Here is a 72,089-nt window from a genome sequence, read left to right as displayed (position 1 = left end):
TACTATGAAGTGTCTTAGTCTATGTGAACATAGCATTACTATGAAGTGTCTTAGCCCATGTGAACATAGCATTACTCTAAAGTCTTTTAGCCAATGTGAACATAGCATTACTCTAAAGTCTCTTAACCAATGTGAACATAGCATTACTCTAAAGTCTTTTAGCCAATGTGAACATAGCATTACCGCATGCACTACCTGAAGAAGTGACATTATATTTTCAACACAGCAATACTGCAGACTTTTTTATGATACATTATGTACACATACCATTGCCATGAACTCCTTGTATGTGATGTGGGCATCACCATCTCCATCTGCCCTCATCAGCAGCTCCTGAACTCTTTCATCAGGAATATTTTCTGTGATGCCCTCATCTATCAGCTCATCCCGAAGGTTTTTCAGGGGAAGCCCTTCACGACCATGCTGAAAAAATGGAGCAACAGATGTAAGGAATTGAAGGAAAACAAACAAACAAACATAAAAAAGAAACAAAGCCAGGAAAGTACCAAAAATGTATTATATATGCTTACAATCTTTATATAAAAGATACCCTTCCTAAACAAAGCTGGTTTTCATAGTACAACATGGCTAGTCATGTATTGTGTATAATATATTAAAATGATTTTATGATCATAATTGACTTAACACACTGTGACAGGACAACATTCAGGCACAGAAGAATATTGATATTTTGAATAAATGATTCTGTATTCACATCTTACTCTGATATAACGGTGATACTCTTATTACATGATATTGAGTATAGATTTAACAGTTTTTAATGTAACAGCTCACTGTTGTGTACTGTAATATATGTGTCAGTGATATTTGTTGAGTTGTGTGGAAATTATAGCACAGAAAATTCAAAATGAAATTTTCGACCACACTGATCAGCTACCTGAGGTATTGTTTTTCTAAATAATATTTCATAGCTATCAGTTTTAAACTAAAACCTCAGCCAAACAGTATATTAGCATATTGTCTGTACTGTCCTAAGTCAGTTAGACAGCATGAGATGTAAAATATAGTCAGAATTTTTTTTTTTTTATTAATTAGCATTTACAGAACCAATTCTAATTAACCAGATTATCAATGACTGTTATTCCTCATAGAGATACATGATATTATAAATACACACTTTATCAGAGTTGTTAACAAATAGCTTACTAGGAATAGCCTTTTAATGAAATACAAACATTTAACATCATGCCCCCTTAAAATTGTTCAATTATTTTCAGAGTTTACAATATCAATGATGACAGGTGGCTAAAAAGGATGTCAGTAATAAACTCATTATCTCATGAAATAACCAGACCTCCCTCAACCTTTTTTATGTTTACTTATGTACACTCCCCCATTGCCCAGGGAAACCCCTCTTTGTATGGTTAAATTTTGGTTTTGGGCCCATTCCCACCTTTTCCCCTTCCAATCGGGGCCCCCCCCCCCCCCCCCCCCCCCCCCCCTTTTTTTTTTTTTTTTTTTTTTTTTTTTTTTTTTTTTTTTTTTTTTTTTTTTTTTTAACAGCCCCTGGGGGGTTCTTAAATATTTTCGTGTTTAATTTTAGTTTTAAAAAATTTTCAAAAAAAATTTAAAAGAAATTTTGAAAAAATGAAAACAAGAGGAATTGAAAAAACCCAAAGAAACTTTTAAAAAACAAAACCTTACCCAAAAAAATTAATATTGCTGTAATTTTTTTAAAAAAGCCCCGTTAAAAAGCTGGATTAAAAATTTTAGTCGAATTTTTTTTTTTAAAATTTGATTTACAAAACCAAATTAATTAAACCCAAATTACAGGGCCCTTTTTTCCCAAAAAAATTATTGATTTTTTAAAAAATTTACACACTTTATCGATTTTAACAAAATCTTATGAAAAAGTTTAAATTTTAAAAATTTTTAAAATTCACCCCCCTTTTTAAAATTTTCCCAAATTTTTTTAAGGTTTACAAAAAAATTAAAAATGTTTTGGCCCAATGGCCCCAAAAAGGATTTTTTTCTAAAAAATTCTTACCCTTTTTAAAAACCCAAAACCCCCCAAAAAACCCCCCTTTTATTAAATTTTTAACCGCCCCCCTAACATTCCCTAAAATGTAAAAAAGCCCCCCAATTTTTTTTTTATTTTTTTAACCATTTCCCCCAAAAACCCCCCTTTAAACCAAATTAAAAAGATTTTATTCCCTAAAAATAATGTCTAAAAACCCCCCACATTTTCCCGGAGTTTTTAAACAAAACCACACCCAAATGCCTTTTAAATAAAAAAACCCTTCACACCCCCTTTTTAAAATTGGTTTTTTTTTAAACCAAACCTTACATCCCTGGATTTAAAACTGTAAACTAACCAGACCTCCCTCACACCTCCCTGATGTACTGTAAACTAACCAGACCTCCCTCACACCTCCCTGATGTACTGTAAACTAACCAGACCTCCCCCACACCTCCCTGATGTACTGTAAACTAACCAGACCTCCCTGATGTACTGTAAACTAACCAGACCTCCCTCACACCTCCCTGATGTACTGTAAACTAACCAGACCTCCCCCACACCTCCCTGATGTACTGTAAACTAACCAGACCTTCCTCACACCTCCCTGATGTACTGTAAACTAACCATACCTCCCTGATGTACTGTAAACTAACCACACCTCCCTGATGTACTGTAAACTAACCAGACCTCCCTCACACCTCCCTGATGTACTGTAAACTAACCACACCTCCCTGATGTACTGTAAATTAACCACACCTCCCCCACACCTCCCTGATGTACTGTAAACTAACCACACCTCCCTCACACCTCCCTGATGTACTGTAAACTAACCTGACCTCCCTCACACCTCCCTGATGTACTGTAAACTAACCATACCTCCCTCACACCTCCCTGATGTACTGTAAACTAACCAGATCTCCCCCACACCTCCCTGATGTACTGTAAACTAACCAGATCTCCCCCACACCTCCCTGATGTACTGTAAACTAACCACAGCTCCCCCACACCTCCCTGATGTACTGTAAACTAACCAGACCTCCCTCACACCTCCCTGATGTACTGTAAACTAACCACACCTCCCACACACCTCCCTGATGTACTGTAAACTAACCAGACCTCCCCCACACCTCCCTGATGTACTGTAAACTAACCACACCTCCTCACACCTCCCTGATGTACTGTAAACTAACCACACCTCCCCCACACATCCCTGATGTACTGTAAACTAACCAGACCTCCCCCACACCTCCCTGATGTACTGTAAACTAACCAGACCTCCCTCACACCTCCCTGATGTACTGTAAACTAACCAGACCTCCCTGATGTACTGTAAACTAACCACACCTCCCTGATGTACTGTAAACTAACCAGACCTCCCCCCACACCTCCCTGATGTACTGTAAACTAACCAGACCTCCCTGATGTACTGTAAACTAACCACACCTCCCCAACACCTCCCTGATGTACTGTTAACTAACCAGACCTCCCCCACACCTCCCTGATGTACTGTAAACTAACCACACCTCCCTCACACCTCCCTGATGTACTGTAAACTAACCACACCTCCCCCACACCTCCCTGATGTACTGTAAACTAACCACACCTCCCTCACACCTCCCTGATGTACTGTAAACTAACCAGATCTCCCCCACACCTCCTTGATGTACTGTAAACTAACCAGACCTCCCTCACACCTCCCTGATGTACTGTAAACTAACCATACCTCCCTCACACCTCCCTGATGTACTGTAAACTAACCACACCTCCCTGATGTACTGTAAACTAACCACACCTTCCTCACACCTCCCTGATGTACTGTAAACTAACCAGACCTCCCTCACACCTCCCTGATGTACTGTAAACTAACCATACCTCCCTCACACCTCCCTGATGTACTGTAAACTAACCAGATCTCCCCCACACCTCCCTGATGTACTGTTAACTAACCAGACCTCCCCCACACCTCCCTGATGTACTGTAAACTAACCAGACCTCCCCCACACCTCCCTGATGTACTGTAAACTAACCACACCTCCTCACACCTCCCTGATGTACTGTAAACTAACCACACCTCCCCAACACCTCCCTGATGTACTGTTAACTAACCAGACCTCCCCCACACCTCCCTGATGTACTGTAAACTAACCACACCTCCCTCACACCTCCCTGATGTACTGTAAACTAACCACACCTCCCCCACACCTCCCTGATGTACTGTAAACTAACCACACCTCCCTCACACCTCCCTGATGTACTGTAAACTAACCAGATCTCCCCCACACCTCCTTGATGTACTGTAAACTAACCAGACCTCCCTCACACCTCCCTGATGTACTGTAAACTAACCATACCTCCCTCACACCTCCCTGATGTACTGTAAACTAACCACACCTCCCTGATGTACTGTAAACTAACCACACCTTCCTCACACCTCCCTGATGTACTGTAAACTAACCAGACCTCCCTCACACCTCCCTGATGTACTGTAAACTAACCATACCTCCCTCACACCTCCCTGATGTACTGTAAACTAACCAGATCTCCCCCACACCTCCCTGATGTACTGTTAACTAACCAGACCTCCCTCACACCTCCCTGATCTACTGTAAACTAACCAGACCTCCCCACACATCCCTGATGTACTGTAAACTAACCAGACCTCCCCCACACCTCCCTGATGTACTGTAAACTAACCAGACCTCCCTCACACCTCCCTGATGTACTGTAAACTAACCAGACCTCCCTGATGTACTGTAAACTAACCAGACCTCCCTGATGTACTGTAAACTAACCACACCTCCCTCACACCTCCCTGATGTACTGTAAACTAACCACACCTCCCTGATGTACTGTAAACTAACCACACCTCCCTGATGTACTGTAAACTAACCACACCTCCCTCACACCTCCCTGATGTACTGTAAACTAACCACACCTCCCTCACACCTCCCTGATGTACTGTAAACTAACCACACCTCCCTCACACCTCCCTGATGTACTGTAAACTAACCACACCTCCCTGATGTACTGTAAACTAACCAGACCTCCCCCATACCTCCCTGATGTACTGTAAACTAACCAGACCTCCCCCACACCTCCCTGATGTACTGTAAACTAACCAGACCTCCCCCACACCTCCCTGATGTACTGTAAACTAACCACACCTCCCCCACACCTCCCTGATGTACTGTTAACTAACCAGACTTCCCCCACACCTCCCTGGTGTACTGTAAACTAACCAGACCTCCCTCACACCTCCCTGATGTACTGTAAACTAACCAGACCTCCTCACACCTCCCTGATGTACTGTAAACTAACCAGACCTCCCTCACACCTCCCTGATGTACTGTAAACTAACCAGACCTCCCCCACACCTCCCTGATGTACTGTAAACTAACCAGACCTCCCCCACACCTCCCTGATGTACTGTAAACTAACCAGACCTCCCTCACACCTCCCTGATGTACTGTAAACTAACCACACCTCCCTGATGTACTGTAAACTAACCAGACCTCCCTCACACCTCCCTGATGTACTGTAAACTAACCAGACCTCCCCTCACACCTCCCTGATGTACTGTAAACTAACCATACCTCCCTCACACCTCCCTGATGTACTGTAAACTAACCAGATCTCCCCCACACCTCCCTGATGTACTGTTAACTAACCAGACCTCCCCCACACATCCCTGATGTACTGTAAACTAACCAGACCTCCCCCACACCTCCCTGATGTACTGTAAACTAACCAGACCTCCCTCACACCTCCCTGATGTACTGTAAACTAACCAGACCTCCCTGATGTACTGTAAACTAACCACACCCTCCCTGATGTACTGTAAACTAAACCCACACCTCCCTCACACCTCCCTGATGTACTGTAAACTACCACACCTCCCTCACACCTCCCTGATGTACTGTAAACTAACCACACCTCCCTCACACCTCCCTGGATGTACGTAAACTAACCACACCTCCTGATGTACTGTAAACTAACCAGACCTCCCCCATACCTCCCTGATGTACTGTAAACTAACCAGACCTCCCCCACAACCTCCCTGATGTACTGTAACTAACCAGACCTCCCCACACCTCCCTGATGTACTGTAAACTAACCACACCTCCCCCACACCTCCCTGATGTACTGTTAACTAACCAGACCTCCCCCCACACCTCCCTGATGTACTGTAAACTAACCAGACCTCCCCTCACACCTCCCTGATGTACTGTAAACTAACCAGACCTCCTCACACCTCCCTGATGTACTGTAAACTAACCAGACCTCCCCCACACCTCCCTGATGTACTGTAAACTAACCACACCTCCCCAACACCTCCCTGATGTACTGTAAACTAACCAGACCTCCCTCACACCTCCCTGATGTACTGTAAACTAACCAGACCTCCCTGATGTACTGTAAACTAACCACACCTCCCTGATGTACTGTAAACTAACCAGATCTCCCTCACACCTCCCTGATGTACTGTAAACTAACCAGACCTCCCTCACACCTCCCTGATGTACTGTAACTAACCAGACCTCCCTGATGTACTGTAAACTAACCACACCTCCCTGATGTACTGTAAACTAACCAGACCTCCCTCACACCTACCTGATGTACTGTAAACTAACCAGACCTCCCTCACACCTCCCTGATGTACTGTAAACTAACCAGATCTTCCTCACACCTCCCTGATGTACTGTAAACTAACCACACCTCCCTCACACCTCCCTGATGTACTGTAAACTAACCACACCTCCCTCACACCTCCCTGATGTACTGTAAACTAACCACACCTCCCCCACACCTCCCTGATGTACTGTAAACTAACCACACCTCCCTCACACCTCCCTGATGTACTGTAAACTAACCAGATCTTCCTCACACCTCCCTGATGTACTGTAAACTAACCAGACCTCCCCCACACCTCCCTGATGTACTGTAAACTAACCAGACCTCCCTCACACCTCCCTGATGTACTGTAAACTAACCATACCTCCCCCACACCTCCCTGATGTACTGTAAACTAACCACACCTCCACCACACCTCCCTGATGTACTGTAAACTAACCACACCTCCCCCACACCTCCCTGATGTACTGTAAACTAACCAGACCTCCCTGATGTACTGTAAACTAACCAGACCTCCTCACACCTCCCTGATGTACTGTAAACTAACCACACCTCCCCCACACCTCCCTGATGTACTGTAAACTAACCACACCTCCCCCACACCTCCCTGATGTACTGTAAACTAACCAGACCTCCTCACACCTCCCTGATGTACTGTAAACTAACCAGACCTCCCTCACACCTCCCTGATGTACTGTAAACTAACCACACCTCCCCCACACCTCCCTGATGTACTGTAAACTAACCAGACCTCCCTGATGTACTGTAAACTAACCATACCTCCCTCACACCTCCCTGATGTACTGTAAACTAACCAGACCTCCCTGATGTACTGTAAACTAACCACACCTCCCTCACACCTCCCTGATGTACTGTAAACTAACCAGACCTCCCTGATGTACTGTAAACTAACCATACCTCCCTCACACCTCCCTGATGTACTGTAAACTAACCAGACCTCCCTGATGTACTGTAAACTAACCATACCTCCCTCACACCTCCCTGATGTACTGTAAACTAACCAGACCTCCCTCACACCTCCCTGATGTACTGTAAACTAACCAGACCTCCCTCACACCTCCCTGATGTACTGTAAACTAACCAGACCTCCTCACACCTCCCTGATGTACTGTAAACTAACCAGACCTCCCTCACACCTCCCTGATGTACTGTAAACTAACCATACCTCCCTCACACCTCCCTGATGTACTGTAAACTAACCATACCTCCCTCACACCTCCCTGATGTACTGTAAACTAACCAGACCTCCTCACACCTCCCTGATGTACTGTAAACTAACCAGACCTCCCCCACACCTCCCTGATGTACTGTAAACTAACCAGACCTCCCTGATGTACTGTAAACTAACCAGACCTTCCTCACACCTCCCTGATGTACTGTTAACTAACCAGACCTCCCTCACACCTCCCTGATGTACTGTAAACTAACCAGACCTCCCCCACACCTCCCTGATGTACTGTAAACTAACCAGACCTCCCTGATGTACTGTAAACTAACCAGACCTTCCTCACACCTCCCTGATGTACTGTAAACTAACCACACCTCCTCACACCTCCCTGATGTACTGTAAACTAACCAGACCTCCCTCACACCTCCCTGATGTACTGTAAACTAACCAGACCTTCCTCACAGCTCCCTGATGTACTGTAAACTAACCACACCTCCCTGATGTACTGTAAACTAACCAGACCTCCCCCACACCTCCCTGATGTACTGTAAACTAACCACACCTCCCCCACACCTCCCTGATGTACTGTAAACTAACCAGACCTCCCTCACACATCCCTGATCCACTGTATACTATATACAGTACGAGGAGGGTGATTTGGTACTCAAACGCTCACAGAGCGTTGTTCCGCGCAGCCCCCCACTCAGAATTTGCGCGGGTTTGCAGCGGGATTGCCGCGGGATTTGAGCGGGCTTCGAGCGGGCTTGAGCGGGTTCGCAGCGGGTTCGCAGCGGGCTTGAGCGGTTTTGTAGCGGGCTTGAGCGGACTTGTAGCAGCGGACCCGCTCGCCGGGGGGGCTTGTAGCGGGCCCGCTCGAGCGGACTTGTAGCGGACCCGCTCGAGCGGAATTGTAGCGGACCCGCTCGAGCGGAATTGAATAGGACCCGCTCAATCAGTAATGACGGTAGACTTTCAACAGCCTGGTGTCGATTAATTATACTTTAATGACCATGTATATGTTTTCAGTTGTATCGTCCATCGTAAGTATTTATTGGATGATGTACCTCAACTATGAGATACAAATTCATACGTGTAATGTATTGCTCATGAAATCTATGTTATAAGTTGAATAATATCTGCAATGTTGTACAATATGACAGTGTACTTGATGTCAGACCATTTTGATAAAAACTATTTGTAGGGAAATATTGTAGTTATTAAAGTTCAAATAGACTATTTTCATGCATGTGCAAGATCACTCACGAGTCATAAATCCAGTAATATTGGATATAGTCGTCATTTAGTGTTAGGAGCTGAGTCAATACATTGTAAATGTATCCTGTGACTGCTAACTGGTGACCGCCTTCTTTGGGAAAACAAAAGGTAATTATTCTGGTTAATGGTGGACAATGAACCAAGTGTCCACAGCAGCTTTAATTCATTCTTACGGAATGGGGACGGGTCAAAAGGCGGTTTTATCATCATTTCTAGAGTACTTAGGACGGTCGGATCTTGGTCAGAATTTTTGTGCACCTCGAGTGGGATATGGGGAACACGGAAATGTGCTCAATCCGGTAACCATTTTAATAGTGGACAATGAGCCACGTGTCCACGGCAGCATTATTACAATTCTGATTTAGCTGACCTTTGTATAGATGACGTTTTGTGCATGACCTCGGAGAGGCCACATAAGGGGCTCGTTATTTTGATCTCGACTTATTTTTACGTAGACATTTGAAGTATTTAGCTAGCAACATGTCCGTTTGAGAAAATTATCTTTGAATTTCTGTAGTAAGTTTCATAAACTTTTCAATTATTTGAACATTTCGTAGTTTTAAATCCACGGCCTAAAGATATTGTGTTTTTATTACTATCATTATTTATGTGTCCATCGGGGACATCTCTTGCATGGCTAATATCACGGACATACACTTACATGTATATTACCGGTAGATATCGAAATCAGTGCTAATAGTTTCCCAACTATAGTAGGTAATCATTTAATTACTTTCTTATCAGAAAAAAAAATCGTCACAAGTGCATTGCTCTACTCGAGCTGACTTGAATTATATTTTTTGTAATCGTATGATGTTGATGAGATGTATACTCGCAAGACTAATAAAGAATTGAAAAAATTGTTACCATTTTAGCAGCCTGGTACAAGATTATTTTGTGAGATATCGAACACTTTTGTAAAGGATAATCGATTGCCTTCCCGATCTCTTTTTGCCAGCAAAGAAATACATGTAGTCCGGTCTTTGATTACAAGACCGAGCATAATAGTATATACGTACAATATCTTATGTTGTATATATGCTATTAAATGGAAATTGTCAAATAAAATACAATTTAAACTATATAGACCACAGAATGATTGTGTGTGTAGTCCAATATTCTTTCTTTATTGTGAGAAAAACAATACATTTGTGTCATCTGTCATGTGTATGTGATAAAAATGTCAACAAAAACACATTTTAAACAAATTTTTATCAATTATAACGACAACATGGGAATATTTCCTGTCCTTTTTATTTCGGAAGTAAAAAAAAAAAAATAAAAAAATACGTACTGACTATGCGAAAGTCACCATTATTATCAAGACCTAACACCCAAACAATGTGAAGTATTTCCTCCTTCACCGAGCTATTGACCAGTCCATTTTATGTCCGATGAAGCCTGAGATTAGATTAACTCTAATTGTATTAGATACACAGTGTACATACATGTAATTGAAATTTTCCATTGAAACTGGTAGGTAACAAAGAGTTTCAGGAGAAGATATGAACCTTATCTTCAGAGAATGTAGGAGATGAGTATCATTATCTGTTTTCCTGTAAAAACGCAATCATTGAAAATTTGCAAAGAAATTACATATTCTAAATTATTACCGCTCAAATCCAAATAAAACTAAACTAAAAGTCTGTTTAAGGTCATAATTATAAACGGAAGTTCTAAATGGTTTGTCTTTTTTTTCTAAAAAAATCTCTTCTTTGATTACGTGTATGTAATATAATCCTATGAATATTATGTTTTTGTAACTGGATTGTTTATTCATATATATGTACGTGTGTTACAATGTTAATGTTCCTCATGTAACACATTTCCATGTGTTATAGTATCCAAATAAAACTGTGTGTATGGAGACCACGTGGTTAAAATCGCGTCATTTACAAATCATGATTGGAGTTAATCAATGTGATATAGATAAATCCTCTATACACAGTACAAATACCGGTCGTGTACAGTGTAGTTACCGTTATAGAAATGTTTTCACCTGCTGTTAACATCTGCCAATCACAGATTTTGATTACAATAGCGAGTATACCTGTATCGCAGTGACCCCATCGGACCCCTACAGGTTTTTTTTACCTGCGGGCGGAATGTTGTTACATAAGGATTTAGCCTATGCTCCATGTTTACTAGTCTACCTGTATCTCACCTCTTACATTTAGGTCTTTTAGAATAAGGCACCTGCCGTTTTCCTTTTGAGGCCGTAATAGCGGAAGTAAAACCCGTTAAATCCGTATGCGATGATAATTGTATTAATCATTCTTAAATCATATATATATTTCAGATTTAAATTAGGTACGTAATATGTATTGTTGAAAGTTATACATTTATAATATGTACATTGTACGTATTGGTTTAATGGTTGCAACATATCAAGATATACACGTGCATTTACTTTCACTATATCTTTATATATAACCCCCCCCCCCCCCCCCCCCTCCTCTCTCTCTCTCCCGCTAAACCAATTTGTAAACATGTTAAAAAATAATATTATATTAAAATATTATATTATGCCATCTTGCTGTATTTTTTTCATGTATACTTGTGTCGGGAAAGGTGGTTTTTGCCCAATCTCTTATATACATATAAGTTCCAATAAAAATATGTTTAAATAAAAAATCAGGGTAACTATTTATGTCAGGTTTCGTAAGAAAATAGAACACTCAGTATCCATATTTTTAATTTCAACACATCTTATTGACGAGATGTTAAGTTAATAGGATTGGACATCAGACATAGCCTATATAGATCGATATCGTGATACACTTATTTATTGATCTTCATATTACTTTAATAAGGACGAACTTGGATATTTTACCCAAACATGCATATACAATTTACATATATATACACATAATACTAATCATAATAACAACATTATCCGTAATAAATCATATACATGTATTTGTTTCAACAAGCACATACAAATGTACATGTACATGTATAATGTATATATGAGACATACGTTATGGGTCCGGTTGTTCAAAACAAATGTGTTTTCATTTTAGGAAAAATGTCAAGACTGGTTACCTATCAAACGGGTGATATACAGATTAATAAGTTTACAATACAGTACATTTTACCGTCTCAGCTTATGTAAATGATAAGGATGACCACAATTCATTTCAAATATTTCATTCAGAGAATTACATAAATATTATATATATATATATATATATATGAATGGATTGAACAACAAACTAAGCCTACATGTATCAGTGTATACTGCCCATCGCCAGCCGTCGAAAAACTGTCTCGGTACCCCGTACATTGCGCGTGCATTGTGCATACTACGACGTTTACCGAGCATTGAATACATTTGTAGGTAACTCAGACGGGCATGGCTACATAACGGCTGGCAATCGTACAATTCGACCACATTTCAAATCCTGCCTATATCAAAGACAATGTTTCACTGACAGAACTAATTGCCTTCTTTATTTTAATATATCATACATAACTACGATACTTTAAGTGGATATATCACGCACAAATGTATATACATGTATAAGATAAATGATTGTTCGCGCACAGCGCTAGCGAGAGCTTAACTAGAGTACATGTGAAATATCACGTGACTTATTGCGAATCTACATCACCTTATACCAAAATAGATATAAACATATATATTGCACTCATATTTTGCTCAGTTGTCATCGCTGTGAGCTTCGCAACTTGTAGATATGTACATATGTATGCAAAATAGATAAATGTTGGTGGTTTGATCTCTTAATCTTCCGTATTCTGCATAAACTGGTGGTTTTGTTTTCTATTATTCATGTAGTTAGTATAATTGACATCCAAACTTAAATATTTCATCAACTACGTCTTCCCCCATATGTTATTGACACCAGCGAATATCAAATCTGAGAACTACTTTTTATTAGAAAATGGTCACCTTTAGGTCGAAACAGGCCAAATTGCGTCATGTTCCTCTTTCATACGATCCAGCTAACATGTACATGTACTGTATGTACACCAAAAAGACAAAACAACTTAGAAATATATCAGAATACTCAATCTAATTAAAATCAGATGTACATTTGCATTTTGCACTACGCTACTCTCCGTATGAACATTTTTAGATACAAGATGTTGTTTAAAAAATAACTTTGTGTTTAACCTTTTTCTATGATTATACTTTAAGATCCATAAAATGTATTTTTGTTAAACTAAACTTCATTACTTACGCTACCAAATTACTCTTGATTTGATAATTACACAAGCAGAGAACAACTCAAGCAAGTGAATACGAAACATATTTTGTAAACGTTACATTACATTCTGCGAACGTTTCTGATGAAATAAATATGAGTTCCTTCTTATTCATCGTTATATTTAAAAAAAAAAAAGATTGCAGGATTTCTTGGGTCCATGTTACGGGAGCGGGATCGCTGGCTGAGCGGGTTTGCTGGCCCGCCGGAGCGGGATCGCTGGCTGAGCGGGTTTGCTGGCCCGCCGGAGCGGGATCGCTGGCTGAGCGGGGTTGCTGCTTGTCAGAGCGGAATCGCTGCGTGAGCGGGATCGCAGCGACATCGCTTGCGCGGGATTACGGCGGGATTGCAGCGGGGTTTTAATCCCCATCGCTCGACGGGCGCAAACGCGCTGTGAGCGTTTGAGTACCAAATCACCCTCCTCATACTGTATGTCTGGTTTATAATGAGTATAATGGGTGTAACTAGGAACCCACATAGACACAAACATCACTATAATGGTCTATAAACACTTACATAGAAACAAACATCACTATAATTGTCTATAAACACTTAACAGACAGTGTTTCCAATGTACATTATGGGAAGACATATTCAATTACATGTAACAGGTTTATTTACTGTTAAACCAAACAAACTGATCACAATGTACCAGATTTTATCATAAACTCTCAAGTAATTAATAACATATTAAAGTTTTTTTTAGATAGTTGATACAGGTATTGAAACACTAATGTCAATAGCAGGGCCTATGGTTAGCCATATGATACATACTACCATTGATAAAGTGCCTCAAGTTCTGTTAAACTGAACCATACATATAGTTAAGTTATCTATTAGCCATGTGAAATATCTATTTAGATGACCCTTAAATATGAATGGGTTTAATGCTGGATTTGATGACATTCAGAGTGATACAAAGTACATGCTAAAAAATGAATCATTGACAAATCAAAGTATTCCTTCATTAGCATATATGCCAAAAAAAAATATTAAAGTAATTTTATTTTACCTTCTTTCTTATTTTGAATGTAGTTTACACTTAAATAATACCGCACAATTAATTTACACAGTCATCAGGTCTGTATATTTGTATTTTTCAATCTAAAAATTAAAAAAAAAAAAAAAAAAAAATGAATGCATATTTAAGATACCAAATAATTTAATATTATCAGAACAAGTGTATTGTGTACAGTATTTGATATACATGTCTTACAAAAAAAATTGACATTTTGGCATTAATTAAGTTACTCTGAAATTACAGACAATTCTAAATGTGAACTTTATTGTTCACTCCTGTATTTCCTGTTAGGCACAGGGTCTTATGACATAGTCTTATGACTCAGAATGAAATATTTAACCAAAGGTCTGACCTCCCAGATCACTTACTTTAAATATTTCATTCAGTCATCACATCAGAATATGTCAAGCCCCTGTGGAATGAAGCTAGGAATGTACATTATGATGTTTATATCTCATACAGACCGATAGACAATGTGTACCATTAATTATAGGCTCCAGTATATAATCCTTTCTTTAAATCCATATATTGTTTGTATTCTATCCTTGAAAATAATGAACTTAAGTCAAAAGGAACTATTATTAACATAGACAATATATGTCCTGTTTTCAAGGAAACAATGCTTAAGTTGAATAAATGAATTTTAAAAATCCCTTAATTAGTATTATGTTTTCTACATTTCACTGTCATAATCACAATTAAGGAGATATTGAAGATTGTTTTCTACCAAGTACCAACTCAATATTATCATACCAATAATAATTACTAACAAATGTTTCCACATACAAAAGTTGAATTTCTCGTGTAATATTCTATAAAGTTATATCAACCAAAACAGACAAGGTTTTTGTGAGGAAATATTGAAGGTCATAATATTGTGTTTAGCAGAATCAGTAAAACTACATGGACCTAACTTTAAAATGGGATAAGTAAAGTAATTGTATGTGGGAACCTACAAAATGACACATACTTCCTTGACCATGTACAAATCAAATTACTGACCAGGCAAATATGTCCATCTACACTGGCAAGTCACAGTTGACCTAAGGAATGTATTTTGCAAAGATAATCAATCTCAAAACATTGAAGGCTGTCATAAACTATGTGTCAAATTCCTAGTGAAAAACTGACTAATATGTAAAACGCCATCGTGTGAATAATAATATACATGTACCTGGACAGTATAAAAAACACACGACCAGTTAATATATATATATACATGTATCTGTAAATATCAGAACAGTGTTAGCATATATACACACATCATAACATGTCTAGTATTGGTCATCCCTCAAGTCATGTCTCTCTGGATAGCTAATAAACTGGCTATCAAATACACACCAGTGACACACAAATTACTGCTGACAGACTCGACACAGACTCCATAGCTTAAGCTATAACTAGCTATAGTTGATGAGTTTATGGGTAATGCGAGAGATCCCAGAGGAATCTTGGTGTCCATCATTTAATTATCTTTATTGAGTCTATATAAAGACTGCATGATTTTTTCTTTACTTTTCTCAATTTACATCTTTAAATCATTCTGCATATAAATCTAAGAAAAATCAAAAAAATCTCTTGAGAAATATTGCAGTGGTTTTTCTATGAATTTTGGGAATTCCAACTGATCTAAATTGGGAAAACTTTCCATGCAAATCATGTAAAGAATTAGATTTACATGCTAGTTAATGCAATTGTTTTATAAGTGCTATGCTTACCCATTCTATTTAGAATGCAGTCTTAGCTGTATACGTGAGGGCACACACCACTTTTTAACCTTTCTGGTCTAATTTCTGGTGTATTTAATATTTGCCGTTACATATTTTTCTGTCTTTTTCTGAAGTTTTATTCAATGGACACAATTGGATTTTTTTAATTTCTTTTGGGGAAAAATTAGGATAAAATGCATTTGGAATGAGATTATTTTGCGCATCCAATTATATAAGCAGGGAAAACACTGACATAGGTATAATGAAATTTAGCCACATTTCATAATTTCATTCTATGATTGGTCTTACAATTAAATGGATATTACAATGGATGAAAGGGGAAGCTAACTATATGTCAAGTTTCAGAAATATTCTTCTAGAACTTCTCAAGAAATAGTGATCACGAATGAAAATCAAATGAATATCAAAATCCAAGATGGCTATCTGTCTGCCATTTTGTTTCTCTGTTTATCCCTGATCAGACTCAAAATTGAATGGGTACATCACTGTAACAGTAAGGGACCAGAATGTCAACCTACACAAATGTGTCATATCCTTCCAGGAATTTCCATAGAATACCTCTCAAGATGATGGAGGGTTAAAAATGTTTTTTTATCTAATCAACTGAGAGTTACTGTAAGTATATCATACAGGAACGCTTACCTGAGCAAACATGGGCTTGAATTTCTGTAAACAGCATCAGACATGTAAAAACAAAAAGAGCATTCATAAACACATATTTTCATCTATTATATAGGAATTTATTTACCAAAACACTTTCACCATTTTTCACAGCAACTTCACAGTGATATATATATAACAGGAAAAAATATGAAACAGCACACATGTTATACACTATGTTTTACATATTCCTTTTGTTCTTATTTTTTATCTTATAATTAAGTCGTCAATCTAGATCAAAGCCAATTTTACCTAACATAATGTCAGACAGTTGGACACATTATAGGTATAAGTCTGTTTGGCCAGGGCACCCTGGTGGAGCTGCCAGTCAGAACAGTATAGCCATTCACTTTATCACACAGATTTTCTATTCAGATAATGATGAACAATCAACACATTCAACTTTAGAATACATGCTTGTTCTAGAACACCTTGGTATTTACTTAATACTACACAACCAATTTGTTCAAAATAGTAATGTAGGCTGGATGTCAAGGACTGATGTCACTAGCGGACCTGTATATAACATCAATTACTGAACTTATCAACATTTTTTTAATGATACAACTTTAATTTGTGGTGTACTGATTTAAATTCTCAGTCAATCACAATTTGAATACCATATAAATATTTCATTTGTAATGGAAGACAAGAATATTTTTCACTCTGGCTTGTAACATGAACTTCCTAGCCCTGTAATAAGTAGTGATGTAACTCCCATTGTTTTCTATGGGTACTCCTATATGTTTGGTCAGGATCAATAAGGAGCTAATATAGTTAAAACATTCTTGGGTCATGACTCATGACATGTTTCAAGTTTTTTATTTACCAAATGCAATACAACAGATGCATTTGTCTAGCTATATTACAACAAAAAATGGCACATAATAATATCAGTATAATTTCCTTTTTTTTAAAAAGAATTTTATGATGTAAATGAAAAAGAAAAAAGACTATATATATACAAAACTTAATAGACTTTAACAAATGAAAACATTAAATTATGTACAGTTAAGTCATTTTTGCTATACTGTCTGTGGTAGGTTGTTATACTATCTGTGGTAGGTTGTAATACTATCTGTGATAGGTTGTTACACTATCTGTGGTAGGTTGTAATAACTATCTGTGGTAGGTTGTAATACTATCTGTGGTAGGATGTAATAATATCTGTGGTGGGCTGTAATACTGTCTGTGGTAGGTTGTTATACTATCTGTGGTAGGTTGTTATACTATCTGTGGTAGGTTGTTATACTATCTGTGGTAGATTGTTACACTATCTGTGGTAGGTTGTTATACTATCTGTGGTAGGTTGTAATACTATCTGTGGTAGGTTGTAATACTATCTGTGGTAGGTTGTAATACTATCTGTGGTAGGTTATTATAATATCTGTGGTAGGTTGTAATACTATCTGTGGTAGGTTGTAATACTATCTGTGGTAGGTTGTTATACTATCTGTGGTAGGTTGTAATACACTCTGTGATAGGCTGTAATACTATCTGTGGTAGGTTGTTATACTATCTGTGGTAGGTTGTAATACTATCTGTGGTAGGTTGTAATACTATCTGTGGTAGGTTATTATAATATCTGTGGTAGGTTGTAATACTATCTGTGGTAGGTTGTAATACTATCTGTGGTAGGTTGTTATACTATCTGTGGTAGGTTGTAATACACTCTGTGATAGGCTGTAATACTATCTGTGGTAGGTTGTTATACTATCTGTGGTAGGCTGTAATACTATCTGTGGTAGGCTGTAATACTATCTGTGGTAGGTTGTTATACTATCTGTGGTAGGTTGTTATACTATCTGTGGTAGGTTGTTATACTATCTGTGGTAGGTTGTAATACTATCTGTGGTAGGTTGTAATACTATCTGTGGTAGGTTGTAATACTGTCTGTGGTAGGTTGTAATACTATCTGTGGTAGGTTGTTATACTATCTGTGATAGGTTGTAATACTGTCTGTGGTAGGTTGTTATACTATCTGTGGTAGGTTGTAATACTATCTGTGGTAGGTTGTAATACACTCTGTGATAGGCTGTAATACTATCTGTGGTAGGCTGTAATACTATCTGTGGTAGGTTGTTATACTATCTGTGATAGGTTGTAATACTATCTGTGGTAGGTTGTAATACTGTCTGTGGTAGGTTGTATATGTGGTAGGTTGTAATACTATCTGTGGTAGGCTGTAATACTATCTGTGGTAGGCTGTAATACTATCTGTGGTAGGCTGTAATACTATCTGTGGTAGGTTGTAATACTATCTGTGGTAGGTTGTAATACTGTCTGTGGTAGGTTGTAATACTATCTGTGGTAGGTTGTAATACTATCTGTGGTAGGTTGTAATTACTGTCTGTGGTAGGTTGTAATACTATCTGTGATAGGCTGTAATACACTCTGTGATAGGCTGTAATATTATCTGTGGTAGGTTGTTATAATATCTGTGATAGGCTGTAATACACTCTGTGATAGGCTGTAATACTATCTGTGGTAGGTTGTAATACTATCTGTGATAGGCTGTAATACACTCTGTGATAGGCTGTAATACTATCTGTGGTAGGTTGTAATACTATCTGTGATAGGCTGTAATACACTCTGTGATAGGCTGTAATACTATCTGTGGTAGGTTGTAGTACTGTCTGTGATATATATGGCATTATCATGATATGGCATGTAGAACTCTTTCTGGTATATATCTGATGGCCAATTATCTCTATATAATACTACATGTATATGGTTATTATTTCCAGCTCCACTAGCTAATATATTGTCTTGTAGAACTCTATTTGTAACGACAGGGATTATCAACCTACACTACCAAAGTTAAAGTATTAAACTTTAATCCAAGTATTTAAAATAATCAGTGTAATACAACAACTGTACACTTATCAGTAAAACTTTTGTTATGTGGCTTGTGTTGTGAATGCCAAAATCATAAAAATATTGACAAAACAAGAAAACAAGCCCAAGTTTGGAGTAGGTGATTATCAATTACGAATATATGTTATTTTACAAACCACAAGAACATATTTTCAATGGTTTTTGAGAACAACTGTTGTGTTATATTTAGAGAAATATAGGATCTATAAAATTGATTTTGTAACATTTACAATTTTGATGTACTTTAGGTATTTTGCAAGTTCACAAATAATCAAAACATGCAAATAAGACTAGTTAATGAGTTGCTCATTTCCACTTGACTAGAGGCAGCAGGCGCGGATCCAGGAATTTGAAAAGGGAGGGGTCCAGTAATTTAGTAATTTTTTTTTGGCGAGGGGTCTGGGGGCCAAAATTTTGGAAAATGAAATGATTATAGCAAATTTTGCAATCTTTCGGGGATGAGATTTTCGATAAGCAGGGGGTGGGGGGTTTGGCATAGGTTTTTTTTTAAGGCTATAAAAAAAATTTCCTCATCCAAAAAAGGACCCCCAGGACCCCCCCATCCCCCTGGATCCGCTAGTGAGCAGCAGGGAGAGAAGTATGTCTCACTATATTGGTGCTATATGTACTACATTGTTAACAAGCCTCTTAACTGGGCACGTACATTGTACCATATAATATACCCATGTGCACATGCATGCTCTAGATGTATCAGTCAGCTTTAAATATAGAAAATAGTGATATACTACTGTAGCTGATAGCATTTGATAGATAACGAAAACGCTCTATAATATAAGGGTTATCTTCGTGACATGAATATTTATACTTCATTCATAATTACTGGAATGATATGTATTCTATAGAGTTTATCTATAAAGGATAGATACTACAGTTCTATTTTTAAAGCTGACTAAACAAACAGTCACTCTGAAAGCTCCTATGGTCTTACATTGTAATGATTTCAAATCGAAACAATTTATTATAAAAGGATTACTCTGTAAACAGTGGGGTGGGTGTAGCGGTGCCCCCTTTTATCTCGTATATTATATATAGCTAGCTATATCTGGTATATAGTACGGGTGTAGGCGGGGCTACACCACGGCGTTGTTGCAACTAGGGATTATACAACCTGATTATAGTAACGTTGTGTTACTTACGTTTTCTAACTCTCTCCTCAAGTTTTCCTCCATCTCGACCTCCTCTGGGAGGGGCTGCTCTTCGTCCATCACCCGTCGACCTCGCCTGCCCCCTCGTATCGGCATCCTGATAATAAAACCGGCGTACTCTGGAAGGTCTGCAGTGTACACGGGTTGTCAACACTAGACTGAGATCGAAGAGTTACCTGTAGATGGCCGCGGGAAAACCCTGTGAAATCAACCAGAACCAAGGTCACATATACCACGTGATCTGAATAATAATAAAACTTGTGATAGACTTTAGGTTACATGTAAATTATACTACACTAGTTATTACAACAAACCTGTGTGTTTTCAGTGACATGTGGCGTTCCCCGAGGCATTGCCTGGTGTTTATATTTACCTCAGGCCTTGGGCATCTTGTGTGTATTGATCATATCCGCGTCCCCGGGATGTTCTCTTCCGACTATTTATACATAGATCGTCTCCGTTTATGGTACAATTATATAATACTAACACTACAGCACACCTCGTACTTCTCGAACTGCAGACCCCAACAACTTGATATCTGTCTTTTTCGGGATGTATGTTGTTCTCAGTAAAATTTACTATTCAAAATATCCTATGTAATTAAATTTCTTTATGAACATATATATTTTTTGTATATATATTTGCTGCATAATTTGGCCAGGTCAAACATGATTCAATCAGAGACATATATACTCTGATTCAATGTCGATTTTTTAGGGGAGGAGGAAGTTCTGTCAGCAATACGAATGTGCTTCTGTGCACACAAAACCTCCAATTCTACATGGAACTTCGACAAAGCACATTTTTTAACTTCTCTGGGTTTTTTTTTACCCCAAACTTCTATCGTAATCGTAGTAAATCCATTATGCATAAATTCATGTATAATTTATTGCTCAAAATATATAAGTGAAGTTACAAAAACAATTACAATTGTACCTGTCTTCTTCGACGTCAATGGTTGGCTGATGTCAGCTAATGGTGCGTTTTGTATCGATGTAGACTATCACCGGTTACACAGTATAAATTTTAATTAGGACGAATACAATTTGAACGGTACTTTGTTAATTGGGGAGTTTAGTCCTTCGTGTCCACCACTCCGCCGTCGACCAAATATGTGATTATTTTGCTCCTCTTTTGTTTATTTTCGAGTATTTTGATTATTGACCTTATATTGGTGTCACTGAGTTGACTTCTGTCCTCTAATGTAGGTAAACTTAACACGAGAGGGGGCAGGTCTTCAATTGTACATGATGACGTCACAATAATCTTTCAACTAACAGTACAATTCACCAACAAAAACGGATGACTTATTTTCATATGGAATATATTTTCGATGATGGATCTTGTTAACTAAATAGTATTTACAATGTGCCTTGCGGCGAGTTTGGTTTCAAAATTAATTTAATTAACTTAATTTAATGGAGTAGTAATGGAAAACGCTAGGGGCCTCTAGGTCCATAATTATCATGTAATACGGTTGTAAAGAATTACAGTACACTAACGAAAATAGCGTAGTTTATTTGTTTAGAAATTCTCATTTACTATAAATTTACAACCAACAGTAGGATAACTATTCATTTTACAACGCGTTATATCTCTTCCTCACTTCGGTGTTACAAAGATTTGTTTATGTCGCTCGATGTAAATTGAATTATCAGTGATGGAGTGTTACCATTCTCGTATAGTGGTTATAGGGAAATAGAAGGAGACAGTTTTACGGGACGTCGTTTCACATGTACTTCTCATCATACCTAACGATCGCACACTAAAACGATTAGGTGATATACATGTACATATTCGCTTTGAAATGGTGATATCACTAATTCTTTACCAATTAATTTATGAATTGGTGATGTCACCCAATCATTTTGTTATATAACTTATTGTTATGCATAGTGATATCTAAAATATTTACCAGTTTATTATAATGATATTACATATTCAGTTTGAATTTATGCTTATTTATATTTTTGTGAGTTACTGATGTTACTAAATGATTAAGCTATATAAAATGTTGCGATACTTATCGATTTATTATGGTGATGACATACATGTATTCAGTTTGAATTACAAACGAGTATTATATAGGTAATCATTATGGGGATATCAACTAATCGTTTTTGAAACAACATACATACTTTTTCTATTTCATATCTGTCTCTGACCTCTTGTTTCACACAAAGTGTGGCTGAGTGAAATAAAATCTCATTGAAAATTGAAAATCTCGTTTAATTTGATATCTATTGTGAAACCATACCTGTTCCATTGTAATCTAAAACATCTAAAATAATAGCATGCCCACCTGTTAGATAAACACTTGTATGACTGTACCTGTCTACAGGCCCGGAGTTTTAGGCTAATCTCTGGATGGAGGATACACGTACACAGCCAAAATGATGGGACATACCATTCCCAATAGATATATTTTATTGTATATTCAGTCGGCATGTTTGAATACCAATATATATATATATACATTATTCTTATTGTATTATATTGTATTTCCAGTACTTCTTATATATATTATGTGATTGTATTTGTGATTTTTTGTGTTTTGATAAAGGGGCGGATTGCCTCGAAAATTTAACAAACCTTATTGTTTACACTGTTTGAATTACTTCTTTGCCCCATATATATATATATAGCTACATATGTACTAACGCAACCGTGTGATTATGTCTGTTCCTTTTTGTGGATGTTTGACATTTACTTTATTTTTCGACGCGATCTATCTTCTTACAACAATAAAAACACTGGTAATGTTAATCCATAACTTTTTTATTTTCATGCCCAAATTGATTTAGTATAGATACCAGTAGCCATCGAGGATTTTGCGCCTCCGCGACTTCGTGCAGTAGTACAAATGGTAGACTTTAATATGATCAACACAATTTCGTCTCTTCACTTTGTTGTTGTTATTTCACTTTTGACGACTTTCTGATTTTTTTATTGTTGGGGTTTCTTTGGGAACTGCAATAAAGCAAACAGACGAAATATCATACAATCTACCATACATTAGGCCTAAATCACTCCCAAAATAAATAGGAGACGCGTGTTTACCTCCCCCACTCATTTACATACATTTTACTCTTTTTTCGAAATTTCTGGACCCATCCACGAAATATTGCAAATTATATTGTGAAGATATCGCATCAAAAGCATGTACTTACAGCTCACAAAAGATAAATATACACTTCAGTATATCGTTATATATATATGTTTCAGATCTTGCAGCTCAAGTTCGTCAGCTATAAGGGAAGTAACCCTGTCTAATGCCAAAGAAAAATAACTCCTGTTGTCATAAAGAAATGAGTTTAAGAAAATGATAATAAACAGATCAAACCTATACTTTGTACCCATTCTGGCCAATGTCCTCTAACGGCCCGATGCTGTTCATATGGTGAGGAGAGTGAGAGGATATGACTACCTCTCAAGTGTGAAATGGAGGACTACGTCTCAATGTTGGGGAGTGTGAGAGGATGAACACCTTTCAATGGTGGGGAGTGTGACAGGGTGGACTATATATCCCAATGGTGGGGAGTGTGACAGGGTGGACTATATATCTCAATGGTGGGGAGTGTGACAGGGTGGACTATATATCCCAATGGTGGGGAGTGTGACAGGGTGGACTATATATCTCAATGGTGGGGAGTGTGACAGGGTGGACTACATCTCAATGGTGGGGAGTGTGACAGGGTGGACTACATCTCAATGGTGGGGAGTGTGACAGGGTGACTATATATCTCAATGGTGGGGAGTGTGACAGGGTGGACTACATCTCAATGGTGGGGAGTGTGACAGGGTGGACTATACATCTCAATGGTGGGGAATGTGACAGGGTGGACTATATATCCCAATGGTGGGTAGTGTGACAGGGTGGACTACATCTCAATGGTGGGGAGTGTGACAGGGTGGACTATACATCTCAATGGTGGGGAGTGTGACAGGGTGGACTACATCTCAATGGTGGGGAGTGTGACAGGGTGGACTATATATCCCAATGGTGGGGAGTGTGACAGGGTGGACTACATCTCAATGGTGGGGAGTGTGACAGGGTGGACTACATCTCAATGGTGGGGAGTGTGACAGGGTGGACTATACATCTCAATGGTGGGGAGTGTGACAGGGTGGACTATATATCCCAATGGTGGGGAGTGTGACAGGGTGGACTATATATCCCAATGGCGGGTCGAGTGACAGGGTGGACTACATCTCAATGGTGGGGAGTGTGACAGGGTGGACTACATCTCAATGGTGGGGAGTGTGACAGGGTGGACTATACATCTCAATGGTGGGGAGTGTGACAGGGTGGACTATATATCCCAATGGTGGGGAGTGTGACAGGGTGGACTATATATCCCAATGGCGGGGAGTGTGACAGGGTGGACTACATCTCAATGGTGGGGAGTGTGACAGGGTGGACTATACATCTCAATGGTGGGGAGTGTGACAGGGTGGACTATATATCCCAATGGTGGGGAGTGTGACAGGGTGGACTACATCTCAATGGTGGGGAGAGTGACAGGGTGGACTACATCTCAATGGTGGGGAGTGTGACAGGGTGGACTATACATCTCAATGGTGGGTAGTGTGACAGGGTGGACTACATCTCAATGGTGGGGAGTGTGACAGGGTGGACTACATCTCAATGGTGGGTAGTGTGACAGGGTGGACTACATCTCAATGGTGGGGAGTGTGACAGGGTGGACTACATCTGTATGTGGGAGGACTACATCTGTCTGTTTGGAAGCGTGACAGAGTGGACTACCAGTGCCTCTCAATGGTGGGTGAGTGAATGCAAGGATTAATATACATCTTAATGGTTTGATATGAGGGATGGATTCTACCTCCGAACGGTGGATAAACTGACAATACGAGAGAGATAGGAGAATGTTTCTGTTATTACACAAGAGATAAATATCATACTTCAAAGAAAATTGAAACGTAATTTTCTTATTTTCTTTATCATCTAGATGTCTAAAAACCTAATCAAAGACTTCCCCCATCAATGATGTTGATATTTTCTTCAATTGAAAAGCGAAAAAGAAATTCGTAGGTCCTAACCATTTTCAGGAAACTAATTTTCTCAATCGTGTATCTTCGGCTCTTTCCGTCAGCCCTACCGGAACCACGTGTCTTTACTGGTCATAGTGCAAAGTTCACGTCGGAAAGGTTATTTGGATGAAGAAACATGGCTAACCACACAGTTCTTCACAGCGGTTATCACCACCCAGTATTACGTTCATGGCAGACAGCTAACACGAGCATTTGTGCGGAGAATCTCATCTACCCCATATTTGTCACGTAAGATAGACTATTTTCTCTTTCCTTCGCATATAACCAAAGAAACACTCGAAACATTTTGTAGGTCAAAACGTGACCGGTGTACACACATCTGTTACGTCAGATGACAGTAGTTTGTTGACAATTTTATATTTGTCGGGAGTGGTTATGCTGTTATTGATCTTGAATTTGTTTAAGTAACATGCGCACATATATTACAGAGTTTAGAATTGTATCGACAACTTTTAAATCATGGTCTCTCCATGTTCACCAATTCACAAAATGCGTAGAATATGTACTGAGGTGTAGTGAGGACAGGATCTTTACTTTAGGTAGCAAGAGTTTTTTTTATCTGGCCCTGTCACCTTGTCTGCACAAAGCACAAGAGAAAACTCGGGCTGCTATATAGGATGGCATAAATTCATGATCAGTACAAGTCTGAAGTTTGTCGACAAATGATAAATTATACCAAAAACTAAAAGAGTCTGTATATATATCTAACATGCGTCTATTTGGCCCCTTAAACATGTACAGTAAAAATGAAGTGGAAGGGGATCAAATATAGAATGATCAGGGACACATGTCCCTGGTATGCAGGGCATCCAGTTGAACCTTGACTTTTAGTAATTTCAGAAGTCAAATCACTATTTCTGAGAAATCTGAAGGGTCAAAACATATGTCAAATAGACATGTCCCTTCAAACCCAAGAGTCATATCTCATTTTCGGGAGTCAAAAACATACTCTCAAGGGTCTACTGGATGCCCTGGTATGATTTATCATTTGTTGACATACTTGAGGCATGTAAATTGACTTAATTCCATCCTGTCCTCAAATATCCATGACAAATTGCACTAGTACTCCAATTCATCGATGGAAACAGTTACTGGATGATGTAGTCAAATCATACTAATATGAGGGGTGTCTATCCCACTCTGATCTAAGGGTGTACTTGTATAAAAATTCAGTAACATGAGTGGTGTCCATATAGGAGGATTATACTTGGTAATATACATACTGTCACAGTAAAATCACGAATAGGAGGCCTAGGGTTTGAGTGTCCACAAGGCCGTAAAGGCAGGGTGTATAGGACATTACCAAAGCAGATGAATGCATAGATTTTGTTCACTGACACTTCATGTTGAAGAAAAATTAAACATTATGTCAAGACAACACAAACAAGGATTAATTACAAATTCTCTTTTTACTTTATTAGAGGATGAAAAAGTTTGTGTTTATGTATTGGACTATGATACTCACCACTATACATGTACTTGGAGCTTGGTTATAAATAGGACAACATTTTTGTTCTTTTTCTAAATCTTCAGATATTTACATATGGATATAGAAGCCAATGGCCTGTGTCCATTATCATAAATATTATCTACCGCATATGACCTAATAAGGGCGCCCCTACCTTTTTTCCAAGAGAAAAATCTTTGACTGTCAAAATGGTGTTCAAAGAAATAATTCATGTGAAATGTTTGGCTACTTTATGTGTTCAATTTCCTTCAGCAAATTAAGTCACTGGAACACAAGTTTTCGTCACATTTAATTTATGGAAGAGTTCCTACAGATGTCAGTGCAAAGTGCACCCGAAACAAAACACACATACAATTAATAACTAACCATCTTTATTTGAAGATATAAAGTAAAAGACTTGATTCATGTTGTTAACTAACTGTTATTCAGAACAGAAAGCTAGTAAAAGACATTGTAAATAAATTATTAGGTGAAAGAAAACGATGTCTGATATGATCTGGGAAATCACCTGGTAAAGATTGCAGAATAATGAATTAATTATATATACAAATGTATATAAGATGAGGATGAATACATTCACATTGGTCCAAGATGGTATGCATGCAGTCCAGTCGCATATACAGCATGGACATATCTTACAAATAAATTGAACAAGAATGTTTTGCATTGCTAATTACACTGTATATCTGAACAAAGTACATTTTCAGTCTCAGTTGTAGTGTACAGGTGTATTTTAGTCCTGATTATACCAAAGGCCCAAAAATAACAAGTTAAAAGAATTTAGGACATACCAGGTACCGTCTTAAAGTGTTTATAGTAATTTATGAAGTGTGTGTATGATTCAGTATGACAGTTGATTACAATTTCAAAGTGGTAAAGCCATATGATACAATTTGATATAAACACAGGTACATTAGTTAGTGTCTTGAACCCCTTCCTGTATTTATTCATGTATATGTCATTCAGTAATTTTTATTGTGCGATCTTTTTACCATCAAGTGTTTCTGGTGTGGTAAAATTAAGGAACAATTATTATTCACAAGCACTACGAATATCTTGTTAACTGTTTTCCTGAGTTGTTTTCCTTCAGTTTGTTGTACGTATATACCAGCATTATAAATCAGTTTTGTACTTTATTTTTCCTATGTGTCCACGTCAATGACTGTGATGATGTCTATAGTACTGTCACAAACACATTAAGTGTCATTCTGCCCTCCGGTAAAATACCACTTAATCAGACATGAATGATTTGTCATCAAATTATCATCTTTAGTCACACATTAATGTGTATATATGTGTCTGTCATTATACATCATTGACTGGCAAACGGATCTACATAAAGATATTTGTGGTTTATTAGAGAATTGGTATACCAGAGTAAATAATTAATTATATGGCTAAAATACAAATTAACAAAAATATATTAAATCATAAGCTATATGTTCCATACAAATTATGTTAAAAGGTATCAGTAATATAACTGATCTTTTAAATTTTTTTGTTGATTTATAATAACAAATCCTGTATGAACTAGACTTGTTTGCATATATATTCTTACATGTTATCACCTTTTTTTTGAAACTGTAAACAGTTCTAAGAATAATTCAAGAAGCTTATGTATTTTATTACCTATCAGCCTGGAAGTGAAAACTTTAAGGCATGGTGATGTGAGATAGTGATAATGATGTTGTAATATACAGTATTTAATATTTACTGAGTTGTGTAGCCTTAGGCAATATTAAACCTCTTATCACATACATGTTCCCACGATTGAGTCACGTACCAGCAACAGGATTAGTCACGATCAAGTTACCTATGTCATTTTCATTTACCAGTACTATAATATATCGAGGGAAGTTTGGGTTTCTGTAATATACCACACATGAGATGTTTACAATAATAACAAACTTAGATTTGCCGGATGTTCTGTGACCAGCCAATCAGCCAGGTCCACGTACCAGGTATACAGACCCACATTTTGATGTGTGTGATGTATCAGTGTCATTTTACATGCTTTAATGACTTTTCCAATAAAAATTTATAGATGTATACATCCACTGAAGCATGCATACAACCTTACGTACATTGCATCGGATATCTAAGTGGCTAAAATAGATGCTCTGCCATGTCCTAGCTAGTAGGTGCTCTGTGATCGTGATCAATTTGATCGCACTTCCTGTAAGATTTAGAACAAAAATAGAAAGGAAAAAAATTTGTTTAAAGTCTGTTTATAGTTGGAATACATGTCCTATTTTTATTGCCTAATGTATATGAAAAATTGAACTGAATGTTGCCACAGTATTGTACGTCAGAGTCAACAGTATACATGTTTATATATAATTACCTGTAAGGTATGTTTGTCGGTAATCGCTGCTTGAGGTTATTTGTTTTGAGTCAATATTTATTTCAAACAATTAAGTCATAAAGTACATTGTACATGCCTAGTAGGTATGCCATTAAATAAATCAGATAATTAAAAAGAAAATATAATTGATGATTATCAAGATATAAGGATATTATTATGGATAAAATAATTTTCCCCTTGGGCCATCTCTTATCAACCTAAGATTTTAACCTGTGATTTCTCAATGATAATACGTATGCAGTTGTCTTGTACCACAAGCTTAAGCTATTCCACAAATGACATGCTACCTGTATAAGCTTTGATAAGGTGCATGGTCCATGTCATTTCACAAAGTATATCAGGTAACACAATTCTACACCAACTGCTTTCCAAACCAGTTTAAGGATTTGCTGAAGTATATAGCGACTGATCATATAACTAGAGCAATATGATTAACAGTTGTTCTAACTTGATACTCATTAGTGGCAAACCTTCATTGAAATTGTGAAATAATTAACTTTTAAATGTGTTAGAAAAGATTTTAACAATATTTTAAGCAGAAAAGATTATTTATATAGTCTGTTTTTAGTTATACATGTTATTTTAAATATCCACTATATTTTCAGCAGTAATTTATAAATTAATGTAATTCCAGGAACTTTTGAATTGTTTACCTGGCTAGCTATGATTATATAATAGCTGAGTGTTACAGAAGACAGAAAAGCCTCATTGAATATCAGGATGCAGCTCATTTGGTTAAAGTGTTTCAAATCCAAAACATTAATGATAGTGATGATTATTATTTTTTATTATGTTAGTTTATATGATGTCATAAATTTAGGTAAAAGATTTTGTCCTGATCATTGGCTTCATCAGAAGAATGTTTTATTCATCACAGAAAATCTAGATATTAAAGTCATACAATTTGTACCATCACAGTGTCATTGGTGTATCGTCCTAACCTCCTGATCAGATCCAAGGACTACATGAAGTTATTTTATAGGTCAAGGTCAAAGGTCAGATAACTTCAACCTCTTTTTACTTGTTTGCTTGTCTAATAAATCAAGGTCAACAACACATTTACCAGTCACTTTGGAGTCAAACTCCAACATTGTCATGCTTATTTTTTCATATATTGCCCCCCCCCCCCCCCCTTTCTTGTAATATCTCATATATAATGAAGACAAAACATGTTAAGGAGTGGCAGTATTTCAATACACAAATTTTTGACCTTGAATTGATCACAAGCATTTGGCCATATATATTTTAATGGTATTTAATGATGCTGTTAAACAGTTCATTACTACATTAGTGAACCCAAGGTGCTAGCCATGGAAAGAATAAATGATGTACAGATGCACATGTTTCACTTTGTGGTAATTGTATTAAAATTAATTTGTTGTGATTACAGAGATGAAGATGATGACGTTCAGGAGATCACCAGTATGCCAGGCCAGGCACGGTATGGAGTCAATCGTCTTCAGGAAGCATTGGAACCAATGGTCAAGAATGGATTAAAGACTGTCTTAATATTCGGCGTACCCAGCAAAATCAGAAAGGCATGTTAACAAATATTGTGTGATACATATAAATTTGTGATTGTTTAAAAAATGAAAATAGTTCCAAGAAAATGAAATATATACATGTATATATATGTAAAAATGAAAATAGTTCCAAGAAAATAAAATATATACATGTATATGTATATATATGTATTGATCAGTATCCATAGAAATTGTGATAAAGAGTTGTAAGTGGTGACTGTTTCAACACAGGTTATTGCTAAGTACAATACAGTAGAACCTTGTCATGTTGAAGTCAGTGGGGTTGAGGATACCCTTGAGGTATTCTGAGTATTTGAGGTGTACTTTATATGGGATTTTTACTGTCAGAACATAATTTTCACTGTCAGTTAAGCAAGGCCTCTCAATTATCAGAGTTTAAGATAACAAAGTTTGACTTAAACTATGTAAAAGTGTACAATGCCACGTAATCACAAATAACTCTATGTCATTCTAAGGTCCCATATTATCAATAGTCTAACATAAATTCATCTCTATGAAATATATGTTAAGAACATTTGTAGGGGTGGGGGTTGAAAAATTGATTATGTTGAATGATATACAATATTTGGAGCATTCCTATATACATTGGCAGCAAGAAATATATTTTGAAAAAATTTGAATGATGCTTGGTAATCATTACAGGACAATGTTGGTACGGCTGCTGATTCCCAAAGTACACCAGCTATAGTGGCCACTCGTCTGCTGAGGAAGTGTTTCCCAGATCTGCTCATAGCCTGTGATGTGTGTTTGTGTCCCTACACGTGCCATGGCCACTGTGGTGAGTATACTGCATTATAGATATGGCAGAAGCCATGGAGGGAACTAATTATATAGGCCAATCCTGTTGCTCAATCCTTTTTCGTAACAAATAAAACTATACCTGTACAGTATACTGAACTGCATTTCTATTGTATTTTAATATACCTGGAGAGAAAGGGTCAAAACCAAACATTATATACACTAGCAAGCCATACTAGCGTATCAGCTGGTGATGGGCTGGGTAATTGAATCTTTAGAGACAATACACAAGAAGTAGATAACTCTCACTGGATTATAATCCATTATCTATAGTACATGTATATGAATGTGATATGAAATGCTACCTTCCAAGAAAAATATTTTCAATGTCAGACCTTCGCTTGAGTACAGTTTGTCAGAGTTATCTCCCCTGTGAGCCCTGATACATTTGCTGGAGTCGGTAGCCATGTTAGTCTGTGACTCCAGAAAAACGACAGAGCAAGTGATGTAATATTAAGGGGAGATAACGCGTCTTTAGGTGATAAAAAAAGGCATCGTTTTGTAATATTCTTATTTTCATGACAAGGTAATGTTTTTATTCTTCTATAGTCTATGGTGTATCACAATCTATCACTACAAGAAAGGTTATATGATTTCATTAATCACAAAATATTTTCTAAAAATTGCAATTCAAATCAAAACGTCCCCAAAATTATTTTTTTCATTTGTAGGTAAAGTTTGTCAACTAAGATATAATTATCCTTGTTACCACTAAATATTTCAGAGAGCTGTGGTATTTTGTAGTCCTTATTTTGAAATAATCAAAAATTGCATCTCCAAAAAGATAACAAGAAAATTAGCATGGAAAGGCATAGTAATGTTTTGCAACAAAGAAAATGGTGGTGCAAGGATCACTTATGCCATTTTTCATGACAATCAGTTCATTATTTCCTGACCATGGCATATTTTCTGAAGCAAATAGATACCGGTAGTTAGGATCATTTGGACTAGGTGTAGATATATAGTCAAGTTTATAAAATTGTTACTTTTTCAGGTGTGATGAGGGAGGATGGAAGTCTGGATAATGAGGCCAGCATTAAGAGACTGGCAGAGATATCACTAGCCTACGCCAAAGCAGGTGAGTAATATTACCTAGGACAGAAAAGCATAAGGTTAACAGGGCAATTCATAATCAGGTTTATAGGACAATTTATAATGAGGTTTATAGGACAATTTATAATCAGGTTAACATGGCAATTTAATCAGGTTAATAGGACGATTTATAATCTGGTTTATAGGACAGTTTATAATCAGGTTAATAGGACAATTTATAATAAGGTTTATCGGACAATTTATAGCCAGGTTAATATGACAATTTATATTCAGGTTTTTAGGACAATTTACAACAGGTTTATAGGATAATTTATAATCAGGTTTATAGGACATTTTTTTATCAGGTTTATAGGACAATTTATAATCAGATTAACGGCAATTTTTAATCAGGTTTATAAGACAATTTATAATCGGGTTTATAGGACAATTTATAATGAGGTTCATAGGACAATTTATAATGAGGTTTATAGGACAATTTATGATTGGGTTTATAGGACAGTTTATAATGAGGTTTATAGGACAATTTATAATTGGGTTTATAGGACAATTTACAACAGGTTTAAAGGACAGTTTATAATCAGGTTTATAGGACAATTTATAATCAGATTAACGGCAATTTTTAATCAGGTTTATAAGACAATTTATAATCGGGTTTATAGGACAATTTATAATGAGGTTTATAGGACAATTTATAATTGGGTTTATAGGACAGTTTATAATGAGGTTAATAGGACAATTTATAATCAGGGTTTATAGGCCAGTTTACAATCAGGTTTATAGGACAGTTTATAATCAGGTTTATAGGACAATTGAGAACAAGTTTACTTGGTAATTCATAACCAGGTAAGTCTACATGACATTTAGAAAAAAATATTTCTTAATAAAAACAGAAATCTATTTTATTATTGATTAACTTTCAAAAGAAGATTTATTTGTTTAAAAGCAGAAGTCTATATATTGATTAACTTGCTGTTTCACAGGATGCCATATCATTGCCCCGTCAGATATGATGGATGGGAGAGTTGGGGCCATAAAGGATCTCCTTCACAAAGAAGGTCTGGGTAACCGAGTGTCAGTTCTCAGTTACAGTGCAAAGTTTGCCTCCTCATTCTACGGACCATTCAGGTAAGGCCACTACAGTCATCAAGTAAGGACACAGATCGACATATACACACAGTACTTATTATGGTTTTATTGGATCAGCTTTATTCTGATGTACATGTATTTAAACATAAGAGACACAACCTAAAGATTGCCTTTTTGCTAAAAAGGACCTACATCACATTTTTAATTAGCTCACCGGTTACAAGTAACCGTAAGCTAATGCTGTACCCCCGGCGTTGGCGTCGGTGTCCCACCCCACTTTAAAGATTTTGGGATCAGTTTTTGGAAAGCTTGTAAGTCCAAAAGTATACACCTCACACCCTTCTAATTTGGTTTATACGTTCATAAGAGGTCTAGGAGTGATGTTATGGCAAAATCATGCAGAAAAAAATTGTGATTTTTTTTGCATTTTACCATTTTATGGACTTAACCTTTTTAGCGCCAAAATCCACTTTAAAGTTTTTGGGGGTAAGTTCAAGAGTATGCACCTCATACCCTTCTAATTCGATTTATACATTCATCAGAGGTCCAGGAGTGACGTTGGCATTTTACCATCTAGTGGCACCAAAACCCACTTTAAAGATTTTGGGGGTAACTTTTGGAAAGCTTGTAAGTCCACACCTTTCTTGTTTAGTTTATACATCCATTAGAGATCTAGGAGCGATATTATGTGACATACAATTTCAAAATGACCTGCTTATACAGTGTACATACATAAGAAATGAATGTATAGTGTGATTGCTGCCACCGGGGAGCTTTCGCAATCATTGATTGCACTTGTAATTTTGGCTTTATTTTTAGTGATGTACTGTGTTTGATTTTCAAATATTATTGATTTTACTGCACGAATTTGACGGGAATATTGTGGTATGGTGTCGCTAGTTTGACGGGAATTTAATTAGTATTACTATGGTGTCGTTAGTCCATCCTGTGTAAACTTTTCTTTGTTTGGAGATCTGCTACATTTTTGACAGATTTCTTTTTGTAGGCTTTTTGATTATGGAATAAAGTTGTTTTTTCCAGAGAAGCATTTTGACCCGAATATTTTATTGTAGCGCACCTAATTTAACGGAAATTTCATACCCTACATTTTTCTACTGATTTGTTTGAAACTTGGTAGGCTTTATAATAATGATATCAAGTTCATTCAAACTCTTGAATACTCGTATTTCGCAAACTATATACAAATTAAGTACTGTCTTTTAGTGAAAGTTGAAGGTCTTAGCATGCCACCTAATCACACATAAGGTGATTCAGATCTTATTTCAAAGCAAGATATCATATATTCCATTATTAGGCATTAGACAGTCGTATATTATTCTGCCCCGTGGTACTCGTTTATAAATGTAATATGAATATATTTGGGTTTGATTGTGATGGATGTTAAATATTCTGTTGTAAAAGAGACACCAACAATGAGCTGTTGTTTTCACATTGTAGAGATGCTGCCAAATCTGCTCCATCATACGGAGACAGAAAGTGTTACCAGTTGCCACCCGGATCTGTAGGTCTAGCTGAAAGGGCTGTGGTAAGTAATGCTGTTAGAATTTGTTGGTGTAGAAATGTCTTCTTTCGCAATGCTTATTTGTAAGTTAAGTGTTTTATTAGAAATTGATTTATAGTAAAATGTTAGGTATAAAAAATGTATTCAGAAAAAGTGTATTGACAAAACATGTTCAATAAAACAAAATTTAAGACAAAACTCACATTTGTTATACACTTAATACACATGTTCAGATGTCTATGGTTGAACCAACAGTTTCTTTTGGTCCAACCACACAAACTAAACATCATGTGTGCATGTATCATAATTTGGAAGCATAGCTGTGATTGGTTGTTATTTAGGGCTATTCCTGTAAAATATATACTAAAGAAAGATACTCCAGAAATAAAGATATTCTATTTCTGTTGGGAGCAGGAAAAATGTGTCTTAACTTTGGAAGTACTTCATGGACTGATTGGATCAAATCACATATGACGATGATTCCTGTTTGACAAATCTGGTTCTCTCATTGGTTAGATATTTACTGGAATAGCCCTAACCAGGCAAATATGACGGGGAAAACCTGTCTATATACAGTAAATGTTGATGATTGACAATACAATGTATTGTTACAATAACATTTTTATTTCACTATTAAATTGTCCTCTATAAATACATTAATTTGTTTTGTTGACTTTAGGATCGTGATGTTGCCGAGGGAGCAGATATGTTGATGGTGAAGCCTGGCCTAGCCTACTTAGATGTGGTCAGGATGGTCAAGGCAAAGGTAACTTACAGACTTAGTTAAATGTTAATGTCAGAATGGTCAAGGCAAAGGTAACTTACAGACTTAGTTAGATGTTAATGTCAGGACGGTCAAGGTAACTTACAGACTTAGTTAGATGTTAATGTCTGGATGGTCAAGGCAAAGGTAACTTACAGACTTAGTTAGATATTAATGTCAGGACGGTCAAGGCAAAGGTAACATACAGACTTAGTTAAATGTTAATGTCAGAATGGTCAAGGCAAAGGTAACTTACAGACTTAGTTAGATGTTAATGTCAGAATGGTCAAGGTAACTTACAGACTTAGTTAGATGTTAATGTCAGGATGGTCAAGGTAACTTACAGACTTAGTTAGATGTTAATGTCAGGATGGTCAAGGTAACTTACAGACTTAGTTAGATGTTAATGTCAGGATGGTCAAGGTAACTTACGGACTTAGTTAGATGTTAATGTCAGGACGGTCAAGGCAAAGGTAACTTACAGACTTAGTTAGATGTTAATGTCAGGACGGTCAAGGCAAAGGTAAATTACAGACTTAGTTAGGTGTTAATGTCAGGATGGTCAAGGCAAAGGTAACTTACAGACTTAGTTAGATGTTAATGTCTGGATGGTCAAGGCAAAGGTAACTTACAGACTTAGTTAGATGTTAATGTCAGGATGGTCAAGGCAAAGGTAACTTACAGACTTAGTTAGATGTTAATGTCAGGACGGTCAAGGTAACTTACAGACTTAGTTAGATGTTAATGTCAGAATGGTCAAGGCAAAGGTAACTTACAGACTTAGTTAGATGTTAATGTCAGAATGGCCAAGGTAACTTACGGACTTAGTTAGATGTTAATGTCAGGACGGTCAAGGCAAAGGTAAATTACAGACTTAGTTAGATGTTAATGTCAGGACGGTCAAGGTAAAGGCAACATACAGACTTAGTTAGATGTTAATGTAAGGACGGTCAAGGCAAAGGTAACTTACAGACTTAGTTAGATGTTAATGTCAGGATGGTCAAGGTAAAGGCAACATACAGACTTAGTTAGATGTTAATGTCAGGACGGTCAAGGCAAAGGTAACATACAGACTTAGTTAAATGTTAATGTCAGAATGGTCAAGGCAAAGGTAACTTACAGACTTAGTTAGATGTTAATGTCAGAATGGTCAAGGTAACTTACAGACTTAGTTAGATGTTAATGTCAGGATGGTCAAGGCAAAGGTAAATTACAGACTTAGTTAGATGTTAATGTCAGGATGGTCAAGGTAAAGGTAACTTACAGACTTAGTTAGATGTTAATGTCAGGATGGTCAAGGCAAAGGTAAATTACAGACTTAGTTATAGATGTTAATGTCAGGATGGTCAAGGTAAAGGTAACATACAGACTTAGTTAGATGTTAATGTCAGAATGGTCAAGGCAAAGGTAACATACAGACTTAGTTAGATGTTAATGTCTGGATGGTCAAGGTAACTTACAGACTTAGTTAGATGTTAATGTCAGGATGGTCAAGGTAACTTACAGACTTAGTTAGATGTTAATGTCAGGACGGTCAAGGCAAAGGTAACTTACAGACTTAGTTAGATGTTAATGTCAGGACGGTCAAGGCAAAGGTAACTTACAGACTTAGTTAGATGTTAATGTCAGGATGGTCAAGGCAAAGGTAATTTACAGACTTAGTTAGATGTTAATGTCAGGATGGTCAAGGCAAAGGTAAATTACAGACTTAGTTAGATGTTAATGTCAGGATGGTCAAGGTAACTTACAGACTTAGTTAGATGTTAATGTCAGGACGGTCAAGGCAAAGGTAATTTACAGACTTAGTTAGATGTTAATGTCAGGATGGTCAAGGTAAAGGCAACATACAGACTTAGTTAGATGTTAATGTCAGGACGGTCAAGGCAAAGGTAACTTACAGACTTAGTTAGATGTTAATGTCAGGACGGTCAAGGCAAAGGTAACTTACAGACTTAGTTAGATGTTAATGTCTGGATGGTCAAGGTAACTTACAGACTTAATTAGATGTTAATGTCAGGATGGTCAAGGCAAAGGTAACTTACAGACTTAGTTAGATGTTAATGTCAGGACGGTCAAGGCAAAGGTAACTTACAGACTTAGTTAGATGTTAATGTCAGGACGGTCAAGGCAAAGGTAACTTACAGACTTAGTTAGATGTTAATGTCTGGATGGTCAAGGTAACTTACAGACTTAATTAGATATTAATGTCTGGATGGTCAAGGCAAAGGTAACTTACAGACTTAATTAGATATTAATGTCTGGATGGTCAAGGTAAATTACAGACTTAATTAGATATTAATGTCTGGATGGTCAAGGCAAAGGTAACTTACAGACTTAGTTAGATGTTAATGTCTGGATGGTCAAGGTAACTTACAGACTTAATTAGATATTAATGTCTGGATGGTCAAGGCAAAGGTAACTTACAGACTTAATTAGATATTAATGTCTGGATGGTCAAGGTAACTTACAGACTTAGTTAGATGTTAATGTCAGGATGGTCATGGTAAATTTAGGTAACATACTGGTATATAGACTTAGTTTAGATGTTATTAGGGTAGAATGGTCAAGATAAAGGTAACATATAGACTTACTAGTTCGATGTTAAAAGGTCAGCATTGTCAAGACAAAGTTTACATACTGACTTTATTAATTATTTAGATGTTATCAGGACAGAATGGTCTAGACAAAGGTAACATACAGAAAGAGTTAGGTCATGCTAGTAAAGGCAAATATACTGGCAACCTACAGACTTAGATGTTATTAAGACAGAATGGTCAAAACAAAGGTAACAGACAGATAGAGTTACTTATTAATAGGTCATGATGGTCAAGGCAAATGTACCGGGTAACCTACAGATTAAGGTAGATGCTATTAGGACATGTACCCCAGGTATACTGACAGCGATACATGGTAAAAAAAAAAAACAGAAAAAAAAACCATGCAATGTGTCATTTTATCAGATATGCAGGAAATTAATTCACAGAACAAAAACCGTCAGCCATTTTGAAATGATGTGTGTAGTTTCATAAAACTTTCCATTGCACAAATGATCACATTTTAATTCAAGAAATGAAGGCAAATTCTGATCTAGAAAAATATCTCTTTTCAGTATCCAACCCATCCTTTGGCCATATACCAGGTGTCTGGGGAATATGCTATGCTTTACCATGGTGCTAAAGCAGGAGCCTTTGACCTGAAGACGACTTTGATGGAAGTGCTGACCAGTATGAGAAGAGCTGGGGCAGACATCCTCATCTCGTACTACACTCCGCAGGTGCTGGAGTGGATCAGTAAATAGACTTAAAGTTGTGTGGTAAACAAACAAATCTGATGTCATTCAGATGTTACTGAGACATGCTGATTTAAAACCATATCGTTAATTCTGATGCGAATCTTTTGAATTTTCTGTACATCATGAATTTAAAAAGAATTCTGTTAAAAATGTTAGTACAGATTAATTTATTCATCATATTAAATCCAACAATGTTTTCCTCCCTACTGACATGTATGGAATGAAAGTCCCGTTAAGTGAATGTATGAGTCTGTTAATTATGGACGTCTATAAATAGCTGTTTGCTAGATTACGAGATAACATTATCATCTGTTAGACTAAGTATTGTTTTATCTACTTACCTATATATGGGGAAGGTAGATCATCACATGAATCTTGGCACTGTACAGCTGATGGTTGTAATGTTTTCTGTTTTATTGAAACAGGATTAAATTTAACCACCTCTACAGAAAGTATTTCACCCTGGTATTAAAATTATATTGTTATTTCATAACGTATGTACTTTTCATGGACATGTACTCTATATAGCTATGGACCAAGTACAAAATTAACTATTTTCTGTGATAAATTTCATTTTCATCCTGTTATATCAAAATATAATTGATATAAAATTTTCATGTTGCATTTTTAATATTAAACTTATATATACTTAGATGTATGGTCACAGATAATGGTGATAAGTTACACAATGATAATACTGTGTTGTAATCTGATATAAGCATAGATATAAATAAATATAGGCTGTTTACTTAATCAGAAAGTAGACACTTCATATAAACGGAGGTTTTACCTCATGCGATTCAGGAATTTATTGAAAATGTGAATGAAATAAATAATGTAACAGGTGTATAAAACCACAAAACCATTTTTTCAGTGAAGACATTTTTAATTCATGATCATTTTATTTTCTCATTTTGAGTAAAAATAGGGAAAAGTATAGACCCGAAAAATAACTGCCTTTAATTTATTATTTATAAAATTATACTTAATCTAGTTCCCTCGGTGAACAAGGGAAAAATGGGAGGTTGATAAGTATGGGTAGTGTATATTGCATTATGTTACCAACAAACTCTCTGGTGTAAAATTGCAGTGCAGGAACATGGTATAAAATATTAATGTAAGAACATATTTCTGACCAACTCATAATTTAGTATACATGACTGATGCTGATTTTTGTTTTTCCCAATCAGAATTAGAATGTGCCATATACATGTACATGACATAGGTTGAACACCTGACAATTTAATCTGTATCATCAAAACACATATCAAATGTGATTCTAATAGGAGTTGGATAGCATAGCTTTACATAGCATAAATGGAACATGATTCTTTGGCTCAGGAGGTAGAACTGAGGATTGTCACTTTGTTATGATCACAGTTATAGTGGTAGTGTATAGATGATAAACAGTTCACACCATGAGTTAAAACGCTAAGTACATTGTATTTGATGATACATTGTATAACTTCTCAGTTGATACAATTACAAGTCAGCTGGTGGTGGCTTTATTTAAAACACAAGACCATGACAAACCCTTAAAATAAGTATAGTAAGTCTAATAAAAGAGTGTTTTATTGTGATGTACATGTTATTTTTCTTATATTTGTCTTGTGCTGTGTCACATGAGTGTAAGTACTGTATGTTTGATCAGTGCACATAAAAAGTTGGGAACAAATGATTGGCTTCCGAAAAAATAACCTTCATTGTATAATGATTGAGAGTGAGCAGGGGAAAAATGACCCTGTAAATGTGCCTCATTTGGTTTGATAAATGTTTAATATCTTATATTTGAAGAATTTATTTATATTTTATTATATAATGTATTTTATTATAAATACGTAGAGAATAATATTGATATTGTACATGTATTAAGTGATGCATATTAAAAGTATGAAATATATAGATTAATCAGAATTTTTAATTCATACTGATAATAGACGATCAGTTTAGAAAGACATAAACTATAAAAGACATAATTCAACGTTTGTACTAGTGATTACTTTGATTTTGTTATTTTTTAACAGTAAGATTCTACATGTACAATGCAATACCAATAGTGATTATCTATGCCCGACGACCAGACTTATTGTGTTGGAATTGTTTGTTAAATGTCTATATTTCTCCCTCTTTTTTTTGTCTTTGTTTGGATCATTTAAGAACATATTTTTTGTTTTCAATATTAATGATTTATTGTCATGTTTGGAGAGATAGTTTTAGGTACTGTTATTTCCTTTTGGTACAAGTGTCCCCCCAGTGTGTGCTGATAGTGAGATCTAGTCTAAGTGTTGATGTATATTCCAGGTTAAACATGTAATACTACTGGTCGTTATACATGTCTACAACATCAATAACTAATCTGATGATAGGATGGAATGGTAGTAGATAATTATTATCTTGATGTCTTATTTGACATGTTATATATACCTTAGGCCATTTACGGTACACATAGTAACACATACCTATATTATTAACAACATGAAAATAGTAATATGTTTAACCTTAATATAATCTGGCCCAAAGACCAGACATTATATATTTTGATATACAGATGTCTGGTCTCAACTTCTAAGTTATTTACATTTCCAGAAATGCAATATTGAAATAGGTCAGTTACAAATCAGTATATGTCTGTCAAAGTGTCTGGCCTTTGGGCCAGAGGAAACTCTGGTTATTATGTGTTCTTTAAATTTCCAGGATGCAATATCAAAACTAGTTAGTAACATCTCAATACTAATGTATAAAAATATGAAATTAAAATATTTATTACGTTTGTTGTATGGAGATGAACACCACTAATATTTTGATAGTGTAATAATTGCAGTGTTCAAGAAGTAATAAATAAATTTGTTGATTCTTATTGTTGTCTTGTTGTGTTCATTAAAACAAAGACCTTGTTGGTCGTGGAGATATTCAGAAAAGAAGATGTGCAAATACCTAGTAGTAAAGCAAATATGACAACTATAGGTGTTTATAAGAAAGTACATAAAACCCATGTCTTTCCAATGTAAAACCAGTAATGTCTATTCTGTACCCAGACAGGGTTGTATGTATAGTTCCTCATTGACAGTAACTCTATCTGGTAGAATTAATAATTTGTCATTTCTTCCAGCAAAACTTCATCAAAATCACTTTCAAGAATTTTTTTTCGCTAAAGCTGGAAACATCAATTATTTTTCACAGGTGCATAACAAATCAGATGGAAAAAAATGGTTGCCACAAAATATTATCCATGTAAGACTTTCTTCGATAATCTTAAATGTACTCGTGGATTACCAGTATAGAGTGTTCATTTATGTTCCATGTTTTTGTTCTAATTAAGCTGTCATCTTCTAACCCAGCCATATGTACAGTAATGCTGACAAATTTAGTAAATATATTTACATCTATGCAACATACCTAAATGACCTGCACTATTTATTCATGATCAATAATAAAAATGAAAGACATTATTTCAGCCAGTTAGACTTTTATTACAAATATAAAATGTAGAGCATAACAACAATAGCGTTCTCCTGTCTCTTCCTACCTGCCTATTTTAAGGAAGATGCACACACAGGCTACGGTACAGGAGTGATTTTTTACTCGTCAAATGATGAAGCTATGTACACACACAGGTTACGGTACAGGAGTGATTTTTTACTCGTCAAATGATGAAGCTACGTTATCACCTTTTAAACAACTGGGCCGCAGGTTTATAATCATGTTTAGAATCATAGCATCACAATTAATAACAAGGCATCAAGCATGTAGTCGTGATTAGAAGGAATTATTTAGAGATCACACCATTATGGTGGTTCAGATCATAATGTAAGTCCCCGCACGCCTCCATCTGGGCCAAGCATGATTCCTATATCTAGTTGATATAACTTGCTTTGCATGCAATTGTTGTCAAATAAATAAGCTTACTTTTTAAATGTTATAAAATATCAGATTTTGATAAACAGTATTGCATAACAGTATTATATATACTGGGTACTTACATGTATCTGCAATCATGAGTAACTGGGGACTTTTTCATCCTGGTCATCAAAATCATTTAACTGTATTTTTCCTATCACGAGACACCTATGTACTTAGTAATATACCTATACTATATTGCTGCTAAACTTCCTCTACAACCTCTGGTTAAAAAGCCTATATCTTATGAATTTGCTAATACATAATGTATACAGTAAATCTAAATACAGTAACAAATCATCAAAATGGATTTATATTAATAAGCTAAATATATTATTCTTCCGTTTATAAAATAGTTTTAATAGTTTCCTGCACCTTTCTCTTTCACCTACACCATACTAGACTAAATTCCCAGCAGCTCTATCCCAACTTAACAGTTCTACAGCAAATGACAGACAAGTTTCATACAATGGAAATGTCTCAAATTTTAAGTAATTCTATGTAACTTCTAGAAAATCAATGACATTGTCAGATTGCTATGGGAACATGAATTAGAAGAAGTTTTCCTCGTCAAATGAGGAGGTTCACTTCTGAATTCTGGTAACATTATATGCCACCAAACTTCAGATGGAGCTAAATGTAAATAATAGAAATTATACACTGTAGCTTTTCTACATGTTTGAACTTATATGTAAAATAGCATATTATATATTTTCGAATTAACATGAGAGGAGTCCACTTACCCACTTAAATATAATAATAGTAAAACTTGTTTATAACAAATTCCATAGGACCAGAGGAACTTTCCTTGTATCCAAAAATCATTCTAGGGTTTTTAAAATACATAGAATTATGTTGAATACAGGATATCTATTTACTTAATGATAAGCAGAAATTTTTATCAAGCCTGTTTAAGAAAGTTTTACTGTGTTACTTAACTAACCCAGTTACATTAATTTTATACTCCCAGCTAATGAGATCCAACAGAAATCAGTGCTCTCTATTACCCGTGACCTAGTATAGTACTGGTAGGTATATATATGACGGATCAAATACATATCAAATCTTTTATCCTGCTAACTCAATTCAGCTTCTTGAAAAATGTGTGACAAGGGACAAGTTATGTATATAAAGACTCTGTGTCAAGAGCTGACAAAGTCCATCTGTAACATGTTCTAGAAAAGACAATGCCTCAACATAATACAACCAATTTTATAACGGGTGTATACAAAATACCCAAAACAACTGTTTCCTCTGTTACAATTCATGCAACTACATTGTATATCAGTCCAGACTCTTTCAATCACATGCTCTCCCAGAGATGACCTGGAATGACACTGAAGAGATGAAGTTCTCATTACCATTGTGCTATCAGAGTTTGTTTGATATAGTTGTTTGTCATTGTGCTATTAGAGTTTGTTTGATAGAGTTAATTGTTCCTCGTTGCCATTGTACTATCAGAGGTTGTTTGATAGAGTTATTCATTGTTGCCATTGTACTATCAGAGTTTGTTTGATAGAGTTGTTCCTCGTTGCTATTGTACTATCAGAGTTTATTTGATAGAGTTGTCCTATTTTGTTCGGTCACTAGTCATTGTGACTTGAGATTTGCTGCTGCTGCCTTATCTAGGAACCAGATTACCTTGCCTTCAGTGGGTTGTACACGGGCAGCAGGAAGGGGGTCCTCTTCATCCCCCTCCAATACTCTCTGTTGGTAAAAAATACTGTTAAATTGGAAGCAATTTATACTGTTTACATAATATACATTAATATACATTGTTGATATATATTTCAATGTTATGTGAAATTTTCATAGCTTTTGCCATTACGTGGGCTGTGTAATACAATCAGATTTTACAGGTATTCTAGATCTATCCAATTTAATAGAAATCAATATAACAATTACAGGCCTATTAGGTCTGTATTACTTACCTGATTTTTTTGAATTAGTGAAAATTTAAAATGTCTAAAATCAATCAAACAAACATTGTCATTGATTTTGATCTGTAACCTCTGACTTAATTGCATGCTCCAAGCTAAGGTGGGTAATATTTTTATAATCTTAAATTCCATCATTTCAACAATTACCTATGATACACCCTCCTCAAGCCACTTAAAGAATGATATTTTAATAATGGACACTTTTACTGTATTTGCAAATAACAGGCCCATTCCTTGTCACAAGGAGGATGAGTGGGTTGTAGCTTTCATTGAAACAATGTTATAAAGAATCCTTTCACCTTACTGTTTTAAAGAATCCTTTCACCTTACTATGTCACTACTGTGCCCCTCCCCACTGCTCCCGGAAGGCTGTATCTTGCTTTTATTCCACAAAAATGGCAATAGTTCCTAGATGACAGAAATAAGCCACACCAATGCACCAGAAATAATGGTATCAACAGAACAAACCTGGACCATTTCAGCTTTACCGGCTCCACAGGATGCAAATACCGCACAGGAACAGTTGTTTATGATGGGGTAGGTCATGGTGACACGACTGGGAGGTGGTTTGGGGGAGTCCTTTATTGGAGCTATTATCTTAGATGTTTCCTGAAAGACAATACATTGGTACATTATGGGCTATTTCACTCTTTCACTGATGGCTAATGTACCAAGTAACAGATGAAACTTCAATGAATTAATCATTATCAATGAGAGAAAATTTCTCCTTCGTTAAATTACCACTTATCTCATTACAGTGTACTTTAACAGTATATATTTTGTAATATAAACATGAGCCCATGGGCCTTAACAGCAACCTGAGTTTTGATATATTTTGGCAGATTTATTCTAGTGACTTGAATTTGAGGTCAATACCCCAATGTCCAATATAAGGTCTCTGGGCCTCTTGTTTAAAGAGAAGATTTTGTTAAAAGATTTTACAGTTATACCTAAATGTTGTCTTTGTCTTCAAGGCAGCAACAAGTACATCTAATTGACTAAAACTTACCTGTAGTAGAGAGTGTCTAACGAACACCTAACCACTACAACATACCTGTAGTAGAGTGTATCTAACGGACACCTAACCACTGCAACATACCTGTAGTAGAGGGTGTCTAGGGAACACCTACCCACTACAACATACCTGTAGTAGAGGGTATCTAGGGAACACCTAACCACTACAACATACCTGTAGTAGAGGGTATCTAGGGAACACCTAACCACTACAACATACCTGTAGTAGAGTTATCTAGGGAACACCTAACCACTACAATATACCTGTAGTAGAGTGTAACTAGGGAACACCTAACCACTACAACATACCTGTAGTAGAGGGTATCTAGGGAACACCTATAACCACTACAACATACCTGTAGTAGAGTGTATATAGGGAACACCTAACCACTACAACATACCTGTAGTAGAGGGTATCTAGGGAACACCTAACCACTACAACATACCTGTAGTAGAGGGTATCTAGGGAACACCTAACCACTGCAACATACCTGTAACAGAGGGTGTTTAGGAAACAAGGAACATGTGTGACCATCAGGACCCATTCCCAACAACAGCATGTCAAACCTTGGAATGCTGTCGCCTGGGAATACAGTTCGGACCTTCTTCAGATACTCCTCTGCTGCTTCCTCAACTAGACAGGCAGACAACAAAGAATTCCTATAGTATCTGCAGTTTGATTTCACACTGGAAAACTGAATGGAGTGTGATTTACAAGCATTATACTTGGTACCTTGCTGGGAAGTTTCACATTAAAATCGCTTGAGAATTTATGACCATTAAAATTTTGACAAGAACTGCTTGAATTATTCTATTTTCAGCTATTAACCTTGCATTAAGTATCACTAATGATGTTGATTTATAAACTTGTTGAATACATGTACATATCAGATGCTAATTATATATAAGTTACCTGTGAAGGTTTATCATGTCGGTAAAGGTGACATCAAATTCTAGATTTAGAAACAGGGTATTGTCTTCTGGCAGACATTGAAATAATCAATCTTAACTGAATAATGTTCTTTCGTTTAGGTTTTTTGTTTTGTATTTTACCTTATTTAATCACTGACTTCACTTAAAAGCAAAGAATTCCATATGTCTACTGGCCAATGAACATGACAACGTTTAGCAGCTATACAACAAGTTGAATGATTGATTTGTTAATGATCGTTGAATGATAGTGAATGACTGTGAATGATTTTTGAATGATTGTTCATTATTGTTGAATGATGCATGATCAAAGTGTAAGTAAATGTTTACCTGAGATATCTGGGTTAATTGGAAAAATGTTACTTTCATCCATGCCAACTTTCTTCACTAGGCCTGTCAGGTAGATCTGATAGGTACATTCTGGGTCAGAATAGGTCACATGTCTCTCATCACAGAAAAATATCTTCCATTTGGACCAATCCGTTTCTTTTCCCGGCAAACCATTGCATAAAAATTTGGCTAAACTTCCACCTGTACAACAAAACTATTTTATATACAGGTATCTGTATTTATGTATAAAATGTTATAACTATTCTTATGATAAAGATAACTTAAAATAGATATATATCTTTATTCAGATATATATAAATGTAGCGGAACTGGACTTGGTCGATCATCGGCGACCAGGTAGCTCAGTGGTAGAGCGTCCGTCTAGAGTTTGGAGGGTCCCGGTTCGAACCCTGGTCTGGCTGCTACATTTTCTCCTCTCCTGTTACATAATTGGCGAGCTTGCCTACCCTTATTTAAAGCATTAGGAGTATGCTTAGCAAGGGGATATTCGAACTTGTGGTCTTCGGGGGCGAAGACTTGGAAAAAAGGAGGGAGGAATGTAGCGGAACTGGAGGGTCGATCATCGGCGACCAGCTGGTAGCTCAGTGGTAGAGTGTCCGTTTAGAGTTCGGAGGGTCCCTGATTCGAACCCCGGTCTGGCTGCTACATTTTCTCCTCTCCTGTTACATATCTTAACTTGTGAGGTTGCATTGGTCAGGTCCAAACATTTAATATCTGTCAAAGTACAGTAATAAACCACAGGGAGAACTGAATATTGACTTGCTCAAAAATAAGGGAAATCATGCTTGTGATACAATACCAACAAAAAAAAAAGACTTGTAAAACAATGTCAACTGATGAAAATGCACAATAGCTATTGTTTTAGCGCTACAGTACTTCAGCACTTTGATCAATATTTGTAGAGACATATATAGATATAGATTCTATATATCTATTGCTGATCATAATGACAGAGTTAATAATAAATTGATTAAATTGAAATTAATCCAGTCAAACAATCTAAGCAATTTTTATTGTCAATTTGTGATGACTTTCTTAATGTATTATTAGCGGTTTTCATATTTTTTGTCAGATTTTAAATTTTTAACTGATGTCCCTAAACTGTGGTACAAGGGAAGTAACTCTTTTACATTGGGTACAAACCTATCGTAAAGTGGTCTGTTTAATGACAAGAAGAATAACTACATTATCATGATGATGTTTCGTACCTGAAAACCCCACAGTGAATTGCCCACGTTCCTCGATGGCTTTGTTGGCTGTCTCTACAACAAACGCACAAAGTTTTGCTGCAACTTCCGTATCAGATGCTTCTACAATTCTTACGGGCGCAGCCATTTTGAATTTGTAAAGAAAATAAAATATTACGGCGTATTTTACACTTATACTAGATTTCTGTATTCATATGACGTTCGGTATTTTGTTAAACTGCTGTGATAAATTTGACATTTTCATAAAAAATACATTTAATATAGTGACGGTAGAAGGAGAATATTTGAATGTTTTCTTTGACTTTTGGTTGGAGGCTATTAACACATTTCCGCTTAATCCACCATGGCGGATGTGCTGAGCTTAGTTCGGCAATACAATACCAACAAAAAGGAGATAATCGAGAAGGATGATCAAGTGATTTTTGGAGAACTCGCGTGGCCAAGCAATGTTAAGACTAATTATGTCGTCTGGGGGTAAGTTTGATTGTTTATGGTTCATTTAATTCAATTGCGCATTCGAACTCTAAAGACTGTCGCTACTGTATAGGCCTATTGCACAAACCGCTGCAAGCTTCACCCGCAAACAATTGCAATTTCACGATAATGTTACACTTACAGCATGTGTATGTTCCAGTTTGTGAGCTTACTTCTTTATTACAAACATTGATATATAGTGTTCTACTGTCGCTTAAACTGTGCTCCAACCCTCTGATATTCATTTGAAGAAGTCAAAATTTAAGCATGAAGTCTAGTATTTTCAAGTGTTGACTGAAATCATGGTCTAAGTATTTAATTTAGATCCTTTAATTTATCTCAAGCATCTCAAATCATCAAAGAAATTAGATACACAGTATGTGGAAAACCGTCAACTTGCGTATGTAAAAGGAGCGGTTTTTCCAGCTCAAACTGACACCCTCAAATATTATACCCAGGTTCGCTGATGTTTGGTTCTTCAGGGTTTTACATACCCTAGTCATAATTTGTAACTGAAGTCTGGAAAATAAACACAAACTCAAGAGGTATAAAGTTCAGGTAGTTTTATTAAAATAAAAACAAATTATATGCTAGATATTAAAGGTCAGAACTATTGTCATGAGTATATAAATACCAGAAGGTACGCTATTATAACTAAATGGCTACACAGCTGAAAACCTATAAATAGACAATGGTGATATCTCTGAATTAAGATCCTTCATGACTAGACTAATATTCCTGTAGCAGAACTTGACTGGGTCGACCATCGGCGACCAGGTAGCTCAATTGATAGAGCATTCAGCTAGTGTTTGGAAGTACAGGGTTCGAACTCCGGTCTGGCTGCTTCATTTTCTCTTTCTCCTGTTACACTCCACGGACTGTGACTGGAAATCAAAGTACACTACCCTCTGTATCCCACCAGAATCATGTCTAGAAGTATCTACATACAACTATTCCTATGAGGAAAAGTTCATTCTGACAATCGAGTCAAGAAGGGAGAGCTGAGCCTGGCAAGCCTGTCAGGACTTTCCATATCTGCATGTACAGGTGTACCAGCTTAAATAGACAACCACTGCAATCCATACATGCAATATTCGCACCAAATTACATGTGCTCAGAACACTTCTTCTGACTATGGAGTTCCAAATAATTAATTGTCAGTATATTGAACAATTAAGAATGATAAGCAGACAGCCACCATATAATGTACTCTTTTCCTGAACTTTTACACATATATATATATATATATGAAAACTTGCCCATTATACGCCAGTTGGAGTATGAGTTTGTTACTAAAATTAGCCCAAATCACTTTAACAGTTAATTTTAGCAATATATTATTAAAATTGGTGTTAATTATATATTGAAACTGATCAATTGTCTACTAAGCACAGCCAGGTATAGCTACTTTGAATTTGATTGTATTAACTATTATATGTACTATAATTTGCATATGTGCTAAATTCCTACCTAGATTTAATATAAACATTTTATTCAGTACTGGCAAGGATGGAATCGTCAAAGAATACTACACACTAGACTGTATACTTTTCCTGCTGAGAAATGTCCACCTACAACATCCACTGTATGTCAGAGAGGCTGCAGTAAGTACATGACATTTCATAGGGGCTGTGGTTATAGTTACATAATTAGTTTGAAAAGGTGGCTGTGATTTAGAATTTTTTTGAGGCATTTGAATGTATACATGTATGATAATATGGCTCATTACATATATGCTTCAGAATTGATGAAAATCACGATCAAATTTAATTCATCAATTTTTTATTGCCATTTTTTTCTGGAGATTCTGTCAAAGTCTAGACTTTGTCTTCCAAGGTTTATATGATCTGACACAAATGTTGATAGGTACATTTATGGTGGTTTGCTTCCTGAGATGAATATCAGTCTTAATGATGCAAATATACTGTTAATCTTCAGATTGTTGCTTTACATGCTTCTAGTTTTGAATGAATCATTTCAGGCTGCTGAGGTGCCTGTTGTACGTCGACCTGACAGAAAGGATTTGCTCAGTTACCTCAATGGCGAAACTACAACCTCTGCCAGCATTGACAAAAGTGCTCCTTTGGAGATCCCCCTTCAGAGGCCCCCACAGGGTAGGTTAATATTAGATACTGGCAGCAAGGACAGATAATACTAGTGTTTTGAGTTACTAACTGGCCTGGCTGCATTATATTACCTCACTGTTGTTTTATAGAACATGAACTTGCAATAAGAAGGAATCAGGTTTGGTTCAGGAAGTCCTTTTGCTGCCAAGAGTAGTTGCTATCATTGTGCCATGATCAGAGTAGGGTAATAATGTCACTTAGTGTGTTTATGTGGACAGAGTACCTTGTCGCCTATTCCAGGATTCTTCCTTAGGACACAGAGTCACTTTACAGTTAATAATAGCCATTTTCTGAAATTTATTCTATAAGGAATGTAAGAGATTGGTTTCAAATCTTGCAGTGAAAAGAGGTGCAGAGGACAGTAGAGAGGCAGACAAGAAAAAGCCACGTTTGGAGGTTTGTTTATTCTCTGTAGTTGTTTCTCCCATATTAAGATACATTTTCATTTGTATGATAGTTCAATCAAGTTTGGTGTCTGTTTTCATTAGTTTGTTAAACTGACTTTTATGTAGATTGGTGAAAAACATGGAAAATCTCCACTTTTTTAACCATTGCTAGAGATGTATGTTGATACAGTAATAAGAATATCTTGTACTATTTAAGACTTAAGAATGTTTTGTTTGGTATTGATATTTTGTTTTGATATAGTTCACACATATATATTCAACAGGACTATCAGAGAGAAAAAAATAAACATAACTTTATATTGGTACTGGGAATGAAATATGACTATTGATTTATGCAAGCTGCAAACCCCTTGCTAAAGCTTGACTTTGTATTTCTAGGAGGAGGTAGTTCAACAGGCCAAACTGAACTGGATACACAAGATCGATGCAACAAGGGAAACCTCAGTTTTGCAACAGATATCGTAAGTTAGATATGACAAATTGAAAAAGAAATCACTTTCCTGAATATTCAGATATAAAAGAAGTGTTTGACTTTCCAGATTTGTTTTTAGGTCACCTGAGACAAAGTCTCAAGTGACCTATTCTAATCCCATTTTGTCCGTCGTCGTGCGTCTGTAAACAATTTTATTTACATTTTCAACTTCTTCTCCAAAACTCCTAAACCAAATTCAATGAAATTTGGCAGGAAGCTTCTATGGCTAAAGGTCAACCGAAATTGTGAATTATATGGTTCCCACCCCCAAGGGGCCTGAGGGGCGGGGCTAAAAAGGTTCAAATTGACTAAAACTTCAAAAATCTTCTTCTCTAATCTCAGATATGATGGAATCAAATACTCTTCATAGATTGAAGGGTCTTAAGATGCTTCAACAAAATTGTGAATTTCCTGACCCTGGGGTCTCACATTTGCCCCTGTGGAGGGGGTAAAATTTACTATAGTTTATATAGGGAAATCTCATTTTTGACTATTATTTGTTTGATTTCTATTGGAATTCATTCTAATTTGGTTAACATTATCAGCTTGTGATGGCAGTTTGATGGTATACACATGTTGGCCCTGACTGACCCCAGGGGCTGATGGGCGGGGCTAAAAAGGTTCAAATTGACTAAAACTTCAAAAATCTTCTTCTCTACTCTCAGATATAGTGGAATCAAACACTCTTCATAGATGGAAGGGTCTTAAGGTGCTTTACCTAAATTGTGAATTTCATGACCCAGGGGTCTCAGGTTTGCCCCTGGGGCGGGGGTAAACTTTACTATAGTTTATATAGGGAAATCACATTTTTGACTATAATTTGTTTGATTTCTATTGGAATTCATTCTAACTTGGTAAACATTATCAGTATGTGATAACAGATTGATGGTATGCACATGTTGGCCCTGACTGACCCCCAGGGGCTGATGGGCGGGGCTAAAAAGGGTCAAATTAACAAAAACTTCAAAAAACTTCTTCTCTTCTCTCAGATATGGTGGAATCAAACACTCTTCATAGATGGAAGGGTCTTAAAGTGCTTTTCCAAAATTGTGAATTTCCTGACCCTGGGGTCTCGCGTTTGCCCCTGGGGAGGAGGTAAACTTTACTATAGTTTATATAGGGAAATCACATTTTTGACTATTATTTATTGGATTTCTATTGGAATTCATTCTAACTTTGTTAACATTATCAGCTTGTGATGGCAGTTTGATGGTATACATATGTTGGCCCTGACTGACCCCTAGGGGCTGATGGGCGGGGCTAAAAAGGTTCAAATTGACTAAAACTTCAAAAATCTTCTTCTCTACTCTCAGATATGGTGGAATCAAACACTCTTCATAGATGGAAGGGTCTTAAGGTGCTTTTCCAAAATTGTGAATTTCCTGACCCTGGGGTCTCACATTTGCCCCTGGGGAGGGGGTAGATTTTACTATAGTTTATATAGGGAAATCACATTTTTGACTATTATTTGTTTGATTTCTATCGGAATTCATTCTAACGTTGTTAACATTATCAGCATTGGATGACAGCTTAATGGTATACACCTGTTGGCCCTGACTGACCCCTAGGGGCTGATGGGTGGGCTCAAACGGGTCAATTAAATCAACTGAAATATTTCAAATCTCAGGTGACCGTTAAGGCCCATGGGCCTCTTGTTTAAATCAGTTTATTTTAATGTTACCTCTGTATTTGATTTCTTGCTATCCAATGCATTTCCATTAATTCATATGATAATGTTACCTGTTATCTAGCCGTTCATCACTGCCTGAAGCCATGCCCCTCGAGAAGATTGCAGCTATCAAAGCTAAGCGTCTGGCTAAAAAAAGGACTATGATCAAGGTGGATGATGAGGTGGCTCCTGGTGCCCTGGAACAGAGGAGCTTTGTGGAAGCTGAGGTTGATGTGACACGAGACATTGTAAGCAGGGAACGTCTCTGGCGTACACGCACCAGTATCCTGCAAAGTAATGGAAAGGTATCTAAAGAAACAAACCATGTATTGAATGATTGCTTGTTCGTTTGTTTTTAACGTCCTATTAACAGCCAGGGTCATTTAAGGACGTGCCATGTTTTGGAGGTGGAGGAAAGCCGGATTTCCTGGAGAAATGATTTGTAATGTTCAGAAAGAACTGGTTTCAGAGTGATTTGTTGATCTTATGTCACCAAGACCTTAATCACACAGAGCAAAGACATCAGTTTGATATTTCCTTGTAGTATTTCCTGTCAATAAATTTCACCAGTCGTAAAATAAAATCTTGTTTAAAGTTGATGATATATTCCCATAGAATTAGAAGGTAACAGATTAATGTATAACAGATGTCCAGGAAACACAGAAGATCTTCCCAAAGATGATAGGGGTGTGTACCTAATGGTTGTCACAGCTGGAGGCTCCAGACAGAAAAATGATATTCACGACCGTTTACCTACCTTGTTGGTCATGGTGTTTTGATGGCATTATCATCTGTTTGGATAAAATAACCAAAGTCACATAATTATAGACTCATATAACTACAGAGACAAAGTCAACCACATCACTTGTACACACAAATGCCTGAACACTTGTAAATCAAATATTTCATGTCACAGTGTAATTTTGTTTCAAAACAGACCAACTGACATTCATACAAAATATATTTAATATAAAATTCTTTTTATAAATGGTGGTATACATTTTCGAAAGGTAAACCGATATAATATGTAAAATGGAATGTTTGTTCATCATCAATGGCAATCACTGTATTCCCCATTCTGTCAGTTATGTTACCAGTAGGGTATGTTTCTTTTTAAGTCATATACATTTAGTGAATATTTTATGTATATGACCCACCAAACTGGGTGTGTTACAAATTAAACTTATCTGATCTCTTAAACACGCCACATATATTTCATTTTTTAGCAAACTGTAAAGGCTAAATATATATTTTATAAAGTTTTGGTTTTATTCTTTCTGAAAATGAAAATTTCAGTTCCTTAAAGTATTTTACTCGTCTTTTCAGACTTTTGCAGCCAATGTGTTTGGAATTCTACAGTCCATCAAGGCCCGTGAGGAAGGCAAGGAGAAACATCACACAGAACCTCACACTCCCTCAGTGGTATGTAACATTTGCTTATGAAACATTTATCCTGTCATGTTGATTTCACTAATACAGCTTAAATCATAAAGCATTACACTGCCCTGATCCTTTAAACACTAGGTTCAGTTGTTTTCCATAATTTTAGGCTATTTACAGCATCACTTTAGTTTGACATAATGAAGATGCCAGAATGTATGTGTTCATTCAGTCTTTCAAGTGTCTTTGACTTTGCATTAAGGTCTTTTTCTCAAACAGTACTTCTTTTTAGAGTTGAACTTTTACCTATTTATAAACTGTAAAGAAGTGTTTGAAATTTCTGATTCAATTTTACCTTTATTATGCCAAAATCTAAAGGTCGAAGTTTTTACTAGATGTCATGTACAGCTTCATTTTCGTCAAAGCACTGACAAGAACATCTAATTAATGTTTTACCATTTCTTTAGCCTACTGTTATTTCTTGTCTGTTTATAGCCCCAACAGCGTGTTCCACCTGTAGCTGCCTACAGCAGATATGACCAGGAAAGATTTAAAGGAAAAGAAGGTAAGTGTATGTTTAATTATTAAACAAAAAATGAATGATGTCAGTGCACATTTGTTTGGACATAATTCAATGGTAAATGATTCATAATTGTATTGAATTTATGTGCATGTTTTTAGTAACTACTTACTTGTTTTTTCATGACTTATTGTTATGATCAGCTGAAATGTTCTATTTTCTTAATGATCTTCATGTTTGTATCTCAGTAATGTTCCTGTAACTGTACTGAAAATGAGAAATTTCAATGTCACTATTTCTTGTTTAGAAACTGAGGGATTTAAGATCGATACTATGGGAACCTATCACGGAAAAACTCTAAAGTTTGTGACGGAAGGCGGTGGAGCCAGCCAGAAAAAGCAAATGGAAGAACGAGAGCCACGGCGACATGCACCCCCTCAACAGAACCATGTCTCACATCATCCACCCTCCACCCCTGTCACCCCGGGATCTCGTCCAATCTCCCAGGCCAGGCCCCCTCCCAACCAGAAAAAAGGTATTCATTATAGACAGCAGTTTGGTATAAGCAGGTAATTTGTTAACAAGCAACTCCAAAGTTTTTTCAAAATTGAACAGGAATTAAAATAGTAAGTGATATGATTTATAAATGTACTCTGTTGAGTTTATATTTCTAGTAATATGACACACAAACAAATGATATGTGGATTAGTTTTGTATGAGTACACCTGTACTAACAAGATGGCATTACTTGGTAGGATCTCGGACACCCATCATTATCATACCTGCTGCCACCACCTCTATCATCACCATGTTCAACGCCAAAGACATCCTCCAGGATCACAGGTACCTGTATTGTCATTGAATGGATGTATCAGTAACAGTATGAATTAACATGATTCTGACAAGGAAAATAGCATTAGCCTCAGCCAAGGAGAATTATCTCAATGTGTTTAAAAAAGCTGAACAAGCTAACCTTTTAACAGTTAGTACAGCTTGTTTAAATGTTATTAAAGAACAATTAAATAATATCACAGTACAGTTTGTATGTGGACTTATTTATTATCACAGATTTGTCAGCACAGATGATAAAAAGGCACAAGGCACCAAGCGTGACAATGAAGTGTTGATTCAGCGTCGAAAGGCTGGTAACTTGACTGTCCCCTACAGAATCATAGACAACCCACTCAAGCTCTCACCAGACGACTGGTACAGTTCTATTTAATTTGATACCTAGTATTTTTACTTCATTGAGTACACAATTATGTGACTCTTTATTGAACTATTTTGTACCTTATTAGCTGGTATTATTATCAAATCATATTTTTCACACTCTGTGATTCGCTGAAATAGTGTCACATGATTCCTGATAAAAAATCATATTGACAAGTCATGCAAAAAATAGCTGGTAAAATGTGCTGGATGACTGGGTGTTTCAAAAATATATTGATTATGAATTACCTCCCCTTGGTATTGCCCAATAGTTTGAAATATCTAGCCCGATTTTGAAACAGAACAAATAATATCTGATTGTTAGAATATCAAATTATCATTAGAATTGGTGTATCTGTTTACTTCTGATTGTGTAGTGTTTAAAAGATACAATGACATATTTACCATTGCTTCACAAATCAGTGTTTATCATTTCATCTACAAGTGTTTCTTGTATTCATTGTCTGATAATTAAACATCTGATTATTAAACATCAAAACAGTCATTTTAAAATAAAACTATGACAGCCATTTGATTTTGGTCAGTACATGGTTTTATTTAACTTGAAAAAAATATCAACTTCAGACTTCGTCCTCGCTCGATATTTTTGTTCAGGCCAGTAAAACTATGTATCGACCTTATCAAACTTCCAATTTATCAGCTGGTATTACTGTGTAATATTAATTACTTGAAATTTATCAGCTGGTATTACTGTTTAATATTAATCACTTGTAATTTATCAGCTGGTATTACTGTGTAATACTAATTACTTGTAATTTATCAGCTCGTATTACTGTGTAATACTAATTACTTGTAATTTATTAGCTTGTATTACTGTGTAATATTAATCACTTGTAATTTATCAGCTCGTATTACTGTGTAATACTAATCACTTGTAATTTATCAGCTGGTATTACTGTGTAATATTAATCACTTGTTATTTATCAGCTGGTATTACTGTTAAATGTTTTATGATTATAATGTAAGTGTCACTACAATTTAACTCCAGGGACAGAGTTGTAGCAGTGTTTGTTCAAGGACCAGCATGGCAGTTCAAGGGATGGCCATGGGATGGTGTACCTACAGAAATCTTCTCTAGGAGTAAGTATTACACTTAACTCTGTAGAAAAACACAAGGTAGCATGAAAACCTAGATATTAAATATATGATCTGCTTCACAAATTTACGCAGAAGGCAGTTCTTAGGTATACATCATTTACACTCAAAAAATTCCAGTTTATTCTTTATATTGATGTGATTTTGACCATATCTGTTATGTAGCTGTATTATGGTACAGTCAGTTCTATTACGGCTTCTAATGAATTTGATTTGTGAGTTCAAGATTCATTTTGTGGACTTCAGTCACAGTTCCCAAATTTAACAACATGCTAAACTCTGCCCCCCCCCCCCCCCCCCCCCCCCCCCTCCCCAAAAAAAAAAAAATATGAGCAAATGTACAAGATTTGTTGATGTAATGCATTGTCCTTCCATACTCGTTTGCAATAAAAAAAATATAGTTTGGTTCATTTCTATTTCTTGTTCCTGTTGTCGTTAAATAAGATTTTAATTATACGTTTCAGTCAAAGCTTTCCATCTGAAGTGGGCAGAACTTCCTATTGACAACAATGTAAAAAAGTGGGATGTGTATGTTGTCTCCCTGGATAGAAACAAGCGCCATCTGGACCGTGCAAACCTGCAGCAAGTCTGGGAGATCCTTGACAAGTAAGTCTTCCCAGTATTATAACATACCACAACAATAACCACATGCTTTCGTGTTGGAAATTGTGTTCAAGTGTACTCATCCGTGATGACCTTCACACGTCTGTGATGACATTCATATATCCGTGATGACCTTCACACGTCTGATTACCTTCACACATCTGTGATTACCTTAACATGTCTGTGATGACCTTCACACATCCGTGATGACCTTCACATATGTTGTTGATTGATGTGTTATTTTATCTACTCAATACAGATGACTCTTGTCATCATAAGGAATGCTACATTCTTGAAAAAATGATTTTTTTTTCATTTGCATGTTTTTTTATACTAGGATCATAATTATGGAATATAATTATACTTATCTGCTTCAGGTACATGGCCAAGCACAAGCCTCATCTGAGACACTGAGAGGAGGACATCACCACAGACATGCACGACGCTGGTGAACTCAGCAACTTTTACAACAGTCTTTGTATGGCAGCATGGCAGGTTCAGAATGATAATGACATTAAATGATGTGCTACCTAGGAGGAACTAGAAATTGACGTTATTGACAGTTTTTCCAACCTGCACGTGATGGTTTGGATCAGGGAAATGTTTTGATATGGTTTTGGGCAGGTTCCAGCATTGTGATGAATTATCAATTCTTAGGTCAATGAGCTGTATCTAAGATGCTTTGAACACTGAGTGTTATAATAGTGACGCCTAGTTAACATGAACTTGAGTGATCAATATTTAATGTCTCCTACAATTACCACAGAAACATTCTTCTGATATTAGGAGTATATGCGTTTTTTGTTCAGAACTCTTTGGCCAGCTTAGTCTAGCAACCCCCCACAATTTATCATCTGTTCCTTCAATTTGTTCATCTGTGGTATGACAGTTCTAGTTAACTAGATAATTCCATAATCCCTGTATTATTTACCATTTGTCTGGGAAAAGTATCCTGGTAAATTTACAAGCCCCCAAAAAAATCTCAAAAATGAATTACTACACCTTTCCTCTGTACATCAAGCTAGTGAACGTGTACATGATGACTTTACTACCAAACAAAAACCAGTTCCTCGGACGCAAAGGTGTAGGTTAAGTATTTTCATTTTCCATCAATTTTATATGTGGATATAATTATCGGAAAGTTGAAGAATCGATTGATGTGATGCTGATGAGACAAGTATTAAGAGTTACGTCCCTTGGGCCTATAATGAAATGATAAATGGCTCCTTTAATAAATTTGTTTTAATAAAGGACGCTATCAAAGCAAATCCTTCACCTTTTCTGTCTGTCAGCTTTCTTAATGATTAAGTAAATAAATCACAAGCTTCTCAAATTCTAGAAAAAATAGTTGTTTCCCCATTTATATTGATGACATCTGTTTTAAGTTGGAAAAATGGAATTGAAATATAAACAATCAATTTTACTGCCCGTCAACTTTTGATATTGAGTTTATTTTGTATAATGTAACTTTAAACATGGTTTATGTTGTCATACAGTTTACAGTTGATTTACATGTAAAATGGCTATATACGTATATGAAAGATACAGATAAATAATATCGGATCTAAAGTGACATCTATCTATCAATTCATGAAAAATGACAATGGAAATGTAAGTTTGGAATCATGTGGAATGTTTAATATAGTTTTGTACAGAATACAATGTATTGTTTGTACTTAACGCCATTATATCTTTGTTCGATATGTACTGTTAGAATGTGCTATACTTGTGATATGAGAGTGTGATGATGAGAATATACTGATATGTATGGTGTGTTTGTTGGTAATTACCAAATAGTGACAATTAAGTGAGAAAGGTCTAAAAGTTATCAGCTGTGTATTAAATTGTACATATATTCAGCTGTTTTAAAAAATAAACTGTGCTTTTTTGACAATATTTTTGTTGTATCTTATGTTTTTTTACCAATGCCTAAACTTACTGAGTCTGACGTCAAATGTAAAGTCCAAGTCCAGATAGTTACCATAGTTAATAAAGGTTTCGATGTGAGTACATGTACATGTACTTCCGGATGTAAATATCAACAATTTGTAACCCACCTGATCTGAAGCACCAGTGAGCTTATGCCATGTTGCAGCAGTCTAACCATCAACTTTTCTTTTAATACACTAGTCATAAAGGACTGGATGGATTGAAACCAAATTTGGTCAAAACATCCATGGTGAAAGGGGAACTAACTGCATAAATGGTGATTCTGGCCACCCTGGTGTTGGAGCCCAATAGGGTAAACAAGTCCTTTAAATCGCTACTAGTCACAAACAAACGGGGCGGATAGAGTTTGACCAGATTTAATCAGAAGCGTCCTTGGTGGAAGAGGAACAAATTTTGCATAAATGGTGACTGACCCTCCCCCGTAGGGAGATATAATCAGATATCACAATGTGTACAACACAATATATCCGCCATTTGGAATATCGCACAGATTTTAGAGGGAGGAACATTGGAAGAAGAAAGATGAATTCATTTAGAAGTGATTAAACATTAAATAAAACAAGAGCTGATAGTGAAAACCGAACTTCAATTAGGAAGTATTGACGAAACTGACAAGTTGTGGTCCAGTGACTCCTGGAATTAGGGAGTCCTTGGCCGATTGGTTTTGTTTTCTCACTAGACTAGATTATATCAGAAAAGGTAACAAGGGTCTTGTAAAAATCTTACATAATCACCGTTAGATTTGTTGGTCACTTGTCTTTACAATGTCACCACCCAGTTCGTTATAATAGAGTGCCTTTATTTTAATTTGAGACATTAGTTGATTTATTGGGTTTTAAAATAACATACTCTGTCCTCTTCCTTTTGTTGGTTCTCCACAACCTTCTTACTATGGAACGGCGAGTTTTAAAGCAATGTGTCTGGAATGCAGAAATGCACCGACAATATCACAATATAATGTCTGGACGTCTTTTGCTAAATAAGTTGATATCAAGCTCAACTCGAATGGCTGGGATGATGGCCAGGTTAAAGGAACAAGTTCACTTAACTCTATCTTGTGTTTGCTATCAAATCTGGATGACACTTCGAGCTATGTTCTTTCCTGTCCTCTTCTTGATGTAGTCCACCGCCAAATCTACGGTTTCGTGCATTATGTTGTGGCTCTTCCTGTTTTTTCCGTTACTGGAAAGATGGCTTGTATCCCGTGCGGAAGTGGGACACTACCTCCACAACCTACCATTTAGATCCTCTGCCATTCATTGCTGATATGGACTGGCAGGTGACACAAGCCCCGAAGGATGTCATTAATGGTTCAATTCTCCACATTTTTATACCAATCGCGTCCCTCTCGATTAGATTCAATATACATGTACAACAATGTACAATATATTCCCCATTTTCACTATTTTCAGCTGTTATTCTCCTCTATCCCATGTACTTCCCTCTTTTCTTTGTTGCGGTGACCTTCCCTCATTGCTAGATATGTATAGATCCAATGTCATGTTTCCCAACAACACGTGTTCTAGGTGATTTGGCTCATTTTAACACAGCCCCAGTTTTTGATACTGATGTTGTCACATACCACTTTCGTCTTGTTCATGTCGACACTTTGTCACCTTTAACTCCTCTACAACTGCGGACAAGGTAAATTACAAATTAAGGGAAGAACTACGGTCCTTCGAATCCTCACCAACCCCTGGTTGATAGATGCCCAATCTTATACTTGGTCTCCGAGTCTCTCGCTCCGTTGCCGAGATTAATTAATTCCCAGGATTACAACTATGAAAAAGTGTACGGTCTCATCATTGGACTCATCATTTCTGTAAGTTGCACCAATTAGTGTACCTGCGATTATCAGCGGCGTCCGTCTGACCTTATAAAATAGCTCAGCTTGCGTGAGACAGAACCACAGATAAGTGAGACCCAGTCATTTTGATCAATCGGATGATGTCCCTTTTGTGTTACCAGTATATGGAAATTACAAATCCTGGGACTCCTCTCTGCAAGGTTTTGTCTGAGTCACTTTCAGCTGTGAAAGATGCCATTGGGATTATACCGTCATTACTCAACAATAAAATGGTCTTAAACTTGTTCTTTGTCCCCGGGTTCTACTTTGAAACAAAAACTTCCTCTGGATTCTTCATACGCCCTTGTACGATCAGTCTCTTATCTTTTTGCAAATGAGTCTCCAGTCTCCTCGGCAGTTTTGAGCAGTTCTTGTAGATCTTGTGGGGTGCATTATTGCTTTAGTTATGGGCCTGATACTGACATCACTCTCTTAGTTCGAGGTATTTTATCAAGTTTTAAAGCGGACGTTTTTCTTCTATTACCTTTGAATATTGGCCCAAGAGCTCATATTTGTTTTGCAGTGCGCTCCTTTAATGTTCACGGTAATAATTCTTTGTTGTCTCCACGTCTCGACTTCCGAAACAGCCAGAACGGTAATAATTCTCTGTTCTCTCCACGTCTCGACTTCCGAGACAGCAAGAACGGTAATAATTCTCTATTCTCTCCACGTCTCGACTTCCGAGACAGCCAGAACGGTAATAATTATCTGTTGTCTCCACGTCTCGACTTCCGAGACAGCGCAGAACGGTAATAATTATCTTTTTTCTCCACGTCTCGACTCCCGAGACAGCCAGAACGGTAATAATTCTCTGTTGTCTCCACGTCTCGACTTCCGAGACAGCCAGAACGGTAATAATTCTCTGTTCTCTCCACGTCTCGACTTCCGAGACAGAACGGTAATAATTCTCTGTTGTCTCCACGTCTCGACTTCCGAGACAGCGCAGAACGGTAATAATTTTCTTTTTTCTCCACGTCTCGACTCCCGAGACAGCCAGAACGGTAATAATTCTCTGTTGTCTCCACGTCTCGACTTCCGAGACAGCCAGAACGGTAATAATTCTCTGTTCTCTCCACGTCTCGACAGCTGAGACAGCCAGAACGGTAATAATTCTCTGTTCTTTCAACGTCTCGACTTCCGAGACAGCAAGAACGGTAATAATTCTCTGTTCTCGCCACGTCTCGACTCCCGAGACAGCCAGAATGGTAATAATTCTCTGTTCTCTCCACGTCTCGGCTTCCGAAACAGCGAGAACGGTAATAATTCTCTGTTCTCTCCACGTCTCGGCTTCCGAAACAGCGAGAACGGTAATAATTCTCTGTTCTCTCCACGTCTCGGCTTCCGAAACAGCGAGAACGGTAATAATTCTCTGTTCTCTCCACGTCTCGGCTTCCGAAACAGCGAGAACGGTAATAATTCTCTGTTCTTTCCACGTCTCGACTTCCGAGACAGCCAGAACATTAATAATTCTCTATTCTTTCCACGTCTCGACTTCCGAGACAGCCAGAACAGTAATAATTCTCTGTTCTTTCCACGTCTCGACTTCTGAGACAGCCAGAACGGTAATCATTCTCTGTTCTTTCCACAGAGAGCCAGCCAGGCCCCATTGAGTCTGCCAAGCCAACTTCTCTTCCCTTTCGCGGGTGATTCTTTACAGGAGAGGCTCAAAAGCTCTAAAACGAAGCACCTATAATTAGAGTTGTTAGAATATACGTTTTGAAAAAGAAGGATATTATCCTATATTTACCATTGTATGGCACTGCCACTATATAACCCTACCAATTCAGTTGCGAGTTCACCAGCTTATGAACTGCCAACTGAAATTTGAATTTGAAAATTTCAAAAAAAAATCGCACGACAAATAAAAAATCGCAGATGGTAAATATAAGCATTGAACGGCTTTCAGTTGGCATTCATAGTCAATATGAATGCCAACTGAAAGCCGTTCAATGCTTAAGTGTACTGCAAAAGACTAATATGATATTTACATTTCATAGGGATACAAAGAATATTAATTACTGATGGCCATCTGTTTTCATTAAATACCTCAGCGACATGATACAATTATTCCGATGCTTTATTGTAGGTCTGCGTTTTTTCGTACTGTTAATCAATATTTCCAGAATAATCCGTTATTATTTACAAAGCTGAGAGATCAGGACCTGAATAGCAGGAAATGTAGACATGAAATACTAGTAATTCTAGCTAGTCTACTTATCAAATCCGACAGTTTTTGTATCTAGAGCAATCTTGTACAACTAAAACGAGAGACAACCCAATGAATGGTGGCCCCTACGGGACTGGGACGATCCCCAGAGGGTTATTTTCAAGATAACGTCTACCTTATTTTATTTAAAACGCTTTTTTGAAATGATGAGTATACAGGTTTCATGCTATTTGAAGAAGCTAAACAAGATTGTTGCTTCCCAGTGACTCCAGGTCGACGTTCCGTGTGGGTAAAGTGTAAGAATTATATAAATTTAATATAATACGTGTACACAGCAGTTTCCTGTACCAAACAGTGCGACAGGGGGCCATAAAGTGCACAAAAACACGTACCAATGCCATTTAAAGTAATACAGACGTGGTGCTGGCTAATCGATATTTTCTATTTCATAAATCATGGAATATTTATAATGTACTACATTAATATAGGCGTGTAGGGCCAATGAGACATCTATATTTTATTGTTCTGATCTATAACAGTCTGGTCACAGCCTTGTCTGGCTGTATACGTCAATTAAAGCACTTCTCCATTAATGCCAGTTGGCTCTGGTCCGACATCCCGTGGTGACAGCCTCCAGAGCTTCGTGGTCACACCTGACATGCTGCTTTACAAAGTATTGAAGTACATGTACTTAACCATGCCGTCTGTTAATGGGGTACATACAGTCATTAAGTATGTACGTGTATGTATTTACTGATATGTGACATTCAATGAGACTTACATGACTTAGAATGATACTGGTTTTCTCGATGCATGACATTGCTTCTATATTTTCATCCATGATATATATCAATGACGTTGGTGACGTCATGATATTTACGGCATATACATACATACAATAAATCATTGTGTCCATAATATGTTATAAAAATGAATTCACGAAATAGTTTCATGGGGATGAGAAACAAAAACCCTATATACAAAACGTTAGGTTTGTTGTTACATCAAAATTACAAATTCTAAATTCGTCTTGCAGTCCAGAAGGAAAAGCCATCCTTCAATGACGGGATTGTACATGTGGTGATGCTTGGTTATGGAAATGGGAGGTATTGTTTTCAGTCATAATTTATATTTCCTATTGATTGCTATTTAAACCTGTATTTTGAATGTGTCTTGCTGTCTCGAAGGGGAAAAACAACATAATGTAAGGAAATGATTGGAACGGGGACATTTTTCAATCACAAGGTATTCTTCCTATTGATTGCTATGTATATAATGGTAATTGTTCCAAACTACGTAAGTAATTTCCAGTATTAACTACCAAATGCCCGAAAGTCCATATCGCCATACATATCTCCTTGGATGTACAATGATTGTACCGTCAAATTCCTCCACATATTTAACTACGGAAGCCCCGGAGGGAAACATGAAAAACCGGAACCAACATGTCCGTGTATTACAGCTATCAAGCACAAGGGCTCCAGTATGGTATGTATTCTGATGTTTGCGTTAGTTTTGATAAAGACTAGGAAACCGCGGAATGAACACGTCTTCTGTTTAAGATCAGTGGACTAAGGCATGCTGTACTCGACTGTTGATCGAAAGAGGCGACTTAATTGACCACTGATTGCGAAATTTGGACATTCTTCTGTGTCGTTTGCCAAGAGGTCACTGGAGAGACAGAGCTGGTCCACTGTTCTGATCACAATACTTTGGATCTTTTTATTTTTCTTTATCTATCTATCTGTACACTGTTTTTCTGTTGTTGTCCCCAGGTCACCTGTTTTTATATGTGCCTGGATCTAGCGAGGATGTTAATTGCAATACAAATTCGAGAGGTATTGACTTTTCTAATTACAATCGTTTCAACTGACAAGTTCTCTAATGATGGTGAGTTCGTATAAAATATTTTATTACTGGCTATTTACCGGAAAAGATCGAAGCTAGATTGTTCATCAACTTGTTTCCCCGCCACATTTCTGATAAACTAGTCTACTATGATACTACGGGTGTAAAATTGAAAATAGACCCCCGTTGAAAATTGACCCTCAATCAGCTCTCAACGTTGAATATGGACCATGAATGCCGTTGAAAATGTGTCGTGTCGTTAAGAAATGGCAGTTTAAAAGGTCAAATTGCAACGGATGATCTGTTGGAAATTGATGGTCTGTTGAAAAACCGTTGAGAATTTACTGTTAAAAAAAACCTTCACTAATCTACTCCATTTGCGCGATTAATCGAGTCGACAGAGCGGATTTAGTTTCGAAATTGTTAACCATTTGTAATGGGGTCAGTTTTCAACGGCGTTGAATGAAAACTGCTCTGATGGTTCAATTTTCAACGGCATTCAACGTTGAAAACTGGCCCGGGTCAATTTTCAATGAGAGGGTGGGTGGGGTCAATTTCCAATAAGTGGGTGGGTGGATGGATGAATGGATTATGGATAGTAGGTGGATGGATGGATGGAGGATGAATAGGTGGATGGATGGATGGATGGATGGATGGATGGATGACCGATCTCAATATTATTGGCAATAGTAGAGGTCAATATCATCATTAAAAATTTCGGTTTCGGACCGGTCTAAAATGTCTCGAATAGCTCCTTTAACAAAAATTAGTAATCTATGCTACACCAAGTACACGACTGTACTAACCACTACTACACCAAGTACACGACTGTTCTAACTACTACTACACCAAGTACACGACTGTACTAACTACTAACTACACCAAGTACACGACTGTACTAACTACTACTACACCAAGTACACGACTAACTAACCACTACTACACCAAGTACACGACTGTACTAACTACTACTACACCAAGTACACGACTGTACTAACTACTAACTACACCAAGTACACGACTGTACTAACTACTACTACACCAAGTACACGACTGTACTAACTACACCAAGTACACGACTGTACTAACTACTACTACACCAAGTACACGACTGTACTAACTACTAACTACACCAAGTACACGACTGTACTAACTACTACTACACCAAGTACACGACTGTACTAACTACTACTACACCAAGTACACGACTGTACTAACTACACCAAGTACACGACTGTACTAACTACTACTACACCAAGTACACGAATGTACTAACTACTACTACACCAAGTACACGGCTGTACTAACCACTACTACACCAAGTACACGACTGTACTAACCACTACTACACCAAGTACACGACTGTTCTAACTACTACTACACCAAGTACACGACTGTACTAACTACTAACTACACCAAGTACACGACTGTACTAACTACTAACTACACCAAGTACACGACTGTACTAACTACTACTACACCAAGTACACGACTGTACTTACTACTGACTACACCAAGTACACGACTGTACTAACTACTAACTACACCAAATTCACGACTGTACTAACTACTACTACTACACCAAGTACACGACTGTACTAACTACTACTACACCAAGTACACGACTGTACTAACTACTAACTACACCAAGTACACAACTGTACTAACCACTACTACACCAAGTACACGACTGTACTAACTACTAACTACACCAAGTACACGACTGTATTAACTACTACTACACCAACTACACGACTGTACTAACTACTACTACACCAAGTACACGACTGTACTAACTACTACTACACCAAGTACACGACTGTACTAACTACTACTACACCAAGTACACGACTGTACTAACTACTACTACACCAAGTACATTACTGTACTAACTACTACTACACCAAGTACACGACTGTACTAGCTACTACTACACCAAGTACACGACTGTACTAACTACTACTACACAGAGTACACGACTGTACTAACTACTAACTACACCAAGTACACAACTGTACTAACCACTACTACACCAAGTACACGACTGTACTAACTACTACTACACCAAGTACACGACTGTACTAACTACTACTACACCAAGTACACGACTGTACTAACTACTACTACACCAAGTACACGACTGTACTAACTACTACTACACCAAGTACACGACTGTACTAACTACTACTACACCAAGTACACGACTGTACTAACTACTACTACACCAAGTACACGACTGTACTAACTACTACTACACCAAGTACACGACTGTACTAACTACTACTACACCAAGTACACGACTGTACTAACTACTACTACACCAAGTACACGACTGTACTAACTACTACTACACCAAGTACACGACTGTACTAACTACTAACTACACCAAGTACACGACTGTATTAACTACTACTACACCAAGAACACGACTGTACTAACTACTACTACACCAAGTACACGACTGTACTAACTACTACTACACCAAGTACACGACTGTACTAACTACTACTACACCAAGAACACGACTGTACTAACTACTACTACACCAAGTACACGACTGTACTAACTACTACTACACCAAGTACACGACTGTACTAACTACTAACTACACCAAGTACACGACTGTATTAACTACTACTACACCAAGTACACGACTGTACTAACTACTACTACTACACCAAGTACACGACTGTACTAACTATAACTACTACTACACCAAGTACACGACTGTACTAACTATAACTACTACTACACCAAGTACACGACTGTACTAACTACTACTACACCAAGTACACGACTGTACTAACTACTACTACACCAAGTACACGACGGTACTAACTACTACTACACCAAGTATACGACTGTACTAACTACTACTACACCAAGTACACGACTGTACTAACTACTGACTACACCAAGTACACGACTGTACTAACCACTACTACACCAAGTACACGACTGTACTAACTACTAACTACACCAAGTACACGACTGTACTAACTACTACTACACCAAGTACACGACTGTACTAACTACTAACTACACCAAGTACACGACTGTACTAACTACTACCACACCAAGTACACGACTGTACTAACTACTACTACACCAAGTACACGACTGTACTAATTACTGACTACACCAAGTACACGACTGTACTAACTACTACTACACCAAGTACACGACTGTACTAACTACTAACTACACCAAGTACACGACTGTACTAACTACTACTACACCAAATACACGACTGTACTAACTACTGACTACACCAAGTACACGACTGTACTAACTACTACTACACCAAGTACACGACTGTACTAACCACCACTACTACACCAAGTACACGACTGTACTAACTACTACTGCACCAAGTACACGACTGTACTAACTACTACTGCACCAAGTACACGACTGTACTAACTACTACTGCACCAAATACACGACTGTACTAACTACTAACTACACCAAGTACACGACTGTACTAACTACTACTGCACCAAGTACACGACTGTACTAACTACTAACTACACCAAGTACACGACTGTACTAACTACTACTACACCAAGTACACGACTGTACTAACTACTACTACACCAAGTACACGACTGTACTAACTACTACTACACCAAGTACACGACTGTACTAACTACTACTACACCAAGTACACGACTGTACTAACCACTACTACACCAAGTACACGACTGTACTAACTACTACCTACACCAAGTACACGACTGTACTAACTACTACTACACCAAGTACACGACTGTACTAACTACTACAACACCAAGTACACGACTGTACTAACTACTACTACACCAAGTACACGACTGTACTAACTACTACTACACCAAGTACACGACTGTACTAACTACTACACCAAGTACACGACTGTACTAACTACTACTACACCAAGTACACGACTGTACTAACTACTACTACACCAAGTACACGACTGTACTAACTACTACTACACCAAGTACACGACTGTACTAACTACTACTACACCAAGTACACGACTGTACAAACTACTACCACACATAGTACACGACTGTACTAACTACTAACTACACCAAGTACACGACTGTACTAACTACTACTACACCAAGTACACGACTGTACTAACTACTACTACACCAAGTACACGACTGTACTAACTACTAACTACACCAAGTACACGACTGTACTAACTACTACTACACCAAGTACACGACTGTACTAACTACTTACTACACCAAGTACACGACTGTACTAACTACTAACTACACCAAGTACACGACTGTACTAACTACTAACTACACCAAGTACACGACTGTACTAACTACTACTACACCAAGTACACGACTGTACTAACTACTAACTACACCAAGTACACGACTGTACTAACCTACTACTATCACCAAGTACACGACTGTACTAACTACTACCACACCAAGTACACGACTGTACTAACTACTACTCACAAGTACACGACGGTACTAACTACTACTACACCAAGTTACACGACCTGTACTAACTACTACTACACCAAGTACACGACTGTACTAACTACTTACTACACCAAGTACACGACTGTACTAACTACTACTACACCAAGTACACGACTGTACTAACCACTACTACACCAAGTACACGACTGTACTAGCTACTACTACACCAAGTACACGACTGTACTTACTACTGACTACACCAAGTACACGACTGTACTAACTACTACCACACCAAGTACACAACTGTACTAACTACTACTACTACACCAAGTACACGACTGTACTATCTACACCAAGTACACGACTGTACTAACTACTACCACACCAAGTACACGACTGTACTAACTACTACTACACCAAGTACACGACTGTACTAACTACTACTACACCAAGTACACGACTGTACTAACTACTAACTACACCAAGTACACGACTGTACTAACTACTACTACACCAAGTACACGACTGTACTAACTATTACTACTACACCAAGTACACGACTGTACTAACTACTACTACACCAAGTACACGACTGTACTAACTACTACTACACCAAGTACACGACTGTACTAACTACTACTACACCAAGTACACGACTGTACTAATTACTACTACTACACCAAGTACACGACTGTACTAGCTACTACTACACCACGTACACGACTGTACTAGCTACTACTACACCAAGTACACGACTGTACTAACCACTACTACACCAAGTACACGACTGTACTAACTACTA

The 72,089-nt window shown here is 36.9% G+C and overlaps 4 protein-coding genes across 4 annotated transcripts in view; 2 read left to right on the top strand and 2 right to left on the bottom strand.

The window, feature by feature from the left end:
• LOC117321495 (rhomboid-related protein 2-like) overlaps positions 1-21,169 on the bottom strand; it is a 31,416-nt gene extending 10,247 nt beyond the window's left edge. The window contains exons 1-4 of the mRNA XM_033875911.1: positions 21,075-21,169; positions 20,752-20,959; positions 16,700-16,723; positions 268-423 (exon numbers count right to left, since the gene is read on the bottom strand). Coding sequence (XP_033731802.1) covers positions 268-423; positions 16,700-16,723; positions 20,752-20,856 — 285 coding nt within the window. The 5' untranslated portion in view covers positions 20,857-20,959; positions 21,075-21,169. The remainder of the gene's footprint in view (positions 1-267; positions 424-16,699; positions 16,724-20,751; positions 20,960-21,074) is intronic.
• A 4,740-nt stretch (positions 21,170-25,909) lies between these two features.
• On the top strand, positions 25,910-42,584 carry LOC117321492 (delta-aminolevulinic acid dehydratase-like). Its single transcript, XM_033875909.1, has 8 exons — positions 25,910-26,064; positions 31,060-31,207; positions 31,856-31,991; positions 33,006-33,089; positions 34,045-34,189; positions 35,609-35,696; positions 36,352-36,438; positions 39,545-42,584. The coding sequence occupies exons 1-8, from the start codon at positions 25,952-25,954 to the stop codon at positions 39,731-39,733; spliced, it is 990 nt and encodes a 329-aa protein (XP_033731800.1). The 5' UTR covers positions 25,910-25,951; the 3' UTR covers positions 39,734-42,584.
• Positions 42,585-43,176: 592 nt separating this feature from the next.
• LOC117321494 (6-phosphogluconolactonase-like) lies at positions 43,177-49,209 on the bottom strand. The gene is made up of 5 exons (XM_033875910.1): positions 49,068-49,209; positions 47,839-48,039; positions 47,070-47,212; positions 46,033-46,173; positions 43,177-45,331 (listed from the first exon to the last, which is right to left on the bottom strand). The coding sequence occupies exons 1-5, from the start codon at positions 49,192-49,194 to the stop codon at positions 45,215-45,217; spliced, it is 729 nt and encodes a 242-aa protein (XP_033731801.1). The 5' UTR covers positions 49,195-49,209; the 3' UTR covers positions 43,177-45,214.
• Positions 49,210-49,383: 174 nt separating this feature from the next.
• Positions 49,384-60,939, top strand: LOC117321491 (parafibromin-like). The gene is made up of 14 exons (XM_033875908.1): positions 49,384-49,541; positions 51,040-51,145; positions 51,523-51,655; positions 52,008-52,063; positions 52,453-52,535; positions 54,298-54,520; positions 55,542-55,637; positions 56,091-56,160; positions 56,423-56,650; positions 56,871-56,958; positions 57,184-57,321; positions 58,334-58,425; positions 58,905-59,046; positions 59,421-60,939. Exons 1-14 carry the CDS (start codon positions 49,411-49,413, stop codon positions 59,455-59,457), a joined length of 1,623 nt encoding a protein of 540 aa, XP_033731799.1. The 5' UTR covers positions 49,384-49,410; the 3' UTR covers positions 59,458-60,939.
• Positions 60,940-72,089: the final 11,150 nt, after the last annotated feature.

Source organism: Pecten maximus, chromosome 2 (genome assembly GCF_902652985.1).
Source record: "Pecten maximus chromosome 2, xPecMax1.1, whole genome shotgun sequence".
Classification (NCBI taxonomy): domain Eukaryota; kingdom Metazoa; phylum Mollusca; class Bivalvia; order Pectinida; family Pectinidae; genus Pecten; species Pecten maximus.
Note: the sequence above shows the minus strand (reverse complement) of the source record. Positions and strands in the feature narration are given on the sequence as shown.

Coding starts and splice junctions, on each gene's coding strand:
- LOC117321492 (XM_033875909.1), top strand. CDS start 25,952: ATGGCTAACCACACAGTTCTTCACAGCGGTTATCACCACCCAGTATTA. Junction 26,065..31,059: donor ATCTACCCCATATTTGTCAC/GTAAGATAGACT, acceptor TTGTGATTACAG/AGATGAAGATGATGACGTTC. Junction 34,190..35,608: donor TCATTCTACGGACCATTCAG/GTAAGGCCACTA, acceptor TTCACATTGTAG/AGATGCTGCCAAATCTGCTC.
- LOC117321494 (XM_033875910.1), bottom strand. CDS start 49,194: ATGGCTGCGCCCGTAAGAATTGTAGAAGCATCTGATACGGAAGTTGCA. Junction 48,040..49,067: donor ATTCACTGTGGGGTTTTCAG/GTACGAAACATC, acceptor TTTGTTGTACAG/GTGGAAGTTTAGCCAAATTT. Junction 46,174..47,069: donor CTAAACACCCTCTGTTACAG/GTATGTTGCAGT, acceptor ATTGTCTTTCAG/GAAACATCTAAGATAATAGC.
- LOC117321491 (XM_033875908.1), top strand. CDS start 49,411: ATGGCGGATGTGCTGAGCTTAGTTCGGCAATACAATACCAACAAAAAG. Junction 49,542..51,039: donor ACTAATTATGTCGTCTGGGG/GTAAGTTTGATT, acceptor CATTTTATTCAG/TACTGGCAAGGATGGAATCG. Junction 54,521..55,541: donor TCCTGCAAAGTAATGGAAAG/GTATCTAAAGAA, acceptor TCGTCTTTTCAG/ACTTTTGCAGCCAATGTGTT.